Source organism: Ylistrum balloti, unplaced genomic scaffold (genome assembly GCF_031769215.1).
Source record: "Ylistrum balloti isolate Yb309-2 unplaced genomic scaffold, AGI_CSIRO_Ybal_v1 Utg370192, whole genome shotgun sequence".
Taxonomy (NCBI): Eukaryota; Metazoa; Mollusca; class Bivalvia; order Pectinida; family Pectinidae; genus Ylistrum; species Ylistrum balloti.
This window is the reverse complement of record NW_026782171.1, coordinates 63749-135837: the sequence shown is the minus strand read 5'-3', so window position 1 is coordinate 135837 and position 72089 is coordinate 63749. Positions and strand designations below refer to the sequence as shown.

Genomic DNA, 72089 nt, shown 5'->3' with positions numbered 1-72089 from the left:
GCTTCTATATCTATATATATAAGTCAATTTAAAGTGACGAAATCAAACACATGTATATCAATTTAGACCTGACGTTATCAAAAAACAGATATGATGAAGATTCGGGCAAAATTTTGAACCTATATTTTTCATTCTCTTTTGACGTAATCGTCACATCAACATGTTTTTTGGTATCTGTTAACGATTGATAATCTAGTGAGATTTAGCTGAATCTTACATCGTTTATTACATTTAACGCAGCAAGATATAAGTATATTTTAGTCGCTGTTGGCCAATTATATTACATCATTTGCAGGGAAAATATTCAGTTTTTTCCATAATGCATTATGCAGTACCTGTTAGGAACGACAACTCTGGTAAAGATTGTGAAACTGCAGCTCATTTAAAATTAGACAAACTTTACAGTATTGTATTTGTCCTGGCCGATCTGAATTAAGTCACAACTGCTGTTACTCATGTTTTATACATTTGTTTATTTATTCATTTGAAGACTTGTATCTCAGATTTTAAAATGTATTTAAGTGATCCGGCGAAGTAATGATAACAGCGCCTGCATAACGTTCAAACTGGCATCAATAACATGTGCAAAACATGTAACGAATAGAATATTCTTTTTATCTTTGTGAATAACACTTGTAATACACCCTTTGCTGTGTTTATCTATCTGTTTTGTACCACTGGTTTATTGATGACATCAGTATGGGTGTAACGGTATGTCCCGCAGTGAAATGCCTCTAGTTACTATTAACTCATAAATTTCCATGAGAAATTTATTTTCCGTTATTTCGCGAATACTCTTTATCAATGAATTTATATGTCCACCAACTGTCATTATTCTTATGTGCATTAAATGAACTATATTTATCAACGAAGTCAAATTTCTATGAAACAGTGATTTTAAAAAAACCACGAAAATTAAGCTCCTCGAAAATAGACATTAGTGTTATATACAACATTGAAAATTTCAAAATAATAAAAATATACGGATATATTATAATTTCTTACAATTTATAACAAGAAAGTGATTGATTTATTACCTATCATAAAGAAGCAGTACATTAAATAAAACCAATATAAGATTTTTAGAAAAAAAATCAGAAACTACTTTTTGCGTACTTTAATTTCCTAGAGTTCGCGTAGCACCCTTCGCTGTTCTCCTTGTCAATCTATCAAAGGATTTTAAGATTAAAAATTTACGTGTGGTTTATTTTTTGTTTTATTCAACAGTTGAAATGATTACTTGATGTCTTGGGAGTTTGGTAACATCACACTTATGCGGAAGAAATGTGTTTTCGCGGTTTCAAACACACCCTCTTTACGCCACATCTCAGTCAAACATCGTAGTAATTTACCGGTCGTTAATTACGATACATTTCGTGCAATGTTGAATGAATATACAATTTTTTATCAGTCACAATGGGTAAGTATAAAACATCAGCATCAGGTGTGTTAATATCTACTGTAATTAATAGTTCCAGCGATGTTTGAAATATCCTTAATTACACTCTATCATAAAAGATGTTTTCCTCTACATACGTATTATATTTCAAAACACTACTGTTGTGGCTGACATTTCTATGACCCCGCCATTCACGATCGGGAACATATAGTGTTACCATTGTTCGTCATTCCGTCATAAATCCGTTTACACTCTTTTACGCTTTACGGATACAAATACAGAACAGTAATTTGGTGTATAATTGTATAATGTTAATAGGCCGGTCAAGTCGTGAGCTGGTTATAGTCAATTAATTTTTTCTTCATTATTTAGATCTGTGAACTGGTAATATTTGTTTTACAAAAACGGCACATGTAAGACCGAAATTGAAAATCCTTGCTTACCTTCAGTGGATTTTTCAAAAAGTATATCTGGAATGTAGAATCGTTTGTTTAAAACACTTGGATCCTGTCATCAGGATCTTCCGTGGTAAATTGAACTTTTTTCTCTGTAAAATTATTTCTTACCACTGTACATCATGTATTATTTCAGACTCTTTAATACTGATTCTGAGGAATAAATTCAGTTTTATTTCAGTCGCTTGCCCTGTGAGATGTCTGTAGTATGTTTGCCCTGTGAGATATCTGTAGGATGTTTGCCCTATGAGATGTCTGAAGGATGTTTGCCCTGTGAGATGTCTGTAGTATGTTTGCCCTGTGAGATGTCTGTTGGATGTTTGTCCTGTGAGATGTCTGTAGTATGTTTGCCCTGTGAGATGTCTGTAGTATGTTTGCCCTGTGAGATGTCTGTTGGATGTTTGTCCTGTGAGATGTCTGTAGTATGTTTGCCCTGTGAGATATCTGTAGTATGCTTACCCTGTGACATGTCTGCTGGGTTTTTGCCCTGTGAGACGTCTGTAGAATGTTTGCCCTTTGGGATGTCTGCAGGATGTTTGCCCTTTGGGATGTCTACAGGATGTTTGCACTTTGGGATGTCTGTAGTATGTTTGCACTGTGAGATGTCTGTAGGATGTTTGCCCTGTGAGATGTCTGTAGGATGTTTGCCCTGTGAGATGTCTTTGGGATGTTTGCCCTTTGGGTGCCCTATGAGATGTCTGTATGTTTGCCCTGTGAGATGTCTGTATGTTTGCCCTGTGAGATGTTTGCTGTGAGATAGAATGTTTGCCTGTGAGATGTCTGCAGGATGTTTGCCCTATGTCTGTTGGATGTTTGCCCTGTGAGATGTCTGTAGTATGTTTGCCCTGTGAGATGTCTGTAGTATGTTTGCCCTGTGAGATGTCTGTAGTATGTTTGCCTGTGAGATGTCTGCAGGATGTTTGCCCTATGAGATGTCTGTACGATGTTTGCCCTGTGAGATGTCTGTAGTATGTTTGCCCTGTGAGATGTTTGCCCTGTGAGATGTCTGTAGTATGTTTGCCCTGTGAGATGTCTGTAGTATGTTTGCCCTGTGAGATGTCTGTAGGATGTTTGCCCTGTGAGATGTCTGTAGGATGTTTGCACTGTGAGATGTCTGTAGGATGTTTGCCCTGTGAGATGTCTGTAGGATGTTTGCCCTTTGGGATGTCTGCAGGATGTTTGCCCTTTGGGATGTCTGTAGGATGTTTGCACTTTGGGATGTCTGTAGTATGTTTGCACTGTGAGATATGTTTGCTGTAGGATGTTTGCCCTGTGAGATGTCTGTAGGATGTTTGCCCTGTGAGATGTCTGTAGGATGTTTGCCCTGTGAGATGTCTGTAGGATGTTTGCACTGTGAGATGTCTGTAGGATGTTTGCCCTGTGAGATGTCTGTAGAATGTTTGCCCTGTGAGATGTCTGTAGGATGTTTGCCCTGTGAGATGTCTGTAGGATGTTTGCCCTGTGAGATGTCTTTGGGATGTTTGCCCTTTGGGATGTCTGTAGTATGTTTGCACTGTGAGATGTCTGTAGAATGTTTGCCTGTGAGATGTCTGCAGGATGTTTGCCCTATGAGATGTCTGTAGGATGTTTGCCCTGTGAGATGTCTGTAGTATGTTTGCCCTGTGAGATATCTGTAGGATGTTTGCCCTATGAGATGTCTGTAGGATGTTTGCCCTGTGAGATGTCTGTAGTATTTTTGCCCTGTGATGTTTGCCCTGTGAGATGATGTCTGTGTCTGTAGGTGATGTTTGCCCTGTGAGATGTCTGAGATGTCTGTAGTATGTTTGCCCTGTGAGATGTCTGTAGGATGTTTGCCCTGTGAGATGTCTGTAGGATGTTTGCCCTGTAAGATGTCTTTGGGATGTTTGCCCTGTGAGATGTCTGTAGGATGTTTGCCCTGTGAGATGTCTGTGGAATGTTTGCCTGTGAGAGGTCTGCAGGATGTTTGCCCTGTGTCATGTCTGTAGGATGTTTGCCCTGTGAGATGTCAGTAGTATGTTGGCCCTTTGAGATGTCTGTAGTATGTTTGCCCTGTGAGATGTCTGTAGTATGTTTGCCCTGTGAGATGTCTGTAGGATGTTTGCCCTATGAGATGTCTGTACGATGTTTGCCCTGTGAGATGTCAGTAGTATGTTTGCCCTTTGAGATATCTGTAGTATGTTTGCCATGTGAGATGTCTGTAGAATGTTTGCCTGTGAGATGTCTGCAGGATGTTTGCCCTATGAGATGTCTGTACGATGTTTGCCCTGTGAGATGTCTGTAGTATGTTTGCCCTGTGAGATATCTGTAGTATGTTTGCCATGTGAGATGTCTGTAGGATGTTTGCCCTGTGAGATGTCTGTAGGATGTTTGCCCTGTAAGATGTCTTTGGGATGTTTGCCCTGTGAGATGTCTGTAGGATGTTTGCCCTGTGATATGTCTGTAGAATGTTTGCCTGTGAGAGGTCTGCAGGATGTTTGCCCTGTGTCATGTCTGTAGGATGTTTGCCCTGTGAGATGTCAGTAGTATGTTGGCCCTTTGAGATGTCTGTAGTATGTTTGCCCTGTGAGATGTCTGTAGTATGTTTGCCCTGTGAGATGTCTGTAGGATGTTTGCCCTATGAGATGTCTGTACGATGTTTGCCCTGTGAGATGTCTGTAGGATGTTTGCCCTGTGAGATGTCTGTAGAATGTTTGCCCTGTGAGATGTTTGCAGGATGTTTGCCCTGTGACATGTCTGTAGGCTGTTTGCCCTGAGAGATGTCAGTAGTATGTTGGTCCTGTGAGATGTCTGTAGGATGTTTGCCCTTTGGGATGTCTGCAGAATGTTTGCCCTGTGACATGTATGTAGGATGTTTGCCTTGTGAGATGTCTTTAGTATGTTTGCCCTGTGAAATATCTGTAGTATGTTTGCCCTGTTAGATGTCTATAGGATGTTTGCCCTGTGACATGTCTGCAGGGTTTTTGCCCTTTGGGATGTCTGCAGAATGTTTGCCCTGTGACATGTATGTAGGATGTTTGCCCTGTGAGATGTCTTTAGTATGTTTGCCCTGTGAGATATCTGTAGTATGTTTGCCCTGTGAGATGTCTATAGGATGTTTGCCCTGTGACATGTCTGCAGGGTTTTTGCCCTTTGGGATGTCTGCAGGATGTTTGCCCTCTGGGATGTCTGCAGGATGTTTGCCCTTTGACATGTCTGTGGGATGTTTGCCCTGTGAGAAGTCTGTAGGATGTTTGCCCTGTGAGATGTCTGTAGGATGTTTGCCCTGTGAGATGTCTGTAGGATGTTTGCCCTGTGAGATCTCTGTGGGATGTTTGCTCTGTGAGATGTCTGTAGTATGTTTGCCCTGTGGGACGTCTGTAGTATGTTTGCCCTTTGAGATGTCTGTAGTATGCTTACCCTGTGACATGTCTGCAGGGTTTTTGCCCTTTGGGATGTCTGCAGGATGTTTGCCCTGTGACATGTCTGTAGGATGTTTGTCCTGTGAGATGTCTGTAGGATGTTTGCCCTGTGAGATGTCAGTAGTATGTTTGCCCTTTGAGATGTCTGTAGTATGTGTGCTCTGTGAGATGTCTGTAGTATGTTTGCCTTGTGAGGTGTCTGTAGTATGTTTGCCCTGTGGGATGTCTGTAGTATGTTTGCCCTTTGAGATGTCTGTAGTATGCTTACCCTGTGACATGGCTGCTGGGTTTTTGCCCTATGGGATGTCTGCAGGATGTTTGCCCTTTGGGATGTCTGCAGGATGTTTGCACTTAAGGATGTCTGTAGTATGTTTGCTCTGTGAGATGTCTGTAGTATGTTTGCCCTGTGGGATATCTGTAGTACGTTTGCACTTTGGGATGTCTGCAGGATGTTTGCCCTTTGATTAAGATTCAGCCAACATGTCACGCCGGTATTATTTTTCACACATTATACAGTATACGTAATACTTACTGACGTTTGAGATATTTTCTGGCAGGTTTCTTATTCACACTCAGCAGGATGTCGTCTTGTCGCATGTATACGGCTTGTCCCACTTTGATGTTAGGGTTTTTGATTGCGTGTGACTAAGCTGTATCATTGGCTCGTAGACTTCCGGTAAATCTGTTTCCTGCATCTAGAAGCCTTATTGACGAGAAAAGCCCATATGTGAATGAAATGTTAGCCCTTATGAAGATTGACTGCTTGCACTAGTGGGAACAGCAATAAGAATCCCTGTGATTGCCCGGCAAGAATAGGGTCCTACCCTCCCCCCCCTCCCCATCACTGTCACACTAGGCAATTATCCATAGTCTTTACTAAATGTGTAGTGTTCAGTTGGAATGTTCTGTGTCATCTCTCTTCTATGTTTTGTACTGATTAGATATTAGATTTATTTAGGTAGAATAAAATGCCACATAATTTACATGTTAACGTAATTTATGAAATGGTTTAATTTGTCAGATGGGTTGTAATTTGAGTTTTTTTCTGTGGCATGCTGGAATTGACGACACATAGACTGACTTGCAAATCCTAGAGCTACAGCCAGTCTCCACAGGAAAGGACCATACCCTCCAACCCTTCTACTGACACAAGATCCTGGCATTTCGCCTTGTTTAAGATCATCATATTTTAGAATGCCTATCTTCCCCTGACACTGTCAATCTTCTAGGGACAGGCAGATATAGAATTACGTTATAGCGAGCGTTCTTGAGAAGCAAGCGCTAACATAATACTTGTGGAGAAAAAACAATGAAAAACTTCACACACAACATCAGTCAGGAAATTGTGACACGGAAGTTGATTTCCCAGTAATGTAATGATTTGTGCAGTTTGGCGGATAGCAACATGGCGGATATAACAACAAATAGTCTCGGTCACCAAAACGCTTGATCACGTGTGCTGAACGAGACTATGTAATTAGTATCTTTCCCGGCACTTTCAGAGATTGTCAGAAATGATAAACTATGAAAAACAAAAATTATTGAACTAGCTGGGAACACAATGAATAAAGTATTCAAGGAAGAGTTCCTTAAATTGTAGGTAAAATAATATTGTCGCCAATCACGTTTGTCTACCACAATGAAATACATTCGTGATAATACTACTCTCGCTCCAAATGGCTTTGCCATAATTCAAATTACTGTGTATTAAAGCAGTGAGAAAATGTTAATGAACGCCAGCGGGCTTGAGACAGTGACGTCAGTGACGTCACATTATCTATGACGTCAATGATATTGTTGGACCGTCCTGGTCTGGGTGAGGCTTCCTGAGGCTGTTTGGCACTCAAGGGAAGTATTCAATGCCCTTTGGCAGTCGAAGTGTTAAATAGCAAAGACCGTTTTATAATAACTTGTGAAATATATATTTCTGCAATAGAAGTTCGTTTGGAAATGAAGGTAAATATCACAATAAGATGGAATCCGTCGGTGACTAAAGATATGCAATGTTCACAGGATCAAATATCGAACATGAAGAATGATAGATTTTTCTTACATTTAACAATTTACATACAGTTGGTGTTACCATTCCTATGATGTTTAGATACACAGAGAAAAAACAGACAGATAAAGCGAAATGTAATGTTAGTTTCCTCATATTTCTGTCTATTTCTTATAAGTTTATTATCAATAATAAAAAGAAAAGTATTTTTTTTCTCTTAAATTTCATTTCAATTTCTATTTTAAGTTGATTGGCGCCTTACTTCTCGCGTGTTTTTGCTTGACGATTCCATTTTACTCAATTAACGCTGAAACAATCAAATGAATTCACCAAAAACAGGAGAATATGCAGGATGGAAAAAAGCCGTCTTATGTTATCAGTCTTGTACTAGATGCTTTTTGCTACTTGGAACAGTTGAAGTATGTAACAACATGTTTCATATCGACAGGTAGCCTGTTAGAATTAGCCTATCACGTGATCATTAAATTGGTCCGTTAAAGCTGTTAACTTAGAAAATTATTATCAGTTGTGATAAGCAGTCGCCAGGATATGAGGGAATGGATGCCGGTATAATCGTCCTATTTAGAGCATGCACACTATTAGCAGGTGTCTACATATCAGACACTGGTCTGTGTCTACCTGTAACACGTTCAATGTGGTGTCTACCTGTCAGACACTAGATGTGGTGTCTACATACCAGACACTAGTATGTGTCTACCTGTTACACGTTCAATGTGGTGTACAAATGTCAGGTACTTGTTATGGTGTCACCTGTCAGACACTGGTTGTGGTGTCTACCTGTCTGACACGTGATGTGGTGTCTACCTGTCAGACACTGGATGTGGTGTCTACCTGTCAGACTCTGGATGTGGTGTCTACCTGTCAGACACTGTCTTGATGTCTTCTCTGTCAAACAGTGGTTATATTGTCTATCTGTCAAACATATGTTGTGGTGTCTGTCTATCAGACACGCATTCTTGTCCATACCGTATTGTTTGCTGGTCGTTTTGTTTGTTTATCTGTTAGATACTGGTAGTGACGTCTACTTCTCTAACGTTTGTTACGATGACAACCTGCCTGTCCTTTCCTACCTGCTAGGCACTGAATTGCCATGCCATAAAAAATCGACTTTTATTTTAAAAAGTGTTTATTTTCTAGAAAAATCAATAAACAGCCATGAGTGGTCTTGTGATGGAAGAAAACCTGACATAATCTGATTTGTGCACTTTTATCATTTAATGATACCAAAATACGGTGATAATACGTGTCCTAGCGTTAACTATAAACAGGACTGACAACCGCCTGTAGGAAACGCGTCCTATTAGGTTTAGTTTTCACAAAAGTGTTAGAATACACAGAACAGATCAATAATGCTATGATTAAGAGGTTGCCAGTTAACATTAGACTTCTACAGGTGATACAATGGAGAGTCAGTCTAGTCTTACTAAGTCCAGATGATTAACCCTCGGTTGAAATCAGGGCTAGATTCAAGGTCTTTATTCAGCTTTGGGTGTTTCAGCTCATCAACAAAAATGTGCAATTACGACAAAGACATATAGTGCTACAGGGCATGGAACTGGGCTAACTTAAAAGAAATAGGTCATTTCTGCTAAATCAGATATAAAGCGGATACTATCTTCATTTTCCTGAAATGTTTGAAATATTTATTTCCCATTTTAATCTTGTTTAATGGAGTTTTGTTCGTACAATTTTCGCGATTCCAGGTGATAGACAAAGTGGTGGACTTTTAGTCTCCGTAACTTGCATGGCACGTTTTTACACATATACTTGAATTTTTGGATTTTCCTCAATCGCCCCCTAAGCTTCAAAATTTAGGCCCTTAGCATCACTGACGAGTCCAAGAAGGACGAAAAAATTGTATGATGCAGATTTTTTTTTATTGTTCGGCTCTGCTATGTCTAACTCTAAATTTGTATTTGTTTGTCTTTTGTACAATTTTGAATAATTAGCAGGTAATAGTCTTCTCTATGTTAATGATAAAGTTCATTCCGGTATCAGATAAATAATACACCTGTTATCCAGCTCATTTAATATTGTTTAACAAATTGAGTATTATAGCTTGTCGTCACAGGTGAAATAACATAAGCGCGTCTGCATAAGGTCAGGTCCCACAAAACGTATACATTAAGAACTCAATTTCAGGGGCGGCTACATCTTTTTTCATCCGCTCTAGAAATGGACAAAAATGGGAAATTTGCGAAGACAGAGCGGAAAAGAACGGGGATGTTTTTCATGGGGAGCCTAGGCGGTGGAAGTGGATGACAGCTATGAATGGGCTACGAAGGCCCCGAACCAGCTCCCGACGTCCCTGGTGCTCAAGCCCATGAAGGCTCTGCTGAAGCCCCTGAACAAGTTCCAGTCAGAGGGAGGAAGAAGCAAGGTAAGAAGAAGGGAGAGAGGAAACAGTACACCGTTTCAGAGGAGCATGAGGACAATGTGCAGGAATGTCTGAGAGAGAACGAATATCTCTGGAGAAAGAGTCACAGGCTGAACCGGGACACAAAGAAGAAGCAGGCAACTTGGAGAGACAAGGCAGAGAGCCTGGGGTACACTACAGAAGTACTCCTTTGATGGTGGAAGCATATGCACTCCTGGTATGTGAAGCTACACCTCAAGAAATCCGGGCAGGTCACCGTTAAGCTCACTGACCGGGAGAAGTACGTTTTGGCCAAGTCCACTTTCCTTGAGGGCGAGATTCGCCACCGAGGGACAGAGAGGCAGACTGGAGAGCCAGGACGACAGTGTACTGTTGGAGATAAGGGATACAATGAAGACCAGCACAGAACTTCTCTCTCAGCTGGTCGACTTGGACAGGGCATCCTCGACCCGGAAGCCCTTCATCACCTACATGTGCCAGACCCTGAGGGACCTTACCGAGGCCAAGTACCAGGAGATGAAGCAGAAGATTACAGCACTTCTCCACAACCCTCAATGCCCAGCTGAAACTCGTCTCATCCTGTCCGGATCTACTCCTCCACCATCAGGCGACGACACAGCCCTTCCACGGTTTTCAACAGCATCTCACCTACCAAGGCTATAACTACCAGGACTTCTCACAGCAGAAGCAGAATTTCCACGTGCAGGCCCAGGTTCATCGGACGCCACAGATGTTGTTGTAGACGAAGACCAAGGGTGATAAGGTCTGTACACCAGATGATTTTCTCCCCCTTTTTATACAAAATATCAGTTGTCCGCTAGGTGTCCATCTACATACTCTAGACATACTACAGACATCCTAAACATACGTGATACATCCCAGATACAAACGCATTGTTCGTTTTGAATACTTGAGATGCATACGCTTACATCATTTCTATCTCCGTGCTACTGACGATGTATAAACGTTCCAAGTGCCTTATCTTTCTCCCCTCTTTCTTTTTTCAGTTGCAGCAGATGTGAGTTGCGAGGATTCCCAGAAGAAGAAGAAGAAGAAGATGATGATGATGATGATGATGATGATGATGATGATGATGATGATGATGATGGTTGTCTTTCTTTCAAATTAGATCAACACTTCCAGAAAATACTGCATATTTTCCATTAACATTTACATTTCAAACGATATTTTGAGCAATAAAGGATTATGTATTATTTGCTTATATTGAGCTTACGAACTCATCGTATATGGTGGAGCTAATCCAGAAAAGAGAACAGCCGAAATATGGAACGGCAGATGTGGTCAAGCGTATTAATACACTTTCGTTGGTCAAGGTGAGATGCCCACCAAAAAGTAATCCCGGTAGATATAAACGCAATGTTTATATTCTCTACACCAAATTATAGTATATTAGACTGTATACTACAATATACAGTGCTTCGGTCGGCGAAGGAAACAATCTAGCTGTAAATAAAATATCAGTTACTTTACACAGCTATCAAGTTATAACAGAACAGATTTATTGTCAAACGTTTAATTCTGCCGCAAAATCCTTATCATCGCCATAACATACTGATTACCAAGTTTGTCAACATCACCTGCTAAGTCTCGACTTCGACCTGGTAGTCAAAATAACAAATGTAGAATCCGTTACATACAAAGTGTCATCATTAATTGACAGGGGCGACGTTTATGTATGATCTCCATGGTTATTCTATTCTGAAAATCACATCAACCCACTCAACGCCACAAAATCGCAAACAATTCCCGCAGAAACACTGGACACATGTTTATTGAAATCTGCCTGCGCTTTCTAGTGAAATATTGCGAAATAAAATGTGTTTGTTTCAAACAAAAGAAAATCATAAAATAGCGTAATTATATATATAAATATAAAAGAAACTGCAATAGTTGAGTCTTTTATATTAAAAATAAAATTCATTTTTGACCATACTATTTCATTCAGTTGTTATCTATGATGACACAAGGAACTGTAATTTTAGGGCTGTTCTCGGATTTTTTTAAATAAATATTTGAGAACGGAAATATAGATAATAAACCGTTACCAAATGGAGTATACAGTTGATATGAAACCAATCCGGTCGAAAGATTAATAGAATGGCGTCTTAATCACCTACATACTGTTGCAATGGGTTGGCGGCAGACAAATGTATATACCTATGTTCATTTTTTTATTGTTTGTTTATTTGTTTAATGTTAGACCAAAAAAACTTAATGTTTCCATTTGGACGTATTTGGTAGTCTTCATTTGACCCCTTAAGAATTAGCTACTTTCACAAAAGCGAGGTCAATAGTTTCATCTTCCAGTCCGCGATGGTACGATTTAACGTTGTTGTTGTGCAAGAACAAATGTTGTTCACACTATCACGAGGATGTGGGTGCTTCATGCTAAACTTGGAAAGGTAAGGTTCTTTAAGTTGGTAGAAAAAAATAATATGTCCCTCACACGTTTTAGTACAGCGTTTATTTCGCCCGGATAGATTCTTCTAAAAATATCGCATTTAGCTTTCTGTTGGTCCCTAGGTTTTTCCTTCTGACTTTCGGGTAGATCAGAAAACAAATTGTCGAACAGGGGACCATGTGGGATTTGGCAGTTAATGATCATTATTTTATTTCTGAAAAACATTCAAATTATATAATTAAAAGGAAAAGCAAAGGAAAGAAGAGAAAAAAAGGGAAAAGATCCAATTTTGAAGAACAAATAAAGATAACACGATGATGGGCGACAGGTTCCGACCCCTCTAGAATCGGATTTCCTGTTTATAAATCCAATCAAATAAAACTGATCTAAAAATTGTGTTCAATTCTCATAAAAATGGGAAAATTTGCAGTTCGTTTATCCGAATACATATACTTGAAAAAAAAAGAAATAAGATAGGTTTTTTTAACAAAATTATGAAGTGGGCCATTGGGAAACACTGTGGTAATTATTATTTTTTTAATGTTACATTGCCAAAACTTTTGGTACCGGTGAAACTTCGTGTCCCAAGGAACACACATACCAAATAGGCGAATCCTATCTCGTACGGTGCAATAGTTATATTGGAGGGATGAAATTTGACATGATTATCAACCACAATGTGTCCGCTTCATTACTTTGTAACCAGTCAAAGTGGAGGGATGAAACTTGACTTGAATATCAACCACAAAGTGCCCGCTTCATTACTTTGTAACAAGTCATAGTGGAGGGATGAAACTTGACTTGAATATCAACCACAAAGTGCCCGCTCCATTACTTTGGAATCAATGGAGTCTGTCCATAACGGCGGAACCTTTAGAAATGGTTCCCTATTGAATGTCATCAAGTTGAAAGTGAATCCGAAAACTTTCATGAGAATATACTAAGTGTTTGCATTGTATTCATATGAGGGATAGCAATTATAATTAACGATGTTTATGATTTATAATTAATTCTTTATAAGTTGTGTTTAACATATACCATTGTATCATAACTCCACCACCCTGACAGCCATTCACATTGTTTTGTAAAATATCACCTCTTGTAACATGTTAGTGTGGCTTGAGAGAAATAAAAATCAGAAATCTGCCACATTGAGCTCTAGTGGTTTTTCAGTTTGACAACATATCTTATGTTGTATTATATAAACTGAACGTGCCTTTAATTTGTCTAAGTTTGTGGTATTCATTTCTGCAAATCCGGACATGACATTTTCCTTCTCTTTTTACAATAACTCAATTTTTAAAAAAAAATTCATTGTGTTCATTTTCTGTCATCACTAAAATATAAAACAGGATATGATTTAAACCACATATCGTAATGACAAAAAAACCTGCGTTGAAGCTGTACACTTAGGAAAGGTGTGCAACAGAAAAGGTGACCTACAAAATCTGTGAGGTTTACCATAGTTTGTCGTTGGTGCTTGCGTCAATAACCACTTGCTTGATAACGGTGACAAGACGAAACCTTAATTAAAATGTTTCATAAAGAGTTGTGTGTTAATAGACTCCGGGGAATCAAGAACACGCCTATTGGTGTAGTCATAGACAATCCTTGTAACTAGGCGTAGAAATTGTATGTTAATGACTAGAGTTTGCCTCTTGCTTGCAAATGGCATTCTCGTCCCCTATCGAAAAAATTATCGCTATACCTACTGATAGAGTGAAAACGAAGGGAAGTAACTCTGGGAGATCAGAATAACAAACGGTGACCGGAAGGGATGTCCTGGTAGTACCTCCAACAGTATACTTCAGTGAGGCAGCACTATATAGTCGACACCGATTAAATGAACTTACATAACATCACGGCCTCTCATAGACACGCGCATGAACTAAATACGTGTACTTACCTCACACAGGAAGTTCATCCTTAAGTAACCATATCTGTTCTTATTATGTTTAATTATTAAAACCCAAAAGCAATCGCATTTGATTATTGTCAATCGAAGATATCTCTCTCAAGGAATCTGATTTCTAAGTAAGCTGTTCATTGAATCTCTCACTCCTGTGTAACATAGCAACTTTCTCATTCTTGATGAAATCGTATACTGAAAGTTCTGTGACAAACATCATAATAAAGTCGGGGACTTGATATGTATGTATATCGCTTCATCTCCAATGACACATGCAATGGCGTGAACATTATTAAAAACACGTTTGCTGTGTACAAAAAATTCCTTTCCCTTAATCTCCCCACGTCCACACACCAAATAATGTTGCTTTCATATTATTGACGAAACGTGTGAATATCTTTACGCGTTCCGCCATTTTTCTATCGTCTGGAAATTCGCGATGTTGTCCATGTAATTGGATCTGATAGATTAATCCCGTACATCTAGAAGCTTGATCACTTCTCGCTACGTTTACAGACACCAAGAGTCTAGTTGAACGAGACGAAAGTACCGTAAAACAGAAATTTAAAACGCACATGTACGTGTACATTGATAAATTAGTACATGGATAATTATGATAGCAAGACTTGTCTAGTGTCGGAATACGTGAATACATTTCTGTCAAGTGTGAAAGTTTTTTCTGTCTACATCACACAGGAGTGATTGGTTCCTTCACTTCAATTCAGAAAATGCCTTTTCAGTTGTATATTTGAGTCGAAGTATGCTCTAGTGTATCCTTTTACACACTTCATTTGATAATGTAAGCAGGGGTATAAAAATTGTCATGCTTACAAATTTCGACTTAATACCCCAATAAACTAATATACCTTGCGGATGTGATAGACTCGAAAGTTGTGTTCATGACAATAACACGTGATTTTACACATTAAAGTTTAACGCCTTATATTTCAATGGGTACATTGACTTTATTGATTTGAACAGAAACACTTTAAACTAGAGTGAAATGACTTTGTTTATATCAACAAATATATAAATATTTGTCGATGGCCAGACGAGGGTCGCGTTCAATATAAGGGATATTTACCTAGCCTCTCATGTTGTTTGTACCTTTAATTCGTTTTTATATTCCACGTATAGGTAAACAAACACTTCAACGTTTAATATTGGTGAATATGAACATGTGCGAGAGTTAAGAGTATCTAACCGTAGACCAAAGTGATTGGCGACGAAATGTGACCGACGGATAAGACCAAGGATATTTTTTTATATATAGACTGGAGACATAAATTTGTATTATAAAGCTAACATGTATTTCCCGTCCTTTTCAATTCCTGGTGAGAATAAATATAGGAGTATTCAAAAATATATGATAAATATCAATCACTTCTTATCAAAAGTATCTGGAAATATATTAAAGCATAACTGAGCAGCAGTGTTGAAGAAGTTTCGATGAAAGTCACATAATTTCTCTTGTATGTTTTCAAGTTATCAGTTCTGAAAATGGGGAAATTGTCCTATTTGGTAATAGCAAAATAGCTAGAAGTCTTTCTTGACGGAGAACAGGGCTCTAAGCCACATTGAAATTTTATGTTTTGTTTTATTTTTCTTCCGACGCCACGAAAAAATAACCCTACATAAGTACCACGCCATCACTGAATATATTAATAATAGTTTTTTTTAACAAAAGTCAAGCACCTGCTGCGAGCAAAACATACAGACTTTCTTACAACAAAATTATTTTGTCTCATCGGTGCGAAATCTAGAAAAGTTGTCGATTTTTAAAGTCAGGATCACAAAAAAATATGCATTATTTTGTTTTCCGATGAAAAATTGTTATGAAGATAACATAAATTACAACCATCAGTTTCTTTCTTTTTTGAACAAAAAATTTGTTCAAGTACTTTTTGATTTTGTGCAAACGCAATACAACACAAGCAACTGTCAAAAACTGGGTTTTTTGCAGCATATTTGTAGATTTCGAACTTTTAATTTCATTTCAATAACAACACACATTGTATATAGTACACAATCAGATATCACTCGACATAAGTAACTTTCTATGGCGATGCGATGTTTACTTTTCCAAAATTACTACAACATAATAATTATCACTAGAATTCATTATATGTATCGGTTTCTAAATATCGGAAATGTGACTACTTCACAATTGTAATTACTCCCGAGTGTAAACGTAATATGCTAATATTGATTTAGTCGCTAGCTGGTTACTTCAGATTTCCATGTAACTATCACCAGTCTAACAAACTCTTCTTAACACACGCCAATTACATATAAATATACGATAATGATCGATAAAGAAAAACACCTGGCCGCAATTTATCACACAGATTAATTGATCGAAAGTTCACCTTAGTGTGACATCGCGCTACACATGTCACGTGACCTACTTGTGTCGTGTTTCGATTCCGAACGTTTACTAGCAATTTAATACCACACTTGGGATCGGTAACTATTCAATAGCGCTGTGTAATTACTTTATACATTGCTATTTTCTGTCACATTTATTTTTTTCTTGTCGATTTCTTGTGTTTCTTTGGAACTAAGAAAAACGTGAACGACAGTATGTGAAAAGAGGAAACTGTTTCCCCCCTACGGGTCTCTCTAGCAGACAGCAGTGTTTTCCAACATAGAAAGTATATTATATATATACATCACTTCGTACATGTGTACAGCGGTAAAAGTGTGTCGGATTTTAGCAGAAGTTTGTACACCATAATAACTTTAAATGGAACAGGATCGAATCAAGTGAGAGCAGAATAGTGTGAAACAGTCATAATGGCGACGAAAGTCGTCTATTTTATCGTCGACGGGAACTATGAACAGGCTGAATTCCGAAGCGATGATAGTCGGGACGATTTGAAAGGTAGGCTAAGAGCTGTCATTCTATCAGACATCGGCAAATATAAGCGTGAAAGAGATCTCGAGTTTATCTCCCTTACGAGTGGCTTATTTGATGAACAGTAGCACATAATGTCGTAAACCTTTGTCATCTTTGGGGATTTGACTAATTGTAAATTAATTGCTTGAAATTAACAGCAGCCGCAACAATCTTTACATGTGTGTGTATGTCCGAAACTCGAGGGGTGGTAGTATTATCAGCCGGTGCATATAACGTGTGAGAGAGGTACCTTGCACATATGTACAACTTGTCAAAGTTAATATGCGTATTATGTACTGCACATGTACAAAAAATTAAAGAGAGAGAGTGAAATGTAGACTGAATGTTGAATTCTGTGAGAAAATGAGAAATGATTTCAAGTTTTTTCTTTGTTAATACTAAATAAATGACACATATTGTCTTCAAACGTCAACATAAACTTTTCATTCAAGTGACCTTCTGTTGTGGGGAAAATAACACTGTTGTATTGAGATCTACAATGTTCTAATGAAATCAACATTGTTGTACAGTACAGGATAAATATTTTATATTTTCAAAATTTTATTCAACTATGTTGTCTTATGTAACAGTTTTAAAATTAATTACATTGTAGTTACATAACTGTGGTTACTCCTTATTTTGAAATGAAAATTATTTAAAAACAAATTATGTAAATTTAGGGATAATAATTGGTATTTGCTCACATATTTTCCCCCAAAAATGTCATTATCTTCATTTATGAATGTTCATTTTATAAATTATGACATGTCTGATGGAAATAGGAAATTTATTTTAATTAGCTGTGAATTTTTAGATTTAGTTGACTCCTATGTCAGCTTAAAGGTTAAGAATTTGGGTTAGCTCCCTTTCTTGTTGTGTGAACCTTAATTATTCTGCAATATGCTTTGAGGACTAGTTCATATTTAACCTTAAAATTATAATTGAATTGTTTTTCTACAGAACATTGATTTGACATGCATGGGCATATTTCCATTAGTTTGTCTCTGATGAAGTCATAATGCATTAATTAGTTACCTCCCTTTCTGTTTTCATTAGAGGTTAATATAAATTCATGATTTGCAATATGCAAGGCCTTTGATCAAAAACTCCAGATAAGATCTAGGTCTATCTGTTTCTATCCTGTAATCTTTTTCGTTTTAAATGTTAATGCTTTCTATAGATCTGTTGTAAAAATGATGTAACCAGGGTTGTAAAATTCTGCTTGGCAAGAGAGACGTTTTCTTTAGCTGGATCAGCTAGTGAACATAACACTAGTAAACACGAGATCTCCAGATTTGAATCCAGATGGAGGCCATTGAAATAAACTGTGACCTCTATTACAATGAAATGTAATGGTTTACATCAATATGTTTTCCCTACTCTAGATGCCTCAAGTTTTTGATGGCTGAAGTCAAGTTCATTTCATATAGTTAGATCTTTCATATTTGTATTTTGAATTCATAGAGCAATTTCTTTGCTAGTTTGTTTGCCGACAGATTTATTGCTCATTGAATAGCCAGGGTCATTTTGAGGTGGGGTCACTCTTACCTGGCATCTGAAACACCGACTGTGTTGTTTTTCTCAGCTTTTCCAAGAAACACAGACTTCCATGTGAAGGAAGCATCATACCATCCACCTCTGATCCCAACCTCCTCAGGTTATGATAACAGTCTATCGAGAATACTGGAATAATTAAAACCTTGAAAGCTCTAATATACAATATTTTCACTTAAATTTTGAAAAAGAAAAATTAATATTTTTATATAGATTTATGTCAGAGGTACTGAAGACTATATGGTACATTCGTATTGTTAAAAAAGCAGTTTAAAATCACTCTTAGTAAACATGTTTCTGTTGACGATCCTTGCCATACTGAAGTTGGATACTCCTCCATAGAAGTAGGTCAGGAAGCATAGTAATACAAATAGGATAAAGTTAGAAACACATGTTGATAAAACACTATAATGACTGATTTTACCCATTCCCTTTTATTAATCTGTCTTGTTGTAATGCTGTTAACCATAGGACAACTTAAAGCATAACATGATATAATGTTAGAACACACTTATTTACGTTAGCAGATGACGATGTGTGCTGTTCGGGTTTTTTTGTTGGGAAATATCAGGTTGTAGGATCAACTCACCCGAGTCAAGACCATAGACACTGGTTTCTAGTCTCTACATTTTTTTTTTTTTTTCAAAATCTATTTCAATCTATACCAATCAGAATCAGAGGTTTCCTTGTGGAAGAAGCGACATGATGTGCTTAACTCTGTCGTAGAAAGTGGCGCCCACCATATTTGGGCGAAATCTCCTGCCTGGTTAGTACAATATTCCAGTGTTCTGACTTAGAATATGATGTATGCATATGTTAAAATCAATGTTTTGGATTCCAAGTAATACAACAATTTTCTGCTTCTATTATTGATGTTTATGTAACATCAACATAGTTTGGCGACTGTAGACGCCAATGAGGCGAGAGCTCATATTTTTGTCAACTATAGTCGACAACCGTATGAAAAGAGTTAGTAGATACCACTCATGATTAGCTTTATTTGCATAATTATCAACTCGGAAACATTCTGGATAATGTAAATTTGCCAATGATGTGTGTAATGGGACTTCCTACATGTATGTAGATGATTGTGTATAAAAATCATATTTTTAAAAAAATTTATTTTACTTCCCTATGAATGTTAAATAGATTGCTAGTGGAACTGTGACTTCATATCTGATGTTTAGCTGCGCATCTTCCATTGTGTCAAGGCATCATATGTTTTTTTGGGGGAGGGGGTTTAGGGCTGAAATGGGTCCCACTCCCAATGGAAGTCATTGCACATAACACTTTTGTGTCTCCATTTCTTTTCAGAACATGACAATTTAATAAAAAGTTCTGCAGTAATAGATTGAATATAATTTGCTTTGTAAATAAGCACTACTGATTCAGTTACGTTTATATAGACTAAAACTTTTATAGGGTACTCTCACTTACAATGCGGCAGAGGTGGACATTTCATTGGACATTTTTCTGGGTCTAAATCATACAATAAAAAGTTGATATGTATATGCTGGTAAAAGGCTGTTTATCATTATCTTTTTTCGTCGTTTATAGCTTGTGACCCAAGCGCATTCTTAAAGTTACCCATTAAAGAGATGATAGAATATAGATTTGTAGATATAGTGTACTTAGTAAACACGCAAAGCAAATTCCTTCTGGATGATCACAGTGTCCGGACAGACTATTTCTAAGCTTAAAAGCATGGAAAGCTCTTTATCAAAACATGTGACCATTGAAGGAGATTAGAAGTAATGTTTGTATATCCTAGCCAGGTATTAGATATAGTGCAAAGGTATTTGTAAACATATTTACATCATCAAGGCAAATGTTTTCTTCCATTGTAGTATGGCCTTTTGTATACTGTCTAATCATTATGGACTTTTGAAATTTTATCTGTTGTTCATAGAAAAATGAAATAATATCCTCCCAAAATTTTTTTACCTCAAAAGACATTACATCTTTAGCATTGATATACAAATGAACCATCACTACATCTTTTAATTTTTTTTTGCGTCAGGTAAGTTCGGACTGATTAATTGATAATTTATTAATAGCTATTTCAATAGGTGTGTCAATATCAAATATGCAGGAGATATATAATTAAAAAAAAATATTCATAGATGATATTCGTAAGATTTGTTGGCTTAAGTTTGAAAAAGATTACCCAATAAATTACTGTACTTATCCAGTTATGAGCCCATGTCTGGTATTGAGCACATGTCTATGTTCATTGTTTTTCAGCCATGTGAAAATTTTGTTATATATGTCGGCACCCTGGGTTTATTGTTGGAGACCTATGGGAATTCTGACATATTACTTATTGATTGGGAAGAAGGTGAATCCTTGATTCTCTAGGGGTTACATTCACTTTTGATCTCTGCACCCCTGGAACATGCCATGGCAAAATTGAAGGTTCCATGTGCAACACATTGTGGACAAGGCGACAAGACTAGTTTGATGCTTTGATGTACATCAAAGGAATCTAGAGGTGCATAATGGTATATTGTAATGGATTTTGCAGTTGGATGTCCCTCTTTTGTTATCTTCAAAAGGAATATATCCACCTGTGATTGGTTAGTTTTTGTCTACTGGAACCAATCAAGTTACTTTGCTTGTGCTTTCAATTTCGCTATGACATGTTTCAGGGTTGCATAGAGCAAAAGTGATGGTAATCCCTGGAGTATTGAGGATGAGGAAAATGTTGCTGCATAACTTTATATCAATAGTTATCCTATAATAGACATTTTGCTTGTGACAAGGCTGTTGAATTAATGAATGAAATGTGTTCAATAAAAGTCCATTGGAACCTTTCAATAGCTGGATAATTGGTAGTCAATGTACACGCGTCTATAGTATTAAAGCTTATGCATCACCAACAACAAATATGGTATTGTTTCACGTGGCAGTTCTGACTGAAAACAAGAGATGTGTGACACGACTGGCAACATATGCATAGGATATTCTTTGTTTCTTGATGAATATCTGTTATATTTCAGTGAGTGGGGTGGTGACTTTCATGTCATTCACGAATGTGCCACACAAATGCAAAACTTTGAAATTTTTCACTCGACAAAAAAACGTAACTTAGATATCAAGGTACAGAATATATTATGCTTTTTACATCTTTCTCACTTTTCATTTATACAAGTTTGAATTAGCCATTTTGTATTAGCGTGCTATGTTATCATTTCTTTGTCAGATAATGTACATTATTTTTACAGTAGTTTCACATCTGAAACACAAATCTTAACATTATTCAAAATAAAATAGATAAATACAACACGCATAACAGAAATAATTCAGTCCACTAGGATCAATAAGGTACAGTAATTAATCTCCTTTCCTGTATGTAGCCATTTTTTTCACAAGCTCAGCAGAGTAACACAGTTGTCATTCCTTAGCAACATACCAATGCACTCTGGGAGACATGAATACCTTCACAGCAAATATCTAAACTTGTCATTTTCACATTTTCATATTTTCACTATAAAACCTTATATTTCACTGCAAAAATGTAAGCAAGATTGATACTAAAAAATTTCTTTAAATTTTAAGCGATGAAACCAAACATAAACTTTGTTATATAGGCATAATATGTAGTCCAACAATTGAGCTCAATAAAAAAATATAGATTTTACTTCAGGGACAATGGTTGGAAAACTTGTTATTTCAACTTCTATTATAACCACACTTGTTTGCCCAAATGGAAGCGTGCGAGAGGTCTTAAACAGGGCTCGCGATCTGCCAGATTTCGGGCCGATATTCAGCCCCATTCCCAATGCAAAATAGTATCTTTTTTTCCCAATTTAGACCCCAAGTTTTCCAAATTATAAGGAAAACACCATTATTTTTCCCATTTCTTGGGGTCCGGGCCCCAGTCCCAAAATGGGGTGTGAGAGCCCTGTTAAATTATACCTTTCAGAGGAATGTGGGTTATACCTGATGAAAACCTATATGATCAGATAGCGAGGTGACCATTTACCTATTCATGTCCGAATCAAACCCCAGACATCTTTATTGGTGAAAGTGAGTTTGTTACTATTGCACCACCTGATCACTGTATCACAATACCATGGTGGTTTCAGATCCGCTTATTTTTCATAGAAAGTAGTCATTTTTACTGTGGACGTGCTTGTAGAAATATCTAGTATTGAGGATAATATTTGTCGAAGTACATGCACTTGGTTATAAGTGCGTAGTTATAAGCTACAAGGGTCCATTGACGTAGGACAATTGTTTGTTGGCCATAGTTTACTGTGTAAATATTGAGGCAAATTGCACATGAATATAATACATCTGTACAAAGTTATTTTGAAAGGATTAAGGTCAGTATTCTTCTGACCCATGGTTACCTATGATCAGTAAGCTCTCAGACATGACCTGAATTTGTACGTATTTGTATCACTTCAACCGAACATGTTTACATGGACATGTAAATAGTTTGTTATGCATGACCTATACAACACAGAGCAGGAATCGGTAAATTTGTAAAGAAATTGTAAAGTACCATTAAAAATGTTAATATTTTGGTTGGGATTTCAACTATATACATACATGTATATAATTAAAAGGATAACATTTCAAAAATATTAAAGGTCAGTGTTAGTCCAAATTATTCCGACGTTTCTTTTGTCTTTTATATATCTGTTTGGCGATCATTGACTCCAAGCCGATATATAAAAGTTGATAGGACGTCAGAATATTCCAGACTAGAACAGTGTAATTATCAAACGGCATGGTATATTTAAATAGATATTTTAAGGAAAGATATGAGATATATAAGCAAGATCATACATCCATGTAGCTTCATAACAAGAAAACAATACTGACATGTTAAAAGGGAAATCTGAAATTGAACTTAAAATCATTGAAACAAGGGGAAATATCAGCAAAGAAAATAGTACACACACAGAGACTCTCGGAAAAAAGACAAAGAATCAAGACCGCATGTTCCAGAATGATAAGCATTTTCTGCTATGAAACATTGCTAATTTCAAAAAACTGAGAGCCATAGTTTGTGGGCTGACTTTTTATCTGGGAGTAGCTTAATTGGTTTCATTTAAACCTTTTTTTAACATACATACCTGGTATTCACAATGATTAATCAGCATGTCTTCCTCATCAGGATGGGAAAGATTCTGTGTCTGATTTTGTAGTTCTAAATGTGTTCATCGATCCTAAATTATATATGCTTATATGACTGGTGACAAATGGTTGCTCCAGATCTGTCTAAAAACATATTATCAAGGTTAGGCCTATTTGGCCAGATTTTCACTAAAACATTTCCACTGTTTTTTTTTTTTTACTGAAATTACTTATACATAGATTTGGTTACCTGGAAGGTCAGAAGTTAAAATACCAAAGTCTTTTATGAAATTGGTTTGTACACAAATATCTTCAAGTCATTGAACATTTTTTTTACGGATAATAAATTTTGATTAATAATTAATGAGTATGTTAATTTTCCTTTGTACCTTAATTATTTTGTAGACCTCTGACCTTCCTTTATCAGCAGTAATCCGTTGTATTTCTCCAGCAGTATATGGTGGTACCTGGTGACAATCAACCCACCAAATTTTTTGCTGTTTATGACAGTAGAATAACTACAAAATGTAAAGTGTTATTTTATTGTCCTGTAATAAGCCCACCCCCTGCATGTGAATCAACTCTAGATCAACATAACATGTAATGTGCTGTCTACTGGTCATTGGGCGTATGATAGCTAGGACAGTACGGTCACAACAAATCTTTTACTTTGTTCTTTTTGTATCATAATTTTAATTCGCTTTCCATTCATAATCTTAACCTTCGATAGTTATGAGCCTTTTGATACTGTCATATTTATCAAACCTTAATTTCTTAAATTGTTTGATTTGACCTGGTCTAAGATGTTTTCTGCTTTAAATGCATGTTATGTGACTGCCAAACCTGCATTTCCTTAAACAGACTGTAATATCATCATATATTACTTGTCACTAATGATTTGCTCATTAATCTGTCATAATAGGAAAAAAGTCACTTCCATTTTGATTATAAATCCGTTGAACTTGTAACAGTCAATGCATATATATACACTGTTCATGAAAATCTGAATCCCGTAGATAACAGAAAAGGTATATTCATCGCTTGAGTGAACATTTATTAAATGTTTAGAAAAACATGAAAATTGTATTATCAATTGTATTAGCCAAAAAAAGCTCATTAGCTGTGATCCAATGAATCTGGTTGGCAGAGATAAAAAGATGAACTGACTGATTAAGGTCGGACTTGTCATCTATCGCTCTACTCTTGTATCTAATTGCATTGATTTTTTTTGTCGGTCCCAGAATGAGGATGCTGTACACAATATTATTAGAAAGGTCAACTCCAGTGTTTACCTCGGCTCGGCTCATGGCTGATGTCGTCGTATAACGCTGTGCAATTTTGAACAATATGTCGAACCTTGGTTTGTTGTATGTTTGGATCGTTCCAGTACAAATTTACATGGTAGGATTAATAGCCTATCGACTTGAGTTGAACATATATTGACATATACCTAGTTCAATGGGTTTCTGTCTCTCTTCTTCAACATTAGCTACATGAAAAGTTTGTATTTTCATTAGAATCTGGAAGTGTTTACCTGATACTCAGTATGTGCTCTATGTATAGGAAACAATTCATTAATGGAATAAAAGTCCTTATAACAAGACCAGTAGAAGACAGTAAATTCTACACGACAAATGTCCAGTGTGATTGGTCAAATATACAGTGTGACTGGCATGCATGGTCATTCGTCTGATAAAGGTTACCATGTTGTCATGGAAACATCATACGCTAATCTTCTTCTGGTTGTGTTAGAAGAACTTGTGTTCTGTTGACCTTAACATCCTGAAGTAAATGTTCTGCAACAATTAATGGATATTTATAATATTTTGCCAGTAATACTTGATTGATTTTATACAAAGTTTCTACATGACATTACATGGTTGACTTAAAACTTCTATGAATAACTCATTTGCACAAGATATGAAATTCTAACACTATTCATTATGGCATATTCTAAGGCAAACTTGCTCATACAAGAAGATTTATATACGTATACTGGTATTTGATTGCTGTAGTTTACAAAGTCACAGAGGCCTCAAATGAGAGTACCTGTATAAAGTTTTGAATGGTGGGCTTTACAGATACAAATATGTATGACAAGTTGTATGTATTGTCATTATAACAAGCAACTTTAGCTCCATGAATGTGTAAGGGTAGAAGTTGTGTTTAAAGGGACAAGTTAATCACATACCTGTACAAATGTGCATGTAATTACACCATAAAGCTTGGAACATCAGCCGTTCATAGTAACGGTGTGGTAGAAATATCTACCTGTGTAAAAGATTAAAAGGAATTCAAAACATCATGTTTTGGGCATAAAAAAGAATTAAATAAATTGAACTATGGATCAGGTCCCTACCCACACAGTTTTGTAATAGCAGTATTGATATACCTATCCACAAACCGGGTAAAGATAGAGAAATCCCAGCATCCTACAGACCTATTGCCTTGACCTCTCTCCTATGTAAAACACTAGAAACAATGATAAACAACAGACTGAAACAATACTAAATAAAGCACAGCATAATCAATGGAAATGAAAATAGCTTTAGGAACAACAAGACGACACTCAACTCCTTAGTTAGAATTACGTCAGAAGTTAAAAAACATGCTAATCAAAAACCATCCTGCTAATTAGCTGTATTTCTAGACCACAAAAAGGCTTATGATCTAGTCTAAATCTGGCATGAAGGACTTCTTTTGTCACTTAAGGAAATCAGTATCTCTGGTAATATCCTAAGATTTATTACTCGATTCCTAAAAGATCGGTAAATTCAAGTCAGGGTGAATATATCTCCATGTCAGAAGAAAAAGTGCTAAATAATGGAGTCCTTCAGGGTAGTGTCATCTCACCCAACCTGTTTAATATCTTCATAAGTAAACTTTACCAAAATCTACAGAGTATTCACAAACAAACAAACTAGCTAATATGTCACAATTTGCTGATGATACTATGTATTTGGAGCAGAAATAAGGTTATTACAAATAGCAGTTACACGATACAAAAAACTTAAAATATAATTCAGGAATGGACCAATGGATGGGCTTATCAGATTTTTTCAGAAAAAAAAACTGTTGCAATGTCCTTCTCTAGAAGACTTAAAAAACATATCTATATTTAGGCGATAAGCCCATTGAGTATGTTAAGCAAGTAAAATAGCTAAAAATGATTTTTGACCCTAAGCTTTATTGGAAACCACACATTCATTATATAATCCAAAAGATGCAATAGAGCACTCAATAGACTTACTTTTGTTTCAGATAACAATCTTGGATCCAACAAAAACACATAACTCTGTATATATAGAGTACTAATAAGTTCCAAAATAGATTATGGATGTCAAGTGTACAATTTGGCCTCAGATAATGTTCTCAATACACTATATGTAATTCAATAAAAACCACTTAGAATTGCAGTGGGAGCTATCAAAAATATACCGTCAGTTTGTCTATTGTCAGAATCGGGGGAATTGTCTCGAAAACTGATTCTCAGATATTGGGCTAGGACGTGAAACATTGGGACCAAATTTTCAACCAAATAAATTGATGAAAGAAGCCAAGAAAACAGTTTATAGTGACAAATTAAAACAACATCTGAAACCTGCTTATGATCATCAGGTAGTGAATTTACTAAAGGAGTTTGGTCTAGACAATATTCAAATAGACACAAAGTTTCAAAACCCCTTGCCGCCTTGGCTCAAAATTAACTACGAAATGCCTAATTCCTCCAACCAAAAATTGAACTCAACATAAGTCAAAAGTTATATCCATGGAAACCATCTAAGACAAATGCAATGGCTTTGTTAAATACTATACTTATGGTTCTTAATTTCCAACAACAGATCGAGTAGGTCTAGGAGTTCTCTCCCCTGACAACAACATAAACATATCAATTAGAATGTCAGACAATTGCTCTGTTTATTCTAGTGAACTCATAGCTATAGGCTTAGCATTAAGATTGATAGATCAAACCAAACCAAACCGTGCAGTCATCCTCACAGACAGTCTTCCAGCACTTCAATCTATAGACACAGGAAATAGTTCAAAATCAGTTGTGATTAATTTGATTCTGTGTTCTCTACAGTTATTAGATGAATAGAGTATCATGGTAGAACTAGTTTATATCCCATCCGAGGCTGATGTTCCGGGCAACAAAAAAGCTGACAAACTAAGCAAAGAATGCACTAAATCTTAACTTAATCGACAACTATGTCAAACTTAACAAAACACAAACCAATGCTTTGATCAATAAAAAAATAACTGAAAAAAGAAATGGAATTTGGAGAGACCAGAGTGATTTAAACAACTTGAGGCAAATTTTAGAAAAACAAATTAGAAAGACAAAACTATATGGTCACAGTAAATCAGATGACAGGAATAAGATGAGGCAAAACAACATTGAAGTCGAACATTGATATTAGGATGAAACACATGTCACCGAATTGTTAGTTTTGTAATAATGTGGAAACATTTGATCACATTTTCTTGTTCTGTCCTAAACATTTAACAGCTAGGGCAGAACTGTATCAGGAATTCAATTGTAATTAAAATCCCTTTTATTTCCACCAATCACATTTCATCCTCACTAAGTAGGCAGGGCATTGTCCACAACATAATAATTGTTATTTGAAAACTATAGATTTCTAAAATATGATAAACCATCAGACACAATACTAAACAATAAATTCAAAAGAAATGCTGAAGGATTTGGAGACTCTGGCCCATACCAAGGTTTCCGTTAAGGACACAGTAAATTTCCTCTTCCCGGATACCTGGACCCTGTGCAATACTCCATGTGATAGGTAGGATCCGAGGATACCCTTGGAAAATGTACCAGGTAGGATTACTACTGATCCTCTCATTCATTGGTGGTGTCCTCCTCTGTGCCCCACCCTGCCTTTCACATATGTAAAATAATCAACATATACTGCGAAAGGAAGTTGCGTTATTCGGGGGTGTTCGAGAAGAATGCTTGCTGCTGAAACTGTACACATGAATAAAAGAATACACACAATTAAACATGTCCTTTCAAACAAACTTCAAATTTAAGACCCTACATCCAGTATAGAGTAAATGTAAGGGAACCTCGGGTACAATGATCATGGACTGGTTTGCAGTCGGATTTGGGTCTTGTACCTTGATGTTTTTTATACAGAACTGTTTACTCAACAGTGGTTATAGGGTCAAAAAGCAAACACAACACCAATACCTGCAGTCTCCAAATCTAGAATCTCACACAATTATTCTCAATATACGACCATACATACAACACAACACAATACACAAGCATACAAACCAACCAAACATTCAAGAGATAGTGTCAGAATTTACAATTTTTAAAGGCATTAGATGGACTTCAAAATTACCCTGACACAAACCGAATCTTGATAGACCCTGATCTCTTCCATTCAGCTTCCGACCATGTTTCTACTGCTAGAGTTAGCATAAGGTATTATTAGGCCCAGGAACCATATACCAAAACTAGTGTAATCAAACAATCACCGCTACAGACAGTTCCACCCCACTGAGGGGGATGCAGGTCGCCCCCTCACGTCACCAGACCACTGACATTAGTCAGTGAGACTATACGTGGTCACCAGAGGATTCATGGCGACAGAAAACCTGTCAATCAATCAAACAACTACAGATCTCTAGAGATATGTGTTTGGATGTATATAAAATACAGTTTTTGGTAATTAGCCGCTGATATAATCTTGCCATAGATAACCAGCAATCAGCCCATGCCTGGTAATAAGCCCACCCATGTGAATGGATGCACAATTTGTAATGAACCAGTGCAATTTTTTAATAAACCCACCCTTAATTTGAGTAAGAAGCTATTTATTAGCTACATGGGCTTATTGGTGAATAAAAGCTGTTATATATGTATATGAAACTTACTTGAAGTATTCTTATAACTTCTAAAGTAACAATTGCAGGTTCTTGAAGAAGAAAAAAGATGTGACGGACAGTACAGTAAGCCTTAATAAGGATTCCTTAATATGACAATATGAGAAAGATCAATTCAGATCTAATATTGAAGAAAGCGTTACAATAGTCTTCTGAAGGCATTTGTTGTATGCATCTGTGAATAGATTTTGTCCTCACCGACAGCCATTTGTGTGCTAGTTAAATGGATAGGAGTTACTTCACAAGTATGTTCCACACGTACCTGTAGTGGAATTTTCAGGGGTGTTTTATTAATATATATATCTAGACAATACTTCAATTTTGTGATCTGATTGAGAGAATTAAAAAAATTTGTATCACCTGTCCACAGGTGTGACTGGCCCTATGGGCTTTCCCTGGGTACACTTACTCTCTCCCTTAATAACACCTCTCACACACTTCCATCTGCCTTACAGACCAAGAATAGCAAGAGCGAATAATATAACTTAACTCATTGCACCATTGTTACTAAGTAAATAAAATTTGTATCCTAAAAGGAATATTTATAAAGAGCGTTTACATTCTTTTACATTCTTTTACAGGTATTCTGACCTTGACCTCTATATGGCACTTGACTACAGTTTAATCTTTAATTATACTTTCCGAGTATCACTCAACTTGAACTCTAATGATCTACTTTATGCCCCCTATTATGAATATATTGATCACCAACATCCTGCATGAGTATGATAATTGACTCTGATCGACATTGGTGACTCAAGTTAATGATATTAATGGGGAAATCCTGTAGCCTTCGTCCCAAAATGTCACCCAAGTCTCAGCGGTCATGTCGTGGATATATACGTCAGAAAAAATTCCAGTCAACTTTTCCATTTAAGTTGGGGTTAAGACTCCCGATTTTTAGCCTTTTCTGGGTTTTAAATTGTCATAAAATTTTCAAAATTGTTTATAATTCGGGCAATAGGAAAAAACATTAGAGATTATGGTTGGTATTCTTTAAAAAAAAATGAGGTAGTAAATGTGATTTCTCGTTCCTTTAAGTTTTGATTCTGCATTTTCACCAAATTCATGTGAAAAGTTTCAAAAGTAATGTTAATTCTGTTATAACATACATTTGTACTGTACTTGGTATATAAACAGTAATATTTTTTTCTCGTTTTTATAGATAATACTTTCATTCTCACTTGGCTAATATTTTTGTAAAGTATTACTTTAACCATGGTGATAACGATTATCATGGACAACAAATTACGATAGACTTTTAAATAATTGATAAGACCTTAGCTTTGGTTATATAACTACCTGAGGTTTTGTAAATATTTTATTGTATTTTGAAAGTTTCAACTGGAAACACACTGAAATAAATCTCATTAATCATGTATGAATTCACGAAAAGTGTCACTGCAACAGGAACCTTAATGAATATATATTCATGTATTTCTCCCGAGGCAAACAATATGGATGTCGTGTACAGTAAAGCTGTATAGGGAATATTTGTTATGATGTAACTATACAAAAGGATTTACATGTAGATAGATAGATACCTTCCATATAACAATTCTTTTTTTTTTTTTTTTTTTGAAAATATATCCTTCAGTTTATTTCAGGAAATATTTAGCAATCTATGTATACATTGTTAATTATTTTGTTTTATAATGTGAAAAAGAAAATCTATCATTTTCACTTAAATATTATAACTTGTTTCATTCTTAAGCTGAGTGATAGTGCATTGTTATAAGATCTTACAGCACAAACATGTTTGAATTAAAGTAACCTTGCTTACAAATAAAAAAATAAACTTAAGTTTTTATGTGAAAATCTTCTGCTTTTAAATTAGAGATCTCCAGTTTTGACCTCTTCACAGGTACAGATGAATGACTAAGTTTTATTTGGATGACACAATTGACATCTTTATGAGATATATCAAATAAGTAGAGTATATATCAAGTGTTAGAAATATATACAAGGTCATGTATATATACAAAATAATGAAGGCGTGTCTTCTATTGTCTCCATTTGATATTTGTTGGTTTAATTGACATGTAACATAATGTGATATAAATTAAAACACATTATTCATGTAGTGTCATATGTTATTCTTTCTTTCTTTCCCTTTCTTTCTTTCTTTTTCCTTTCCCTTTCATTCTTTCTTTCTTTCTTCCTTTCTTTCTTTCCTTTTCTTTCTTTCTTTCTTTTCTTTCTTTCTGTTTCCTTTCCCTTTCTTTCTTTCTTTCTTTCTTTCTTTCTTTCTTTCTTTCTTTCTTTCTTTCTCTCTCTCTCTTTCTTTCTTTCTTTCTTTCTTTTCTTTCTTTCTTTCTTTTTCCTTTCCCTTTCTTTCTTTCTTTTTCCTTTCCCTTTCTTTCTTTCTTTCTTTCTTTCTTTCTTTTTCCTTTCCCTTTCTTTCTTTCTTTCTTTCTTTCTTTCTTTCTTTCCTTTTTCTTTCTTTCTTTCTTTCTTTTTCTTTCACTTTCTTTCCCTTTCTTTCTTTCTTTCTTTTTCCTTTCCCTTTCTTTCTTTCTTTCTTTTTCCTTTCCCTTTCTTTCCCTTTCTTTCTTTCTTTCTTTCTTTTTCCTTTCCCTTTCTTTCTTTCTTTCTTTATTTCTTTCTTTCTTTCTTTCTTTCTTTTTCCTTTCACTTTCTTCTTTCTTTCTTTCTTTCCCTTTCTTTCTTTCTTTCTTTTTCCTTTCCCTTTCTTTCTTTCTTTCTTTCTTTCTTTTTCCTTTCCTTTCCTTTCTTTCTTTTCTTTCTTTCTTTCTTTCTTTCTTTATCCTTTCCCTTTCTTTCTTTCTTGTTTTACATACAGGTAGTCACTGTCAAGGTGTATATACAATTCACCAAGCACAAACCCTGGAATTTTCAAGAATAAAATTTCAATCTTTGCTTATTCAAAAAAGTACCAATTATTCAGCATCATCATTTTAATTGGTACTGGAGGAAGTAATATTGAAATATTGCAATATTTATGTTTCTAATTGTTTGAATTCTTGAAATTTTTTGAAAATTTCCTAAAAAGAAGTGATATCCCTTAGACATTTATATATATCAACGTAGATATAATTTAGAATGTCCAGAATTCCGGTAAACAGTGGTTATTATTTGCTAAAGTTCTGTATCTCGGATCCATTTAATGGGATGATAAACCTATTCTATATACAAACCTATTGTATCTTGGCTGGTTATCATGAAACAGTCTATTTTTCTCAGTATATAACAGATACACTGGTAGGTTCTGTACTGTACACAATTTGCCATTTTGAGAAGATCCAGGTGGTATTTCAATAGTATTCAATAACAGTGCAATCAAGCTTGGTCTTAGCTATATATGTGAGGAACAGCAGGTTGTCCATTTGGGATGCCAGTTGTGTAAATGAAATCTCTCTGTTGGTGACTGGTTCATTATCCATTCTGTAAATTGGATCCTGCTATTGAAATCTTGAGAGTTCGGAAGTTCCCTGTTTACATTATGATCTGACAGTTCCAAGCTGTTAAAAGTTCGCTCCCTACCCTTTCCTCCCACGAGAATCTATTATGTTTCGTCTAATTTATAGAAATATAAATGTTATAGTTAGAAGGAAATTTGAAGAATCACAGACACTGTGATTCTCTTTTATCTTTTGTTTAATTTTGATAAATATATAATTCAAAGCCGATATAATGAAGATAAAAACTTTTCATTTTTTATAAAACAATTTCATTTTAGTCTATAACTTCAAACAAATGTGCCAAGTGTTTTTTTTAATTTTCTGAAAAAAATAACACCTATATAGAGACTAAAGGGTTGCCTACACCTGTCATTCTGTCCATTCATTCTACACAACTAATGATGAGAACTTATGCTTGAGATATGGGTTCACCATAGTGAAATGGTTTCATGAATCAAATGTAAGTGACTTTGACCTACATTTTGACCTTTGACCTACATCATAGAAAAAGTTTGGATGTGGCCCTTTCTCCTAGGGTATTAATCACTGGAACTTCATACTTGGGATATTGGTTCACCTGGTGAGATGATGTGTCACATTTGAAAAGTATTTTTGAAAAGTGTTTTTTTTTTATATTTTTTTTTTAAAAGTATTTTTTAAAACAGGACAAACAATTTTACCTTAGACTTATTACAAAGATAAAGATTGCCAGGGTTCAATTCTCTATGTACATTACTAGTCACTGGAAATTCAGTCTTTGGCTATATGTTCAATTTGGTCAGATACTGTGTCAGTAGGGGAATGTAATTCTCCTAATTGTCTTGCTGTAAATATATCTTGTGTACTCCGATTTCCGATATTAGTTTACCTTAAACCAGCTGATATTATTTACCAAAGTAATTGACTATAAACTAGCCTTGTAAAGGTTCCAGGTGCTAGCTCAGGGAAGGAAACTACACTGGGCCTGAAAAATGATCTGTCTGAGATCTAAGAGTGGTGATACTAGCACATCCTGCAGCAGCAGACTGTTTTCAAGGACATCTTCATTCTGATCTATAGAGTCTTTAATTTCTTGTCTGATTGTCATGAAACTCCATCCATGTTTTTAAAAATCAGCATCTCTTGGTAAAGTACTGATAGAAGATAAAGTTTGCAAAACATTGGGAATTGCAACCTCACTACTGATATAATTATGGATAAAATTTCATTACATGTATCTCTTTAAAGATTTCATGAAACCTAGCATTTCACAAATTCCATTAAACATCACCTCAAGCTCTTGTGTCAGTGTTTGTTGTAATAATAGACTCAAAAATTAGGTCACTGTTACTTTTACATCACATAATTCTCATCTCTGCATGATTTCCTTGAACAACAGGTAGGTTATCAACATTCTCCTGTTATAGACATTGGTTAGTGTGGTTCACCCCATCAACAGTCAGGGTAATTTTGAGGTGGAGGCTCCGTGTAGCTGGTGGCTACAGACCGTTAACTGTTTAACATTCCCAAAAAAACAGTCCTGTTTGTATCTTGTGCTTTAGGATCCTTTGCATTTTGAATTCGATTGTCAATCGTTTTCTGTTTACATTTGTGTTTATATTTAAGATAATTTTCGTTTTGCATTTTGTGTGCTATATTCGAAATATCGGAATTAATATGCCGATGCTAGAGCACTAAATATTGAAGCGATGCGACCCATAGGTTGTCCATAATCGTGTGAGGAAAATGGAAATAGGGAGCATACAAAAAATTGAGATTGAATGAATGTCTGGGTGAATTTGCACAAAGTTTCATGCCGAGATAGACGAAAAAGTCTCGGCTATATCAGAATTATTACTGTAACAGATGAGAAAATGAATGATATTCATCAAATAGTACATAATATCATACATTAAAATTGTTGACTTCAACAGTTTGTAAACATCCAAAATTCTGAATCTGATTATGTAGATCTAAATGATTTTTAAAAAGTTTGTTTTAAAGAGAATCATTATCATTTTTGAAATTTGTAATATGATGATAAAAGTAATGTTTTATTCAGTGTTTTCATGTTATCTGATAGTTCATACATCATATAGCTGACATATCAATTATAGCTATGATATTTGATATAATATTAAAATATCAAACTGAAGTAACATATTAAATATCTCAGGTTGTGTTAACTTATAAATCTGAAGTTATAGTGTGGCGTCTGTTGTTCTGGTATCTGAAAGTCGGACACACCTGTCTGGTGTAAAGTTTAAAGAAATGAAGTGTTCAGCAACACACCATGGTATTTTAGAAATATTTGCAAAAAGCTTTGGATTCAGATTAATGATAACCATTTTGAATGGTCCTTTAATGATAACCGTTCTGGAAAGGTCCTCTAATAATCGTGATTCTTCTTCTCATTTGCTATACTCAATTTAATTCATTGGCAGTGCATTGTAATGGGTCCATGACCATCTGTATTTAATAAAACGTACCAGTGAAGTGTGATTTTGTGTATCTGTTGTGAGTAATTTGTCATAACATGGTGTATTTTTATTGTTGGGTTTATCCAGAGTCTGTATTTAAGAAAACACGTCATGAAAGTGTGATTTTGTGTTTCTGTTGTCAGTAATTTGTCATTATGTGGTATTTTTTAATTGTTTGGTTTATTAAATGAGAGTCTGTATTTTAGAAAACACGCCAATTAAGTGTGATTTTGTGTATCAGATGTCAGTAATTTGTTATTATCCTACTGTACACTTTATTGTTACAGAGACGTTCAGAGCAGCAGCTGAAGCAGGCCCTGAAGATATTCTGAAGCTGTATAATAAGAAAGGAAACCTTCTCAATATATCGCCTAAACTAATGGAAAATACTCCTGACACACGCTACACACTGGAGGTAGTGGCCACGCAGTGCAATGGTCAGTAAACAGATGTAAATTGTAGATAGTTTAGTTTGGTCTTCCATACCTTTGAAGTATTAATACACATGTGCATTCATGCAGTTCAAACACTAGAAATTTGTAAAATGCATTATTTTGTCTGAATTCTTTTTAAAATTTAAAATTTGAAGATTATTGATTTTATAATGAAACTATTTGTAAGAAGGATTGAAATTTGTGCAACACTGCACAATTAAGTTAGCTAGCTCAAACAGCCTGATAAAGTGATTGAAAAATTTAAAAATATATATTATGATAGAAACCAGGAGAAATTGATGTAAACCTGCTGGGGCATATAAGCCAAAAGGAAAGTTTTTTTATTTAAAACCTCTCTTAAGATGTTCTGAAATACCAAGGGTAATTACATTTGCGAGCATATACCCATAATACAAATTGAAATGAAGTAATTGTATAAACTGTGTATATACTTGGTACTTAAATGAAATGTTGGGATTTTTTTTTTTTATTCCTGACTGCATCCAGATCTAAATACAGTTCTCTGTATTTGAAAATAAATGATATTTTTTGTTATAGAAACAATAAATTACCAGGTGCCATTACTACCAGTTTATTTTTCAGAATCTCAGCCGGGATCGCAAATAGGTGTGGATATAAGTATGATTGAGTCGAGGTGAGTTTAGGACAGTAAACAAGTAGTACTGCCAAATGTTATAGCTAGTTTGTACATCTGTATTTAGCTGAAACCTGTAGAACATGCAGTACCCTAGAAATGATTCTTTAGACTCAAAATGTTCTCAAATCAAACTCCTTCTATATACCTTCTCTTTGATTTATCAAATGAAGATTTTATCAGATCATGTATCTCTACGATGAAAAGAGAGGATTTGACTTATTTCAGACAAATAATGCATTTGTTTCATTCGAAAGTGCTTACCCTTCTGGTACACCTGTTCTTACTCTCCTTATATTTTTTCAGAAGTGTCTAAATATTTTTTTATGTTAATGTTTTGATTCATCAAAATTAAAAGTCAGGGTCACTTTCACATGCGACTTTCAAGTGAAAGTTAGTTGGAATATTTACTGTAGGTGTGGTAAATATGAATGGGCTTATTTCCTGACATGGGCTTATTGATGAGTAGATATGATGAATCTCTCTAAATTATGTCATCAAACTGCATGGGTTTTAATTATACCGACATTCATTACTTAATATTTAAGATTAAATGAAATGTAGTTATATTATTTTAATGAAGCTTCGTCTTGGCTGTAAAACTAAGTGCATTTCCCACATGAGGTGTATAAAACAGTACTGTATACCACCTATATTTTACATGGTATGTAGTTTTGCGTTTATATCCAAGGAGAACCAATTGCGAAATCAAATCTCGTGATTATTTGTACGAATCTCTTAATGACATCCTTGTCATTCAGAACTTTTACTTCTGTGTACACAATTGATAATACCTTATCATATTATCACAAAAATAATCTGCTAGACATGTATTGCATTCAAATATTCTTAGAACTCTGTAGTTTCAAATAACACCTGCATATTAAAATTGCAGACTATAGAACATCAAAGAATGGTGTTGTTCAAATGTACAGTTACAGGTCAGAGGTTGAGCATGTGGGCCACAATAGATATAATTGAAAATCCATGATGCTATTTTTGTGTTTTAAAGGTTTGAAAGTTGCTAAAATATTTACAATAACAGATTTTATGATGTGTGAAATATCCATTTCTTTAAATTACAAAATAAACAGTAGGAAAACCGTCAAAAAGTTACTGTTGTGATGACTACATGTACAATAAATATAAACACGTAATGTTAGATACTATGAAGTATGTCGTGACTATTGAAGTCCTGTCATCTTGCCTTAAAAACAGCTCACTTCTCTCTCCAAACAAAGAAGATGTGGAGTGTTCACATGCTTTTCTTTTATCTACATACTAACCTGTACTTGGGTAAATACAATTCAGTATGGACACAACATGTATCACATGACTAAATCACTTTGTATAGTTGCATGGCTCTCTTTGACAAAATGGCAGCCAATATGAAGGACATTTACCACGGGATATAGAGGAATTTTCTAGAGACCATGTTTTTTTTTGTTTATCATTCACAAATTCAAAGTCAAATTTAGATCAGCAGACACGAAATCATGTATTTGCGATTGTGTTGTCAGAGATGAGTTCGCAAAATAAAGTATTCACAAAATTTAAGTGATTTACAGTATATCAAACTTAGGTCATGTATCACAATGACTTTCATCTCTGCTTCAAAGGCATGAAAAGTAAAATCTAAGTATAACAAAAAAAACCACGTAAATGCACAGACTAATTATACTTGGATGTATTTACCACTAATTGGCTTCTTCTTTCCACATCATACCTTCCAAATTTCCAGAGGTTTAGGGGCATTTTTTTGATAAAATAGGGTTAAGTTGACTCTATGTAATAACCACACTCTACTGATCTATTCAGAAAACAAGACAATCAAAACATTACACAGTTTTTAGAAAAATCTATAAATGTGCCCCTATTTTTAGTACCTTAGGGACAATTTTTTTAATCATCCTGTAAATGTTTCCTAGTAAGGAAAATTCATCTTCTTCTGAACTTAGACTGGCTCCGACTATTAATTTTTCTTCATTCTCCAATCGTCTTGTACACTAGTTGTTCACCAAACAAAGGATATACAGAACACCCTGCTTAGTGGATGGCATCCAAGCAAGGTATATAGAACCAATTAAACCTTAATCATTAGAGTTCAAAGGTTATTTGTTCAAAAGTAAGTTTATAGTCATGTATTTGATATTGGGAAGACAGAAAATGAATATAATATTGGGAAGACAGAAAATGAATATCATATTTGGGAGACAGAAATTGAATATAGTGCTGGTAAGGCAGAAATTGAATATAATATTTGGGAGACAGAAATTGAATATAATATTTGGGAGACAGAAATTGAATATAATATTGGGAAGACAGAAATTAAATATAATATTGGGAAGACAGAAATTGAATATAATGTTGGGAAGACAGAAATTGAATATAATATTTGGGAGACAGAAATTGAATATAATATTGGAGACAGAAATTGAATATAATATTGGAGACAGAAATTGAATATAATGTAGGGAAGACAGAAATTGAATATAATGTTGGGAAGACAGAAATTGAATATAATGTTGGGAAGACAGAAATTGAGTATAATATTGGAGACAGCAATTAAATATAATATTGGGAAGACAGAAATTGAATATAATATTTGGGAGACAGAAATTGAATATAATATTGGAGACAGCAATTAAATATAATATTGGGAAGACAGAAATTGAATATAATGTTGGGAAGACAGAAATGAATATAATATTGGGAAACAGAAATTGAATATAGTATTGGAGACAGAAATTAAATATGATGTTGGGAAGAGAGAAATTGAATATAGTATTGGGAAGATAGAAATTGAATATGTTAATGGGGATACAGAAATTTTTAGATACCAATGTGCTTTATTCTCTAGGCAACAACAAATGTGTGTGCTTTAATAGGTCGAATACGAGAATCTAGTCATTTAACCATGATATTAAGGGGTTATAGGTCTGCAGGTTAAGCAGAGAATCATACATCTGTCATGTATGACTATAAAATGTATTAATGGTAGGAAACACTGGAAAAATATTCTGATATATCTCAAGCTAAAATCTCACAAAGGAAGAGATAAACCATCCAAACATTGTATACTTTAATTTACAAACTTTTGATTTTTTTTATCGTTGGAAAAACCTGCCATCCATCTTACGACGCTCAATAACCACATTTTTGGATTTAATGTCCTGCAGTATGTGCTTTAGTGACACTTATTCATAAGATTTATATGTGCCATTAAATAGTACATGCACGGAAACAGATTTTTTGTGGTAGTGTCATTAAAATGAATTGTAAGTCAAATGAGAATCAGACGACTTTGAACATTTAATGATAAAAAAGATGAATTGGATGTAAAAGACATGTTAAATTATGCAAATACATCTGGTGTGATTTTTATTTCAATTTTTGTTTAGCCCATCTGATCTGAATTAGGACTGGTGAGCTTATGTCCTAGCTCACATTGTGTCCGGTTTCTTTAGGCATCTGTCAGATGTTTGTCATCTGGTGTCAGTTACTTTTTGTAATAAAAAATTGCTACTACATTGTAGTTGTAAACATCTGAATGGATTTTAATCAGGTTTGGTCAGAAGCATCTTATTTAGAAAGGTCTATAGATTTCTCTTCCTTTTATGGGAATGATTAGATTTTGTCCCAAACTGGGACATCCTTGGGTGCAGGGAAATCAATTTTGTACAAATGGTGGGTCTGAACACTCTGGGACCAGAGGGGCAGGATCTAGTAGGAGAAATTAAGGCATTATTTAAATTCATTCTTCTGTATAAATGCCAGGATTCTGTCCCAATTTGGTCTGAAGCATATTTTGGCGTAAGGGGAATCCATTTGGTATAAACAATGGGTTTCAGGAACCTGAGGTGAGGCCCTAATAGGTCCTGGACTTATTGTCCTGTAATAAGCACACCTTGTGACAGTAAATCAGAGGTAATGTGTTAGGTCCTATATTCATTGTGCTGTAACAACCCCACATGCTTAGAAAATTTACGTGACTATTAGTTTAATTCTATTTCTGTAGTAAGATAATTTATACTTAAGTCTGGTCCCATTTCTTTAATCAGATATAATGTAGACTAATTATAGTTGGGCCAGTTCCTTTAATTTGTGTAATAATTAAACTTAATTGTGGTCCCATGTCTGTAGTTAGTTGATTCATATTGAGGGTATTGAGAGAAAGTAGGAAATATATTATCAGTCTGAATCATGTAACTACAGACATGGGACCAAACTTGAGTCTGAATCATTTAACTACAGAAATGGGACCAAACTTCAGTCTTAATCACTTAACTACAGACATGGGACCAAACTTCAGTCTGAATCATTTAACTATAAACATGGGACCAAACTTGAGTCAGAATCATTTAACTACAGACATGGGACCAAACTTGAGTCTGAATCATTCTGTAGTTAAATGATTCATTTAACTACAGAATGGGACCAAACTTCGTCTGAATCATTTAACTACAGTTTTCATTTAACTACAGAAATGGGACCAAACTTCAGTCTTAATCACTTAACTACAGACAGGGGACCAAACTTGAGTCTGTCATTTAACTATAAACATGATTCAGACTGGGACCAAACTTCAGTTGAACCATTTAACTACAGACATGGGACCAAACTTGAGTCTGAATCATTTAACTACAGAAATGGGACCAAACTTGTTAAATGATTCAGACTGAAGTTTGGTCCCATGTCTGTAGTTAAATGATTCAGACTGAAGTTTGGTCCCATTTCTGTAGTTAAATGGTTCAGACTCAAGTTTGGTCCCATGTCTGTAGTTAAATGATTCAGACTGAAGTTTGGTCCCATGTCTGTAGTTAAATGATTCAGACTGAAGTTTGGTCCCATGTCTGTAGTTAAATGATTCAGACTGAAGTTTGGTCCCATGTCTGTAGTTAAATGATTCAGACTCAAGATTGGTCCCATGTCTGTAGTTAAATGATTCAGACTGAAGTTTGGTCCCATGTCTGTAGTTAAATGATTCAAGTTTGGTCCCATGTCTGTAGTTAAGTTTGTTAAATGTTCAGACTCAAGTTTGGTCCCATGTCTGTAGTTAAATGATTCAGACTGAAGTTTGGTCCCATGTCTGTAGTTAAATGATTCAGATTGAATGTCTTAGTTAAATGTCTGAGTTAAATGATTCAGACTCAAGTTTGGTCCCATGTCTGTAGTTAAATGATTCAGACTGAAGTTTGGTCCCATGTCTGTAGTTAAATGATTCAGACTGAAGTTTGGTCCCATGTCTCTAGTTAAATGATTCAGGCTGAAGATTGGTCCCATGTCTGTAGTTAAATGATTCAGACTGAAGTTTGGTCCCATTTCTGTAGTTAAATGATTCAGACTCAAGTTTGGTCCCATGTCTGTAGTTAAATGATTCAGACTGAAGTTTGGTCCCATGTCTGTAGTTAAATGATTCAGACTGAAGTTTGGTCCCATGTCTGTAGTTAAATGATTCAGACTGAAGTTTGGTCCCATGTCTGTAGTTAAATGATTCAGACTGAAGTTTGGTCCCATGTCTGTAGTTAAATGATTCAGACTCAAGTTTGGTCCCATGTCTGTAGTTAAATGATTCAGACTGAAGTTTGGTCCCATGTCTGTAGTTAAATGATTCAGACTGAAGTTTGGTCCCATGTCTGTAGTTAAATGATTCAGACTCAAGTTTGGTCCCATGTCTGTAGTTAAATGATTCAGACTGAAGTTTGGTCCCATGTCTGTAGTTAAATGATTCAGACTGAAGTTTGGTCCCATGTCTGTAGTTAAATGATTCAGACTCAAGTTTGGTCCCATGTCTGTAGTTAAATGATTCAGACTGAAGTTTGGTCCCATGTCTGTAGTTAAATGATTCAGACTGAAGTTTGGTCCCATGTCTGTAGTTAAATGATTCAGACTCAAGTTTGGTCCCATGTCTGTAGTTAAATGATTCAGACTGAAGTTTGGTCCCATGTCTGTAGTTAAATGATTCAGACTGAAGTTTGGTCCCATGTCTGTAGTTAAATGATTCAGACTCAAGATTGGTCCCATGTCTGTAGTTAAATGATTCAGACTGAAGTTTGGTCCCATGTCTGTAGTTAAATGATTCAGACTCAAGTTTGGTCCCATGTCTGTAGTTAAATGGTTCAGATTGAAGTTTGGTCCCATGTCTCTAGTTAAATGATTCAGGCTGAAGATTGGTCCCATGTCTGTAGTTAAATGATTCAGACTGAAGTTTGGTCCCATGTCTGTAGTTAAATGATTCAGACTGAAGTTTGGTCCCATGTCTCTAGTTAAATGATTCAGACTGAAGATTGGTCCCATGTCTGTAGTTAAATGATTCAGACTGAAGTTTGGTCCCATGTCTGTAGTTAAATGATTCAGACTCAAGTTTGGTCCCATGTCTGTAGTTACATGATTCAGACTGAAGATTGGTCCCATGTCTGTAGTTAAATGATTCAGACTGAAGTTTGGTCCCATGTCTGTAGTTAAATGATTCAGACTGAAGTTTGGTCCCATGTCTGTAGTTAAATGATTCAGACTGAAGTTTGGTCCCATGTCTGTAGTTAAATGATTCAGACTGAAGTTTGGTCCCATGTCTGTAGTTAAATGATTCAGACTGAAGTTTGGTCCCATGTCTCTAGTTAAATGATTCAGGCTGAAGATTGGTCCCATGTCTGTAGTTAAATGATTCAGACTGAAGTTTGGTCCCATGTCTCTAGTTAAATGATTCAGGCTGAAGATTGGTCCCATGTCTGTAGTTAAATGGTTCAGACTCAAGTTTGGTCCCATGTCTGTAGTTAAATGATTCAGACTGAAGTTTGGTCCCATGTCTGTAGTTAAATGATTCAGACTCAAGTTTGGTCCCATGTCTGTAGTTAAATGGTTCAGACTGAAGTTTGGTCCCATGTCTGTAGTTAAATGGTTCAGACTCAAGTTTGGTCCCATGTCTGTAGTTAAATGGTTCAGACTCAAGTTTGGTCCCATGTCTGTAGTTAAATGATTCAGACTGAAGTTTGGTCCCATGTCTGTAGTTAAGTGATTCAGACTGAAGTTTGGTCCCATGTCTGTAGTTAAATGATTCAGACCCAAGTTTGGTCCCATGTCTGTAGTTAAGTGATTCAGACTGAAGTTTGGTCCCATGTCTGTAGTTAAATGATTCAGACTGAAGTTTGGTCCCATGTCTGTAGTTAAATGATTCAGACCCAAGTTTGGTCCCATGTCTGTAGTTAAATGGTTCAGACCCAAGTTTGGTCCCATGTCAGTAGTTAAATGATTCAGACTGAAGTTTGGTCCCATGTCTGTAGTTAAGTGATTCAGACTGAAGTTTGGTCCCATGTCTGTAGTTACATGATTCAGACTGAAGTTTGGTCCCATTTCTGTAGTTACATGATTCAGACTGAAGTTTGGTCCTATGTCTGTAGTTACATGATTCAGACTGAAGTTTGGTCCCATGTCTGTAGTTACATGATTCAGACTGAAGTTTGGTCCCATGTCTGTAGTTAAATGATTCAGACTGAAGTTTGGTCCCATGTCTGTAGTTAAATGATTCAGACTCAAGTTTGGTCCCATGTCTGTAGTTAAATGATTCAGACTGAAGTTTGGTCCCATTTCTGTAGTTACATGATTCAGACTCAAGTTTGGTCCCATGTCTGTAGTTAAATGGTTCAGACTGAAGTTTGGTCCCATTTCTGTAGTTAAATGGTTCAGACTGAAGTTTGGTCCCATGTCTGTAGTTAAATGATTCATACTCAAGTTTGGTCCCATTTCTGTAGTTAAATGGTTCAGACTCAAGTTTGGTCCCATTTCTGTAGTTAAATGGTTCAGACTGAAGTTTGGTCCCATGTTTGTAGTTAAATGATTCAGACTCAAGTTTGGTCCCATGTCTGTAGTTAAATGATTCAGACTCAAGTTTGGTCCCATTTCTGTAGTTACATGATTCAGACTCAAGTTTGGTCCCATGTCTGTAGTTAAATGGTTCAGACTGAAGTTTGGTCCCATTTCTGTAGTTAAATGGTTCAGACTGAAGTTTGGTCCCATGTCTGTAGTTAAATGATTCATACTCAAGTTTGGTCCCATTTCTGTAGTTAAATGGTTCAGACTCAAGTTTGGTCCCATTTCTGTAGTTAAATGGTTCAGACTGAAGTTTGGTCCCATGTCTGTAGTTAAGTGATTCAGACTGAAGTTTGGTCCCATGTCTGTAGTTAAATGATTCAGACTGAAGTTTGGTCCCATTTCTGTAGTTAAATGATTCTGACTCAAGTTTGGTCCCATGTCTGTAGTTACATGATTCAGACTGAAGTTTGGTCCCATGTCTGTAGTTACATGATTCAGACTCAAGTTTGGTCCCATGTCTGTAGTTACATGATTCAGACTCAAGTTTGGTCCCATGTCTGTAGTTAAATGATTCAGACTCAAGTTTGGTCCCATGTCTGTAGTTAAATGATTCAGACTGAAGTTTGGTCCCATGTCTGTAGTTAAATGATTCAGACTCAAGTTTGGTCCCATGTCTGTAGTTAAATGATTCAGACTCAAGTTTGGTCCCATGTCTGTAGTTAAATGGTTCAGACTGAAGTTTGGTCCCATGTCTGTAGTTAAATGATTCAGACTCAAGTTTGGTCCCATTTCTGTAGTTAAGTGATTCAGACTGAAGTTTGGTCCCATGTCTGTAGTTAAGTGATTCAGACTGAAGTTTGGTCCCATGTCTGTAGTTAAATGATTCATACTCAAGTTTGGTCCCATTTCTGTAGTTAAATGGTTCAGACTCAAGTTTGGTCCCATTTCTGTAGTTAAATGGTTCAGACTGAAGTTTGGTCCCATGTTTGTAATTAAATGATTCAGACTGAAGTTTGGTCCCATGTCTGTAGTTAAATGGTTCAGACTGAAGTTTGGTCCCATGTTTGTAATTAAATGATTCTGACTGAAGTTTGGTCCCATGTCTGTAGTTAAATGATTCAGACTGAAGTTTGGTCCCATGTCTGTAGTTAAATGATTCAGACTCAAGTTTGGTCCCGTTTCTGTAGTTAAATGATTCTGACTCAAGTTTGGTCCCATGTCTGTAGTTAAATGATTCAGACTGAAGTTTGGTCCCATGTCTGTAGTTAAATGATTCAGACTCAAGTTTGGTCCCATTTCTGTAGTTAAATGGTTCAGACTCAAGTTTGGTCCCATGTCTGTAGTTAAATGATTCAGACTCAAGTTTGGTCCCATGTCAGTAGTTAAATGATTCAGACTCAAGTTTGGTCCCATGTCTGTAGTTAAACGATTCAGACTGAAGTTTGGTCCCATGTCTGTAGTTAAATGATTCAGACTGAAGTTTGGTCCCATTTCTGTAGTTAAATGATTCAGACCCAAGTTTGGTCCCATGTTTGTAGTTAAATGGTTCAGACTGAAGTTTGGTCCCATGTCTGTAGTTAAATGATTCAGACTCAAGTTTGGTCCCATGTCAGTAGTTAAATGATTCAGACCCAAGTTTGGTCCCATGTCTGTAGTTAAATGATTCAGACTCAAGTTTGGTCCTATTTCTGTAGTTAAATGATTCAGACTCAAGTTTGGTCCCATGTCTGTAGTTAAATGATTCAGACCCAAGTTTGGTCCCATGTCTGTAGTTAAATGGTTCAGACTGAAGTTTGGTCCCATGTCTGTAGTTAAATGATTCAGACTCAAGTTTGATCCTATTTCTGTAGTTAAATGATTCAGACTCAAGTTTGGTCCCATGTCTGTAGTTAAATGATTCAGACCCAAGTTTGGTCCCATTTCTGTAGTTAAATGATTCAGACCCAAGTTTGGTCCCATGTCTGTAGTTAAATGGTTCAGACTGAAGTTTGGTCCCATGTCTGTAGTTAAATGATTCAGACTGAAGTTTGGTCCCATTTCTGTAGTTACATGATTCAGACTGAAGTTTGGTCCCATGTCTGTAGTTAAATGGTTCAGACTGAAGTTTGGTCCCATGTCTGTAGTTAAATGATTCAGACCCAAGTTTGGTCCCATGTCTGTAGTTAAATGATTCAGACCCAAGTTTGGTCCCATGTCTGTAGTTAAATGATTCAGACTGAAGTTTGGTCCCATGTCTGTAGTTAAATGATTCAGACCCAAGTTTGGTCCCATTTCTGTAGTTACATGATTCAGACTGAAGTTTGGTCCCATGTCTGTAGTTAAATGGTTCAGACTGAAGTTTGGTCCCATGTCTGTAGTTAAATGATTCAGACTGAAGTTTGGTCCCATGTCTGTAGTTAAATGATTCAGACTCAAGTTTGGTCCCATGTTTGTAGTTAAATGGTTCAGACTGAAGTTTGGTCCCATTTCTGTAGTTAAATGGTTCAGACTGAAGTTTGGTCCCATGTTTGTAGTTAAATGGTTCAGACTGAAGTTTGGTCCCATTTCTGTAGTTAAATGATTCAGACTGAAGTTTGGTCCCATGTCTGTAGTTAAATAATTCATACTCAAGTTTGGTCCCATGTCTGTAGTTAAATGATTCAGACTGAAGTTTGGTCCCATGTCTGTAGTTAAATGGTTCAGACTGAAGTTTGGTCCCATGTCAGTAGTTAAATGATTCAGACTGAAGTTTGGTCCCATGTCTGTAGTTAAATGATTCTGACTCAAGTTTGGTCCCATGTCTGTAGTTACATGATTCAGACTGAAGTTTGGTCCCATGTCTGTAGTTAAATAATTCATACTCAAGTTTGGTCCCATGTTTGTAGTTAAATGATTCTGACTCAAGTTTGGTCCCATGTCTGTAGTTAAATGATTCAGACTGAAGTTTGGTCCCATGTCTGTAGTTAAATAATTCATACTCAAGTTTGGTCCCATGTTTGTAGTTAAATGATTCAGACTCAAGTTTGGTCCCATGTCTGTAGTTAAATGATTCAGACTCAAGTTTGGTCCCATGTCTGTAGTTACATGATTCAGACTGAAGTTTGGTCCCATGTCTGTAGTTAAATAATTCATACTCAAGTTTGGTCCCATGTTTGTAGTTAAATGATTCAGACTCAAGTTTGGTCCCATGTCTGTAGTTAAATGATTCTGACTCAAGTTTGGTCCCATGTCTGTAGTTACATGATTCAGACTGAAGTTTGGTCCCATGTCTGTAGTTACATGATTCAGACTGAAGTTTGGTCCCATGTCTGTAGTTAAATGATTCAGACTCAAGTTTGGTCCCATGTTTGTAGTTAAATGGTTCAGACTGAAGTTTGGTCCCATGTCTGTAGTTAAATGATTCAGACTCAAGTTTGGTCCCATGTCTGTAGTTAAATGATTCAGACTGAAGTTTGGTCCCATGTCTGTAGTTAAATGGTTCAGACTGAAGTTTGGTCCCATGTCTGTAGTTAAATGATTCAGACTCAAGTTTGGTCCCATGTCTGTAGTTAAATGATTCAGACTCAAGTTTGGTCCCATGTCAGTAGTTAAATGATTCAGACTGAAGTTTGGTCCCATGTCTGTAGTTAAATGGTTCAGACTGAAGTTTGGTCCCATGTCTGTAGTTAAATGATTCAGACTCAAGTTTGGTCCCATGTCTGTAGTTAAATGATTCAGACCCAAGTTTGGTCCCGTTTCTGTAGTTAAGTGATTCAGACTGAAGTTTGGTCCCATGTCTGTAGTTAAATGATTCAGACTCAAGTTTGGTCCCATGTCAGTAGTTAAATGATTCAGACTGAAGTTTGGTCCCATGTCTGTAGTTAAATGGTTCAGACTGAAGTTTGGTCCCATGTCTGTAGTTAAATGATTCAGACTCAAGTTTGGTCCCATGTCTGTAGTTAAATGATTCAGACCCAAGTTTGGTCCCGTTTCTGTAGTTAAGTGATTCAGACTGAAGTTTGGTCCCATGTCTGTAGTTAAATGATTCATACTCAAGTTTGGTCCCATGTCTGTAGTTAAATGATTCAGACTCAAGTTTGGTCCCATTTCTGTAGTTAAATGGTTCAGACTGAAGTTTGGTCCCATGTCTGTAGTTAAATGATTCAGACTGATAATATATTCCTAACTAACTCTTAATACAAAGTTTGTATCTTTAGTTTTACCAGTAAGTCATTACTTTGGGTCTAGATCTATTTCTTTGGCAAGACTTTACATTTGCATTTAGCTCTGGATCATTTTGCAAGTGAGAGCACATGAAAGTTTTACAAATATTTTCTTACTGAAATTCCTGATAAAATTGAGCTATGTTGACCTGGAACAGAGAAATCTTTCTATATTATATACGTATTATAATGTACAATTCCTTATCATACATGAATGCATATAATCTTTGAATTATAAAACTCGCTGTTTATACAACAGACGGAGGATTTTGGCATTCATTGTCAGTCAGTCATATTTAAATCTTGTTGAATTTCCTCTACTGCTCTGAATAAGCCTGAAATGTATGTCAACTCAGTGTGAAATGAAACCAAGTAGAATTAAGTCTTTAATTGCTGTTCAACAATATCCCCAATTGTAATTAAAATTCAAGGACATTTAAACCTGACAGCACATATGTGTAAACATTCGGTTTCCTTGGATCATAATATTGAAGAGTGATTGATTACATTATTATGTATACAAACTTACGGTGAATTATGTATAAACAAGAATTAGGGTTTGAATTGGACAAAGGTGACTGTACCCTGATGTTATACCAATTGTAATAGGTTTTAAGGATACAGAAATGTACATGTAGTACGTTATGTATTGTATATGTAGGTATATGTATTGTGCTGAAGTCACCCCATGATGGTTAAACATAAAAATAACAGCTTTAAATATTACCGTCGATATCCAGTTATATGCCAACCCATATCCATTGCTGATGAATAGAATTACTAATAAATACTTTTAATAAGCTGACTCCCTGACTTTGTTGATGTAGCTGAATTAGGCAGCTTAATTCATTATTTAGCACTGCTGTATCTAATGCTAAATTTGTGCTAAAAGGTGCTTTTCTTTTGTCTTTTGTAAAAAATATTTTGAGTCAGAATTTAAATATTGGCACTTCAAAACCTTGTTGCAGGATAATTAATGCTGTCAATATTCATAAGTTGTACTGCTTTTCTGTTTTTTGTCTTTTTTTAAATGTTTTGAGTCAGAATGTACATGTTGGCTCCTAGAAGCCTTGTTGCAGGATAATTACTGTCAATATTTATAAGTTGTACTGTGAAATTGATGAAATACAAGTAGAGAATGACTAATGTAGACATTTGAGATTGTATAAATAAGTCATTTAGTGTTTATAGCTTAATGTATGCTACGTTTTCAATAGTGTCAAATTGACATCATTTTATGACATTTGTGTAAATATTGTAACCTTGTGTTACAACATTACTTTTTGTGTACTGAATTAATCTTAAGATAGAAATTTGACGAATCTAGTTAAGACCAATTTTAGAGTGTAATGAATGTGGATTGAATGACACAAGTGAATCAGTGCAACATCTGTCACAGCTGAACAGTCGTGCGACAATTAGAATTTAAAACTATGTGGCACTAACCAGAGATGTATACCCCTTGTTCCATTGTGTGACCCTAACCAGAGAGGTATGTCCCTTGTTCCATTGTGTGACCCTAACCAGAGAGGTATGCCCCTTGTTCCATTGTGTGGTCCTAACCAGAGAGGTATACCCCTTGTTCCATTGTGTGACCCTAACCAGAGAGGTATACCCCTTGTTCCACGGTGTGACCATAACCAGAGAGGTATACCCCTTGTTCCATTGTGTGACCCTAACCAGAGAGGTATACCCCTTGTTCCACTGTGTGACCCTAACCAGAGAGGTATACCCCTTGTTCCATTGTGTGGTCCTAACCAGAGAGGTATACCCCTTATTCCATTGTGTGACCCTAACCAGAGAGGTATACCCCTTGTTCCACTGTGTGGTCCTAACCAGAGAGGTATACCCCTTGTTCCATTGTGTGGTCCTAACCAGAGAGGTATACCCCTTGTTCCATTGCGTAGTCCTAACCAGAGAGGTATACCCCTTGTTCCACTGTGTGGTCCTAACCAGAGAGGTATACCCCTTGTTCCATTGTGTGGTCCTAACCAGAGAGGTATACCCCTTGTTCCATTGTGTGGTCCTAACCAGAGAGGTATACCCCTTATTCCATTGTGTGACCCTAACCAGAGAGGTATACCCCTTGTTCCACTGTGTGGTCCTAACCAGAGAGGTATACCCCTTGTTCCATTGTGTGGTCCTAACCAGAGAGGTATACCCCTTGTTCCATTGCGTAGTCCTAACCAGAGAGGTATACCCCTTGTTCCATTGTGTGACCCTAACCAGAGAGGTATACCCCTTATTCCATTTTGTGGCCCTAACCAGTTAGATCAGACTTATTTTCCACTGTGCAGCACAATTTAGATTTCAAAGGTACTGTACCTAATCTGAAGTGAGGTCTGCTCAGTCTGCATCACAAGGACACTAAATCAGTGAGGCTAGAAGAAAGATTTGTCAGTCCATGTCACTAGCCAGTACACAGTGTTTCCATATATAGGAAGTTTGATTACTTTGAAGAGTACTTAATGCTGCACAAACAGACCTATCTTATGTGTAGTGTTATTGACCTAACAACAAATCTACAGCTACTCTTTCACCTGCATGGAAGCTGGTACACAGCAAATCTTAAAAATATTTGTTTTCAAATGGGTGCTTTTAAGTGCAAGATGATTTTCCCCACATGACTACTTAAATATCAAAGTCAAGGTTAAAATTATCATCATTTATCATGTTAAGTCCATTGTCCCTGGGTCAAAGGTCAATTATTGTGGAACAAAAGTTTGCTTTGAAATGAAGAACCAATGTTGATTTGTATCACAGGGGTGATTTGTTCGGATTAAAGATCAACGGTGGTTTGATCAAAGGTCAAGGTTCAATGTGGAATTCCGAGGTTCAAAGTCATTAGGTTACAAGTAGGGAGGTTAGATGTGTAATCTCCTGGTTCAAGATGATAAGTTTGAAGGTAGAAGTAACATGTAAAATCTTCTTACTAATTAAGTAATGAATGTTTGTTAGCTTGTTTGTCGCAAAGTTATGAAAAAAAAATTCTGGTAATTCAGGTGGTTGAGTATGAGTTTATCATGAATGTGTTTTTAAATGTGCTTATTTGTTACAGACTGGGTCAACTGGAAACAAGGGTCTATGTAGACAATGGAGAATTACCTGTTATGGTTAAAGATCTCAAACTGAAAGTCGAACAATTCAAGGAGAAACTTGAGGTAAATATCTTACATAACAATCAGTCATAGAGGTAAATATCTTACATACAGGAACCAGCAGTGATAGATTTATATATAGTGCATGATAGATATAAACAAATGATTAAGAGATTATATTGTCAGTAAACATCTTGGTTGTGTTGGATTTCTTACAATTTCATTTCCATTTTATATTTGAATTTCTGAAACTCACGAATGTTCTCATTCTAGCTTGCTAAAAATATCAAACATACTCATTTTTACACCAGTGAGTGTTTTATCACTCTTAATCAACTCCAGAAATCTTTACAGAAAACTCCAGTAATTCATTTAAAATGAAAACACTTCAAAGACGTCAAGCTGGAAAGTTTAAATAACATATTTCATACTAATCTAAAACAAACCCCACTTTATCAAATATCCATCACTTTGTTTTCCTTGATTCTTTATTGATAAGGGGTCATTTTAAAACTCCATTTACAGAAACTTCTGCTATAGTAGGATAAATGTTAAGAGGTCATGATAATGTTTAGGTCATGGAACAGCATCACCAATTATTTGACATTTGTCCCATACTTAATTGTGTACGGTGTTGCCCCCAATGACATGACTGAAATCACCTTCATTTCGAAAGAGTTCCTAATTTCAATAACTACTATATCTACTATGATTTGTTTTGGGTTAATAGAAATGTTGTACACATAATGTGTTACTGCTTAATTCTTGCTATTCTAGAGTGTGGATCACTTGAGCTGGCTTGGACTTACTAAAGATATATCCTGTGGTACGTCACTTAAACCTTTCTGGGACAAGACCCAATCCAATCGCAAAACTGAACAGCACTCCAAATTAGTGTTCGACAAGTTCAAGAAAATGAGGTAATAACAAATGTAATCAACCCTTCTTTCACATCACCTGCTACCAGCTTGATAGACTAATAGCATGTACATCTAACACCATACTGTATAATCATATATTTTTGTGGGACTCAATTTCCATGGTGTTTCTAAAAAAATTACTTTTGGTGGACACTTAATTTCATGGTCTAAAAAAGTTTTTAAGAAAATAGATCTTCTGATACTGCTGTTAACAGTTTGTGAATAAGGAATTCCTAGATTAAGAATACCCATGAAATTGATGAAAATAAATCCCTCACAAAAATTTATGATTTTACAGTACCATATTCATTTAATTATAAACATAGGGTGTGTTTAACTTATAGACTATAACTGTGATGCTGTATGATACAATGGAGTGTCTTCAAGTGTTTGATCTGTCTGTATTCTCTGTCCATTCACGTCTGCCTGTTTGTTCCTTATTTTTTTTTATATAAACCATTGTGATTAACTCTTAAACTATTTCTGTGATGCTGTATGATGTCATAATGTAGAGTCTTGGAGTGTTTATTCTGAATGTTTGTCCGTCCATCCACATCTGTCTCGCAGTCTGTTCACTGTATTTCATCTATTGCAACCTGTTTGTTTAACTATTTTCTGTAATGTTGTATAATGCCATGCATCCTTCAGATATTACACAGTACCAATCTGTTTGTATGTTTATTTCACATCAAAGATGGAAAGGATGACAGCTAGATAGTATGCCCATGCTGTTCCTAGTTGACCCCCAGAGACTGATGGGCGGAATCAAATTGACTCAGATTTTAAATTTATCAACAATGATAAGCCCATGCATCCACAGTAATAATCAGCACATATAAATTTCAATTAGAGCAATCATAGTTCAATGCAATACTTTCAAAGTGTAAAATAATTTTAATCTATTATATATGATTTCCAGTTATTTTTTTCGATATCAGCCCTAAACTGTTTACAACTAAGAACAATACAAGGTTTAAACAAGGCTTCTGAATCATTCTAATCTAGAAAGATATAAAAGCAATATCAGTTACATTTTCCATATGATTCTTATTTTCTGTCATAGAGACAGATAAATATTTGAGGCATTTGAACTATTGACGATTATAAGAAACATTTATTTTTTATTGCTTGTCATGTTTATCGCAGTTATTTTTTATTTGACTTTAAAAAAAACCATGTTACGAATAAAAGGAACATTGAAAAGACTAATTACCAGCATTTGTCATCAAATCACTAAAACAAACAGATACAGACATGAGGGTTATTTTCCTGCTGTTGACGTAGATATGGAAGAATATAAGGTCACGTCATCTATCAATAATGAATTTCATATCCACCGCAATGATATTAATGCTGATGTACTGAATTTAATCAGAATTTTATTGGTTCTTTCTGCCATTAAATCCGAGGTTCGTGCTGGTGCACCAAAAATCAGTGCTTGTGTCCTGCTCTGCAGGGAGGGAGTAATACTTGCTTCTGCTGTCATACTTGATATTGGAAGCTTAACTTGACAGGCAACTTAATTAAGGATATGATATTTTCTTCTCTTTTTAAAGAGATTTTCTTTCTCTGATGTCTTTCTTGACACTGCTTCATATTTAGTCCTTTGATGGAGCATTCACCCACTGTGAGGAAGACTTTACATTCCTGAAGTTTGTCCTCAGTGTACTGAATTCTCCCTGAAGTTAATGTACTGAAATTCACCTGAAGTTAATGCTAGTGTACTAAAAATTTACCTGACAAAAGTGCTAGTGTACTGAATTTCTGATGTTAATGATAGTGTACTGAATTCCACTTGAAATTAGTACTAGTGCACCGAAATCCACCTGAAATTAGTGCTAGTGTACTGAAATCCATGTGAACTTAGTGCTAGTGTACTGAAGAAATCCATCTGAAGTTAGTGTTGTACTAAAATCCACCTGATATAAGAGCCAGTGTTTTGAAAACCTGATATTAGTGATGATGTACAACAATCCACCTGACATATGAGCAATTATACTGAATTCCACCTGAAATTAGTGTTAGGGTACTGAAGAAATCCACATAAAGTTAGTTTAATGAATTCCACCTGACATAAGAGCAAGTATATGGAAATCCACATAAAATTAGTGATAATGTATTGGAATCCATATGAAATTAGTGCTGGTTTACTAAAATCCACTTGATATAAGTGCTAGTGTACTTAAATCTACCTGATGCAAGTGCAAGTGCACTCAAATCTACCAGACATAAGTGCAGTTGTACTGTATGGAAATTGCCTGCGCGAAGCTCGTGTTAACAATGTGTGATTCATTTGGATTAGAATTTCATGTAAGATTCTCTTTATCATGATGCATTGTCCTAAAAATGTGTTGGATTTTTATGCTATTTTTATGTAATCACTTCACATATCCAGCATTATTACAACAATGTAATTTGAAGTTGATATTCTGCCATGATTCAACAGTTTTTTTTCCGCCCCTTATGAGCTTTAAGTCTGAGCTTCAGATTACCACCAATCTAATTTTATTAGAAGCTAAGTAAATCATAATGCTACAATGCTTCATCAGTGTTACAAGATATCCAATCTCCTCTCATAATACACAGCATCGTGATACAATATCTTTTACATTGATCATCTATAAAACATCAAAGGGTGATCAGGTCAGTCTGCTATAGTTTATGGTAGCAAATTAGTTATCTTTGAGGGTTAATAATTTTCTATGGAAATGTAAGTAGGTACTTTGAGATACCGATGCTTTTATCTTCAGAAATGATTGCTACCAACTGGTCATCATCAAAGCATTCACATTTATTGAAAGTCACTGGACCTGACAACAATTACTAGGTCATTGTCTTGTAATAAGTCTGTTTCCCCTGCATTGAATATGGAGTGTTGTTTAAGCCCCTGGGCTTATTGCAAGATAAATTTACAGAATGTATTAAATAGGAATGGGCTTATTACCAGGTATACAGCTTATTGCTGGGTCATTATGGTACTAACAGCACTTTGTCAGACAACAAAACACTAGAAATCCATGCGTAGATAAATATTCGGTCTCAGGTCTCAGGACCAAGTTTGAACTACCCGGTACTCAGATATTTAAGATTTTATCTATTTGACTGAAGTTGAAGTATTTGATACATCTGTGCATCACATGGTTACTTCTTATTTTTTATTTTTTTTTTTCTGAGTGATAACCCTTATCTCATCGTATTGTTGTGTATGCCTCTGTATTACATTCTAAGTATTATTGCGTGACAGAAAATTCTTTTAACAGGATAAGTATACTTATGTATGTGCACACTTTGGTTATGAACTATGAACTTTTTACAACAAACTGATAAGTGAATTTTTCTCAAATAGATCCGTTAGAAACTAGTTTTAAGTTTTAACAATTATTGACAGAGTTATTGCCCTTTTTTCAACAACTATTAGAATAAAAACTTCTCAGGGGAATGAGTGTTGGGCTTGTCACCTGAGTGACTACTGCAGTTAAATTCAGCAGCTAGGAAAACTATTGTATACATTTGATAGCTGGTGTAAACAGCTGGTAATTGATGTTTTCACATCATTAAGTTAACGTCAAATCAGTCACATTGCCATTTCTGCTGGAAAGCTTCAGTCCTGTAATGTCATTACTCTTTCTGCAAGAATTGACAGTTTAGTGAAAACTGAAATTGAAAAAAAGTTCATAACATTGCTAAATTGGAAGAAGTCACAAGCAAAATCCAATTTTTAGATCACAGCTCCACAGATTCAATTTGTGAAAGTTCATCAACATGTGGCATTTAAAATTACTGATAGAAGTGAAGCGTTGAGTTCCATACAAGTTTAAGCAGTAAAAAATAATCTCATTATTTGGGTCATGCAATTGAAAAAAAATTAAATTGGAATTTTTTTGTCGCCGGATGTAATTTGTCAAAATTTTTCTTGAAAACATGGAATGAAATAGTATGATATTGAATGTCACTCAGAAGTTGCTGATGTATATGGATAGCAGATATGGGCTTAGTAATTGATAGATAAAAGAAGCATTTAAAGTGGATCTCTAGCTACTCTGAGTTGCCCCTGTACATCCAATTTCCTGTCCCACTGAAAGGGATTTCTACTTTCTGTCTGCTTCTGGTCAGTCTCCAGTGCTACTGCTGTCAACATTCTAGAAACAATACCTTTTCCTTCATTTGCTTACTGTCTTTCTCCTTCCTCCTGTAGGACTGCATTGTTCAAGTTGAGTTCTTTAGTGTAAAGAATGTCTGCCATCATATCTCAATTACATTCATTAGAAAACATACATGAATGAATTTTTTTAACACTTTTATTTAATATATGTTTGTAAATTTCTACATCACTTTCTATAAGGTGATTTAATAGTCAACATGTGTGTATCTTTCATTAAAAGTCATTAAATGTAATCAGAATGATAGAAATATTGATTATAATATATAACACATGATGATGTCATTGGTCACATTATGTATGACATGATGATGTCATAAGTCACAATATGTATGACATGGTGATGTCATAGGTTATAATATGTATGACATGGTGATGTCATAAGTCACAATATGTATCACATGGTGATGTGATAGGTTACAATATGTATGACATGATGATGTCATAGGTTACAATATGTATGACATGGTGATGTGATAGGTTATAATATGTATGACATGATGATGTCATAGGTTACAATATGTATGACATGGTGATGTCATAGGTTATAATATGTATGACATGATGATGTCATATGTCACAATATGTATGACATGATGATGTCATAGGTTACAATATGTATTTGTTTCACTGTTAATGTAAATAAGTAGACTTTATGATTTGTTGAAGGTGAAAAGGATGGTTCTTTTGCTGTTATTTAATTTATCATGCAATAAATTTGGACAACAGAATCACAGGGATTGTCTTACTAGCCAGGGCTAAGAAAAAGGATTGATGGCTGTTTATTCTGCCCAGTGATAGATATGGTAGGCTTTACCAGACATGTGGGCTTATCACAGGATGAATACAACGTGAAAAATGCATGGTCATCAGTATTACAGCACATGCTTTTCTGAAATAAAAATAGTGGTAGCAATTTTGCAAGCATGACCAAATCCGGGTAAAAGATTTGATGAGCAAGATATCTTGATAGACTAATATCAGAAAATCCTGACCATTATATTGTAGGTGTATCTATGTTTATTTCTCATTCTTTCTCACCTATCTGTAAAATCTAGCTGATGTTATTAATATATATGCCCTACAGCTGCGCCTTTCATCCCTAAGGGTTTATTGTGTGTAGTAAAACCTGTATTATTACATTCACGATGACAGCATAAAGCCATTATGTTCTCATCAGGGGCTGTCATCAGTAAGGTGTGGGAGGACAGGATTGAAGCTCAGGGTCACCACCTTTCAGGAGATAATCTTTTTCTCTGTAGGAGCTGATCAGTATAAATGGATTCTTATAATCAGGTTGCTAAGTGCTATTCTGAACAAGTACAAATCGCTGGGGACCATTATTGTGATACTGAGATCTATTGTTTCTGTTCTGTCAGTGTCCCATAGCGATAGTCTATTTCTTCCTTCTTGAACAAATTGAAGAAAAAAGGGAATTTGTAGATGACAGTTCAGTTTTTGCAACAAGTTTTTGTTTCTGTACTCCATGAACTTTTAGTTTCACAGTTAAATTTTTGACAAGGGGAACAAAAATCAGCTTTTGTCAGCTTTAAAATCTTCTTCTGAAAAACCAAGAATTCCAGAGTCATTATAGGAGAGCAATACTAGACTTAGATGAAGGGCTAATGTTGAGTTTAAGTTATAGTAACGTTGGCATTTAAATTTTTTTTTCTTATTTGTGATAGTGCAAATAAAAGATGTAGTAATATTGTATGACATACCCTAGTTTTTTATATGTTTTTTTTTATTCGTGCACAGACAAATAAGAAAAGATGTAGTAATATTGTATGACATACTCAGGTGTTTTGATATATATATATTTTTTATTTGCATACATACAAATAAAAGAATTTGTTGTAATATTGTCTGACACACCCTGTTAGATAGATTGCCAGATTGGTTCCTCAAATGCATTATAAAGCCTATTTAGATCAAAAGTGCTTTGGTAATTAAAATCAAATTGTTCAGTATCCTAGAGGATCATTTCATGTAATTTGTCCCTAGCATCAAAGAAAGCTCAGCTGTACAGAAACAGACAACACTTGACCACAGGGTGCTCATTTTCTGTTGTTTTCTCCGTCACAAGATTTCGTTTGGTCTTTGAGGACCAGTTGTAATTGATGTTTATACTTTCTATATTGCTGTATAGTTGGAAGTATAAATGAGAGTCTTGTAATATTGCTAAAATTGTGGTTGTAAAGATAAGGTGAAAATCTGTACAAATAATTTTTTTTCTTACAGTTAATTGAATTTACAGCAAATATATATATTACATTTTTGCTTTTTAATGATAAAGTCACATGTGAAATTTTATCTCTGCAAAGATGTTAACAGAGTCTAAATAGTCCAAAATATTAACCTCACAGAAATAATACTGCATCATATACCCTGGTGCCCTGTATTACATAAATCACTCTGATCATCTATCTGTTTGTATGTCCATCTGTCTGTCTGTCTACAATTGTATCTGGTATTATCTTAGAACTTTGAAGTCTGCAACTATTGAAGCTTGTCACAAAAAAACACTTTCAGCTTAAAAAGATACATTAGAAGTTTATGGAGCTCTTGTGCATAGATCATGGTCACTTATTTCTTAAAATAGGGAAAGATGGATTAAGTCATGATAATTGGCTTCTTGAGCTATCAGCTGTGTTCTAGTCATCTTATCGTGTGCACAATCACTGAAGCGATTTAACAACTACATATATACATGTATGCGTGAGAGATTTCGGCCAAGAACAAATAAGGAGCATTGAAAGAATTACTCATCATTATTTTAACACGGAAAAACTACGCAGCACTGCGATACTAATTTCCTTTCGGTTCAATTGATGAAAGCAATTTGTTATGCTCAGTAAATCGAAACAAAGACTCTGGTACTAATTAGTCTCATTGTTTCTCCATCTATCATGTCACGCAAACCGATCTAACGACGAAATTTCACAGAATTTCACATCATAAACAAATATTTATTATAAATATTGAAGTTGTACATATGTATTGTGAAGGGTGCTCTATGTTTTACATGCTACGTTGATGCATTGCCGTGATGATATTGATCTTTTCTTTGGTAGTTGTGTTCAAGTGACGGACGAGGTTCGAGAGTATCTGAGAAAGCCAACGTTTGACAATTGGCAATGGGATGATTCAGAAATGCTGATACTACTTCGACAGATGTACATAGACTTGGATTTCTTATCCAAATTCAACATAGAGGTAAAAAACAATTCTGCAGAGTTATGTAATACATTCACTTCTACATCAGTTCTTTTAAATGAATCCCAAAGACATTTTAAAAATTCAGAAAAAAAGAAATTAGTTGAATGACTGAAAAGCATCATTTATGTTGATAGATATCATTTACTGAAGAATTTGATACAATAAGAAGTCTATCAATCTGCAAATAATACTCCAAATTTTTTTTCCTCAAAAAATTAGCAAAGTATTCTCAAATATCTTTTTTTTTTCTGATTTTTATGAAACACAGTACCACTAACTTGTATGTATATATTATCTGAAAACTGGTAAATATTAAAACTGAAGAGGACACCATTGTTGAAACACCTTACGACTGACTTGTATGTATATATTATCTGAAAACTGGTAAATATTAAAATTGAAGAGGACACCATTGTTGAAACACCTTACGACTGACTTGTATGTATATATTATCTGAAAACTGGTAAATATTAAAACTGAAGAGGACACCATTGTTGAAACACCTTACGACTGACTTGTATGTATATATTATCTGAAAACTGGTAAATATTAAAACTGAAGAGGACACCATTGTTGAAACACCTTACGACTGACTTGTATGTATATATTATCTGAAAACTGGTAAATTTTAAAACTGAAGAGGACACCATTGTTGAAACACCTTACGACTGACTTGTATGTATAGATTATCTGAAAACTGGTAAATATTAAAACTGAAGAGGACACCATTGTTGAAACACCTTACGACTGACTTGTATGTATATATTATCTGAAAACTGGTAAATATTAAAACTGAAGAGGACACCATTGTTGAAACACCTTACGACTGACTTGTATGTATATATTATCTGAAAACTGGTAAATATTAAAACTGAAGAGGACACCAATGTTGAAACACCTTACGACTGACTTGTATGTATATATTATCTAAAAACTGTTAAATATTAAAACTGAAGAGGACACCATTGTTGAAACACCTTACGACTGACTTGAATGTATACATTATCTGAAAACTGTTGTAAATATTTAACACTGATGAAGACACTATCAGCGATGCTGACAGATCCTTATATGTAGTCTTACTGACATTGTGGCTTCCTCATAGCTTTGGATAGCATCCTGTATGTTCAGTCAGGGAGCCATTAGTATTATAGCTTCTACATGGAGACCCAGCATTTACTGGTTTCTAAACTACAACTTTATACCTTGAGCTTAAGATATCACAGCATCAGGTTACATATTATAAAATAATTCTGGTAGTGATGAAATTTATTAGATTCAGATGCTGTTAAGGTGACAGTTCAAATTTGAAATGTAATTTGTAATCGACTTTACGAGAATGGGAGAATCAGCATTGAAATCACGCATGAAAAGTCTGCAGCACCAACCATTGAAAAAAATCATTAATGTAAAATGTCTTTAATCTATTCCTTAGAAATGGCATTTAAATTGGGATTGATCAGATGTATGTGTTCCTGGTTCACCAACATTGATAGAATCAAGCAATTGATCTGACCCAGGTACCATTAGTACAGATGGAATTCATTGAAAAAACAATCGATGGGTTGGAATCTAGCAGATAGATAGCTCATTTCCAAAACATCAGTTAAATCCATATATGAAATATGAAACCAGTCAATGTCGTCAAAATGATTCTGTTCTCAATTTCTTATCATGAGAAGAATCTTGCTTAAAACCTGTTTATGTTTTCATGTATTGAATATTGAGGTAAACCTAATGGTTAAAGAAGAAATTATTTTCTAATCTATGATTTCATTTCCTTCAGATGCCTGTGCTTCACCAGTGGTTGTATGAAGTATATAAAAACTACAACAACGTGCCTTTCCATAATTTTAAACACTGCTTTATGGTCACACAGATGGTAAGACCCCTCTTGATAGTCAGATCTAATGTATTGTGTTATTTAGAATTTTGCAGTCATGTAATTTAAGCCTACAATATATGTCTTTTTAATTTCCAAATGACAGCTAATAGCTCTTTTCAATTTCAATTGTTTAAAAGAATAATAGCAATAGCAGATATTTTTATACATATATTTAATTTTTGGGTACTTTGCAATTCTTATGACAGTTATTACCTCCCCTTTTTGTTATTTTCTATTTTTTCAAGTTTTTACATTGGTACGAAAAGACACAACAAAAACCTAACATTGTACATTTTATTGGACATTTTTTGCACTAAAATGCTTAGAAGTTCAATATTCCTATGTCATCAGACAGAACATAGATCAAAACTCAAACACAGTAATACATTTCCTTTCATCCTCACACACACATATACACACTCAGGTAGTAGCTCTGTTTGATTTTAAATATTTAAAAGCATTACAGCAATAGTAAACGTGTTTATTCATATGTTTACTTTTGGATACTTTGCAACTATCCTAAAAGTTATTATCTCCCTTTAACTTTGCCCTTTGTACCTTATAATCGTCTTATCAAATGGTAATATATATGTTTTGTGTAATATTTTTTTTAATGAAAATACATACATATACATTAGGTAATGGAAAGCAACAGCTATACAGCAACTAGTTTGTAGATTGTATATCCAGTATTGCAAAGTCAAAGAGAGTTAATTGATTAAAATTCTGCCTGAAGATTACTAGTTTTAGTATCCAATTTTACAAATAAACATTGCCTTTGATAAATATATTTCTGCAAATTTTACTTTCCTGCTCTCACAATACTTTCTTTTCATTTCACACTAAACTTTCATTTAAAGAACAGAAAAGATTTTCACCTGTATTCTTTGATTAAATATTGAAATATTTGGAGGCATTCTGAATTTGGACTCATATTTTCCATTCATAAGTTTACACAGATAGTACATACTACCCAACCTGAGATGATATCGGGTTGTATGTGAGGTTTTCCAGGTACAGAAATTCTCTCCAAGAAAATGGATATATATACAATCTCTAATCAGATTCCATTTTACTCTTTCTGATGGACTATGTGGAGAATCCATATATATTCCATTGATAAAACTCCTACTCTTCTGGAACACCTGGTCTTATTCTCCTTTTAGACTTTTTTTATTCATTGTGCCTACAAATCAATAATTTTGAGTTTGTGTTAAGTTTTTGTTAACCTGTTTGTATAAGTTTCTTCATGTTTCTATAGGTGTACAGTCTTACGTGGCTTAAAGAGGTTGAATTTGTTTGAGGATTTTGCTAACATCTCAGAAAGTATTTTCTTTTGTTTCTGTAGATGTATGGTCTGACGTGGCTTATCGACACTCCATCACTCCTGGACGATCTTGATATACTCATACTCATCACCTCCGCCATTTGTCATGATCTAGATCATCCTGGCTACAACAATGCCTACCAGGTAGGGGAGATAACTGTTAAAATCACATCGGGTCGACATGATAACTGAAGTCATAAATTTACCTGTAATGTTACTGTATATTTTATCAATAAGCACACAGAGGCGAAACATAATCTTGGATTCAAAATAAGTTGACAGGCTTATTACAAGACAATGATATAGTATTTGTTTCTACTGAAACTACCCGAGACAATGTGTCTTGCTTTATTGCCAGTCATGTGCTTATTTCTGATAAACTTTAATTGGATGATTTGCATTTACTTTTCTTATAATTGGTATATTTCTTTTGTTTGTCTTTATTTTTAATGGGTATAGTACTTGTTCAGAACCTAATTACCATCAACTTTTAATGTGGAATTTTCATGGCCACATTAAATACTGAATACAATTTTATTTTTGTATTTCAAGCTTCAGAAAAATAAAATTGAAATTCTGATAATTAATATGTTAATAATATACAATGTTCAGCTGCTCTTTCTGGTGGAATAATTTGCTTTCTGAAATTATGAAAATAAATAAAAAGAAATTAAGAAGGTTAATTGATTATTGAGTTCAGGCAGAAAATTGAGTCTCATTCTGAAATCTGTTTAAAACTGAAAGATATGCAAGAATGTCATTGTTTTTTTGATAGATTTTAGCTGGTTTCAAGACTTTTTAAGATAAAGAATTTCGCCTTTTCATGATAGGTAAATGCGAAAACTGAACTAGCCCTGCGATACAACGACATATCTCCTCTAGAGAATCATCACTGTTCTGTAGCTTTTGAGATCCTAGAAAAACATCACTGCAATATCTTCCGTAACCTTCCAAAAGAACAGTACAGAAAAGTCAGAGAGGGCATGATCAGGTAAGTGTGGTAGGAGTAGACTTATTAGGGAGAAATATTGACTGTGATACCATGACAGATGTAATGTGACCCCAAAACTTGAAATCTTGATTTCGAAGGGGATGTCTTCTATGTTGAAAGATTATAACAGTCTGCATTCTGAGATATAGATCTTAACTAACATTGGTCACCTGGTTCAGTGGAACGATGAAAATGGAAGGTTTTGATGGCATCCTTTATTTTGTCACTAAAATACACAGAATTCATTGATTTGTGAAATGTAACACTCGTACAATATTCCATCCACATTATACTGCTTGACTAAGGAGAATTCAAATTGCAGCATTTAAATAAATATTGACCTCTGTTACATATATTTATACATATATTGAGGGGCTTGTATGAAAATGAATAATTAATGCAATATTAGATATGACATTCAGATCTAAAGTGGTTTGATAATAGCTGTTTGCTCTGGCCTTAAAAAACGTTATTAAGTAACATTGACTGGCAATTAAATGGACCGGAACACATAAAAGAGATGACATGTGATTTTAAGGTTGTTTAGTTTGGTATCCAATACATAAAAAATATGTATGTTATGATGGTATTGTGTCCTTATTTGTTGAGTATATCACTCCCTGAACAGCCAGGGTCAGTTTGCGGAAGGTTTGGGTCTTTTTGTTGAAACTCATGGCGACCTCACTGAAAAATATATGAGAGTCGCCACCAGCCTGTTTCTCAGCACCTTGAGAAACACATGGTTTGGGAGCATCAAACAACACATCTTGCAACTTTAACTGAAGTTATTTAGGCCTTGAGCACTGATTGACTGAACTGTTGTGGCCCATTATGCCTAAAACTACATGTATAATTACAAGGATTTAATTTTGATAAGCACCATTGATGGTCTGTCATAACTATCCCAATCCAATTAAATAATAAAAATCATAAAAATTCATTTAGCAAAGCTGAAAACAAACGAGTGTTTTAGTTCTTCTTAATCTTGTGTTAGAGAAGCAGGCCCTTGTTGCTTGTATGTCTCTGATCCTCAGCTGACAAAACTAGCTTCTTGAAAAAAATTGCTGGAGTTGTGGATTATCAAACATTTTAGTAAGAGTAGGGAACAATACATTCCTTTAGAGAGCATCATCACAAGCTCTCCTGCATGATAGTTCCAAAGTCCTACCAACTTAGCCAAACAAGCATGCTCTGTTAGATGAGAGACAGATCTAGCAAGGTTTACAAGGTTGTATAGATGAAGTTATTTGTTAGATGTAGACTATGTAACATCAAAATCTTACTGGATTGAAAATATGACCAACAAGAGACTGAATTATGATGGTAAATTTTTTTTAAAATCTTTTTTTAATTTAGGTGCATCCTTGGAACAGATATGGCGAAACACAATGAGATACTCAGCAGTTTCTCTGCAATCAATCACACATCGAAGTTTGATTTCCAGAACAAAGAACACAAATCTCTGGTAAGTATTATGTCTGTGTTGTGTAAATATTCTGTGCTGTCAGATTTTAGAAGGTGATTATCTTTAACCTTTGTGGCCATATCACTTAAGGATATATCTGTGTACTTCATTGTCTTCAGTTTCCAATTTTCGGTTTAAGTAGCTTCTTGGGTTTGTAAGTGTCACATCCAGAAATTTTGTCACAACTAAGTCAAGTAACGAGCAGCTTTCCTATGGTTTATGTGTACCACTTTCAGTTGGGGAGTTTCACTCAAAGTTTGATAGGTGGATGGGGTAAGGGATGGGGGGGGGGGGGGGCGGAGTTGGAAGAGGGCTTATTACAGGACAAGGCAAATACATAACCTTTCACTTAAGTCAGGTGATAATTTATAATAAAACATATATTGCATCTGTTTTAATTTTACATAACAACAGATACAAGTGTCTTGATTGTTAAATAAATTAAATGCATGACAAACTATTTTGTTACATTATTTATCCTGTAGTTTCATTGGATAAATGATTCTCAGTCTATGATTAATAATATTTTTATATTTTCAGAGCATGAATTAATTAACTTTGCCTAACACTTGCTTTTCAATGTTACATTTACATAATGATGTCAAGTTATGATGTCACATCATACACAAAACTGTATTTTTTTTTATATATATATTTTGATACTTTGAAGTGAGAGCTCCGCAGTGGAAGTTTCATTGGTCCACGACAATAATACAAAATGAGTATATGCTGTATCAATGCTTCTCCATTTTTCTCTAGATGATGATAATATTGATGAAGGTATCCGACATTTCTAACGAAGCCAGACCCATGGATGTAGCAGAACCTTGGCTTGATTGTCTGTTAATGGAGTTTTTCAATCAGGTCAGAGGGTGTTCAGAAGAGATCAATGGATTCTCAATCTTACTGGCTGTAAAACTTGTACATTTGCGAGCATTTGTTTTCATTTTGGACTTGATTTTTTCCTTACATCTATATTTGAGCCTGCCTGCATCGTTGTTGTAGTAAATTTTGTTTGTCTCCACTCCCCTCTTATTTTCTTTTCCCGTAACCAAGACAGTAAAATTTAGGCAGGAAAGTTCAAAGAACAAGATTTGTATGGTCTTTGAACTATAATCAATGATGATATTGACAAATTTCTTGGCTTGTATTGTTATTTGCATAATACAAAATTATACTTGATCAAATTGAGGGCTTTATGTATTGGATTTAAAATCAAAATGACTTTTGAAACAAAACGTTATAAAGGCATATTTTCTGCAAATTCTGCAAAAAATATGGAACATTTCATGTAAAAAATATCTTGTTATCAATTTCATCAGGGATTGATGAAATTATCACAAATTTTGTTAATTGGAACTTTACTGGTGCCTAGTAAAAATGTTTTAAACTCATTATAATTCTCATCTGAGAAAGAAACCTACATTGATCTTGTATTCTGCCTATATACTGTACAAAAATTCTATGTAATCATATATCTATCTGGCAGCAGAGAATCTCCAGCTTAAACATCACTGTTTTGGTTTGGGTTTATGTTTCAGTTTACCATTGTAGCTGAATATTCTTTGATTTTTATTCTGAATAGCAGCTGTCCAGGTGATGCACCACACCCTCCTCATCAATCTTTAGAAATTCTTCATCAAATGCTGTATTCATTAAGTGCACTATTGTCTTCGCATTTCCTGACTGGATTCAGAGAATAAGCCCTTGTCGTGTTTTTGCACTGTCAGTATATTCTGGCTAAATATAATGAATCTGATGCTATCTCAGGGATCATTGATGTAGATCGGGCAATGAAAAAATGCTTCAAGATCTGTTATACTAGTGACCTATATGCAAAAGTTTACATGGTGAATTAAGTGTGATTTTAAATTAACATATACACAGGAGAGACATTTTTTCGACAACAATTAAAACTGGTCATCAATCTCTTCTTTGCCACGTGCTAATTCCCAACAATACCCGCAAAACATAGTTATTGTTATAAGAAAAAGCTGTTATTGTTATTTTTAAAAAAAAAATTTGGTATTTCGAATTTTTGATACAGAAGCTTTTAATTTTTTTCCTAAATCTCTAGAAATGGACAATTTCTTCAATCTCACTTTCAAGTTATTTATTTATTTATTTATTGTGGTTTTACTCAGTTCTGGAAAATTGCAAAAAATTGAACCCTTCAAAAAAAAATGACCTGGACAGCTTGTTGAGAGAAGAAATCAGGGACCAGACTCTGAACCATGAACATTGAGTCCACCATAGCATCTGGTATTAAAAATGTATTTCAAACTTCAAAGATCTGGATCAGATTGATAATTGCTTACAAGATGGCAAAAGTCTTGCTTCCAGCTCCAGGGTACCTGAACTTTGATAAACACACATAAGTTTTACACCTTTTTTGTATCAAGCTTTGTTTACTTATAATGACAAGTTTTTGTGGGGAAAAAAATTCTGTTAAATTCAATCTTAAGAAGGCATCTACAAGTTTACAACATTTATCTACATGACAGATGTAGATGTATTAAATCTGAAAATAAAACTTATTTGTACGTGATATAATAATGTTATCAAAATTTCTACAAATACCTTTTCATTTTTTTACATCAAATGGTCAATAAAGTACATTTACATAATATTCAAACCTGCAGATGAATGATGAAAATATTCAAATTAATTTCTTATAAAATTAATCCTACAAAAACTCCTCATTTAAATGTATGATGAAGGTAAAAAAAGCTTGATACAACATTTCACCTAAAAAGGAAGTTGTTTTGTTGTTGTTTATCTGTGAAAGGTTTGCATGTATCCGGCTTTGTACCCAATATACTCTATTATCTATGTTATTTTTATCAGTTATGCACTTATTCCATTCCCTGCAAAATGACTTTAAATCATGCCTCTTGGACACATTGAAGAATTCATTCATATGATGTACATTTATATTGGTACCAAATATCAATCAAGTTGACTATTATGATTAAATTCATTGTTATGTATATATTTTAATGATGGACAGCATTAAAAAAAATAGTTTGTTGTTATATTATGACACAAACATTTTAAAATCTTGTTTATAAATCAAAAGAAAATTTTAGTAAAAAACCTGAAGTCTATTCATTTTATGAGGAAATGCTGATTATTGTTAAGAATGTTATTGTAGTGAAAAAAAAAAAACTTCTTTTCCGGTATGGTTGTACAGAAATTGACTAAATTTTTCACTGTGTCCATCTGACTTGTGTATTAGATTTCTGGCTAGTAATGGTAAATGTTTTTGTTTATCCCCATCTTATTGTGTCTCCCTACTTTCTTTTGTTTTTATCAGTTCTTAATCATACTGATAAAAGTAGCTGACATTTCTAATGAATGTCGTCCCATGGATGTTGCTGAACCCTGGCTAGAATGCCTTCTTCAGGAATTCTTTAACCAGGTAAAACAAAATCAGCACTTCAAGATATATACAAAGTCTACAGTTTCTGCATTTCTGAAATTCTGTGATCATGCCACAATGATATTTCCTCACCTGAAAAGGAAGTTTATTAGGGGTAAAAAGTACAGGTATGATATGATAGCAATATCCACAAATGAAGCTCGACTTGTATGACTACAGGCATTGTAAAATCAATACTATATTAGATACAATAACAGATTGTAGTGTAATTTAGATGTAAATGTATAAAACCTTGCAATAACTTCTTCCAACAAACCATGCAACCTGGAGTCATGATATTTATATAAGGTCTTAATTAGCCAAGACCAGGTATACTTACATTGTAAGAATATTTCATTGACTGTGAGGTTTACAAAAAATGAATAATAATTTTGTTGTCTAGCTTACTGGGTTAAAATGATGCCAACAGTTCATATTTCAAGGTGTTATAGGCCTTCTGTACTTTGATACATGGATGTAGGACTATTGTTCTCAAGAATGTTCCAACTCATTGGGTTGTATTTCATTACAGAGTGATGTAGAGAAGTTGGAAGGCCTACCTGTTGCTCCGTTTATGGACAGGGAGAAAGTAAACAAGTCCTCATCACAGATAGGCTTCATCAAATATGCTCTACTGCCGCTATTTGAATCTCTCGGAGAGTTATTTCCTGTCATAGAGGTGAGCTCAGTTGTACTACAGTTTCACTGTCAAAGGTCAAGGTGACGGTAAAAAGATCAAGTTTTAAATCACCGAATCGCTCACAAATCATTTTCTAACACCTGAAGGAAAAAATACTAGTGTGTATGTTAAGGATGCCCATGTTCTTCTCTTTGGGTACGATCACATTCACAGTTTGCATTTTGGAGTTGTAAGGTCAAGGTCATTATCACTATGGACTATAAATAAACTTTATATTTCTGCTTTTCAAATTTATAGCCAAAATTGGAGAACTTAGCCAAGAGAGGCTATTTTCAAGGATTTTAGAATTGATTTCGACGTGCGTTCCACATTTTTGATACAAAGGTCAGACAAAAAGATTTTCTTCATTTGAAAGACCATTGCATATGATCTCCAGTTCTGTGCTGGATTGAATTTTTAATTCTGAAGGGTAAAAAGTCACTGTTGACCACTTTTGAAGTAAGATATCTGAGACAAGGGGTATATATCTGTATGAGACCCTGCTCACTTTGTTCTCATTATCCTGTTGTGATGAATGTCTGAGGGGATATAGGAAGGTTAGTGTATGTATATATGACCATTATATCAAGCTGAAGGTCGCCTTTTTTTACAAAAGTCTTGTCAGTACTCTGGTGTCTTCATTTCTGGAGGTTTTTTTTTTTAGTAAATAGCTTCACCACACTCTATAATGCGGACGTTTAAATTTTGGGGTTATAGAACCAGTTATGGTTAATGGTGCTATCTTTACAAAATCTTTGTCAATACTCTAGTGGTTAAACACTTACATTTAACAAGTTTAAATTTTAGGGTTGTATAGTTGAAATCAAGAGCACTTTCGCTACTTTCAGAAAATCCTAGTTGGTGCTCAGTTGGCCTCATGTCTCATATCTTGATTTTTTGTCAACTTTCAGACAATTGGCCACTGCTTATGTTAAAGTGAAGTTTTGAGAGGTTTTGAAGCATTTGCAATGTCTAGATACAATTTGATTTATTTTTGCTCTTGAACACCTATGGTTTCATAAGAGTGATGAGATTATTTCTATTTTAGACCAATTAATTAAGGGTAATCTATTTTAAGGATTCACAATATCTGTTGGACTCTTGAACTCCAGCACATGTTGATTTTATCAATCATTTGTTGTCAATATGTTGGAGTTATGCATTCAGTTCTAACCCAGCCAATTAAAAAGAGGAATTTTTATTTTAACCTCAATTTTTTAACATAATTTATCAAAAATTTGAACTATTTTCAATTGTCTGATTAGTGAAATAGAAAGAACAGCTTAAAAGGTGTTTTCAGTAATTAGTTCAGCAAAACCTGGTACATTATATGAAGCAGTTTTCTGAGGCTTGAAGATTTGAAAACACTCCAGTTCTGTCCTTGAAATTTCCAAAAGTTGACTATTATTGTTTTGAAATAGAATGATAATGATATAAAAGTGTGATACAACCATAATTTTGACTGTGACAATATATTTTTGTAGGCGGACATCATCCAGCCAGTACGAGCAGCTCTGGATTACTATACCAACATGCACAAAGCATTAGAGGAGGAGAAAAAGAAAAGAGAGAGTGTTGGGGACATGTCGAAACAGAATGGCATCAAACAGTCTAGTCAGATCTCTGCTACATGACATTGCTTCACTGCTTCACACATGACACTCGTAATGGACAAGTTTCTTTAGAGGTGTGAGCTACGTATTAGCTCACACCCGTTTTTGTATAATGGTGCAATCTCCTCTTTGTTGTGGTGGATTTCATTTTAGAATAAAGGGGACATTTTTTAAGTGATATTCTTTTTATGTTGCTGAAGCTGACAACTGTTGATTTGAATCTGGACCAGTCAAAATAATGGAGTCCATTGTTATGATGATTGAACATATGTGATACAGTCCTTTCTATGGAACTGAGAAATTTGTGAATTTTCTGACGAAAAGTTGTCCTGCCTCGGCTGCTCATGATTATCGTAAGATATGATGAGCCTCCTGTTAAAAGCTTTTTCTTAGATGTTTTGCGATATTAATATTGATTCATTTTCCCATATATGAATTTAATTACTTTTTGAATGATCTTCTTGAAGTTACTGTAATTTTTGTGTTTTTCGATTGTTTAAATTTTTTAGATTTTACGAAAAGTTAAAAGGGAAAAGGATATATTTTTCATGGAACTCATGAAACAGATTATATATTTTACCATTGGTTTCATTTTCAAGATGTATATTTTTCATATTTCTATTCCATTCTCTGAAATGGCATAAAATATAACCCAGAATCCCTCGAAAATAACAATTATTACAGTATGTAGTTCTCTGTACGAGAACAGTCATTTATAATTTGCTTTGATGGCGGAGCAATGTTCAGAAATGTGTATATTTATATACTCAGATATGAAATAATCCATTTCAGAAACTATAGAGTATGGCATTTCATTTAAAAATGTTCTTTCTGTTATAATGTTTTTATACTTTAAATTGACTCATTCATATTTATAGGTAGTTTCGTATAGAAATTTATATATTGTAAGTACTTTGTATTGTAGCAATGAAAAGTTGA

At 34.9% G+C, this 72089-nt stretch overlaps 1 protein-coding gene across 1 annotated transcript; it reads left to right on the top strand.

The window, feature by feature from the left end:
- Positions 1 to 16724: 16724 nt before the first annotated feature.
- LOC132551306 (high affinity cGMP-specific 3',5'-cyclic phosphodiesterase 9A-like) lies at positions 16725 to 71259 on the top strand. The gene is made up of 13 exons (XM_060215432.1): positions 16725 to 16846; positions 35582 to 35731; positions 36332 to 36383; positions 51432 to 51534; positions 52249 to 52391; positions 59625 to 59766; positions 61556 to 61651; positions 63003 to 63125; positions 63812 to 63972; positions 65329 to 65437; positions 68754 to 68858; positions 69391 to 69537; positions 71022 to 71259. The coding sequence occupies exons 1-13, from the start codon at positions 16759 to 16761 to the stop codon at positions 71169 to 71171; spliced, it is 1569 nt and encodes a 522-aa protein (XP_060071415.1). The 5' UTR covers positions 16725 to 16758; the 3' UTR covers positions 71172 to 71259.
- Positions 71260 to 72089: the final 830 nt, after the last annotated feature.

Bases quoted from the DNA above. Each gene is read 5' to 3' on its own strand.
- LOC132551306 (XM_060215432.1), top strand. From the start codon at position 16,759: ATGGCGACGAAAGTCGTCTATTTTATCGTCGACGGGAACTATGAACAG. The intron at 35,732-36,331 runs GTCAGTAAACAG...TTTATTTTTCAG, and splicing joins AGTGGCCACGCAGTGCAATG to AATCTCAGCCGGGATCGCAA. The intron at 59,767-61,555 runs GTAAAAAACAAT...CATTTCCTTCAG, and splicing joins TATCCAAATTCAACATAGAG to ATGCCTGTGCTTCACCAGTG.